The following is a 72,089-nucleotide window of genomic DNA, read 5'->3' as shown; positions in this document are numbered from 1 at the left end:
TCCAGCCAAGCTGTACAATAGAACGTAATTGAGACTGACCGTGTTGCAACATCAGTAAGTCTTGCTCTATTATATCGATTGCTGAAGACACAATACTGTCCAGTGAATATATTCTGGAAGACAGAGTCATTAACCCATTGTCCACAACAGAAAGTGATTTTTCCAAATTAACACGGTCAATTTCCCGTATTTTTTCTGCTGTCTCAATTTGAGTTTCTTTCCAAGCTTCGTTATAAGCTGCATATATAGAGGCCGCTATGAAACGTTTTTGACGCTGTGTGCGTGGTCCCATAATGAAATCGCGCAAGTCAGCACCTTCTTTAAGTAAAGTTAGGTGTTGCTTAATTTCTGCCAGTGTGGATGTATGTAGCCATTGAAGGCAGAGTTTTCCCACACTGTAAGTAGTTACTATCCCTGGATGTTGTCTTTGGGAGTATCTAGGGTCTGGCCTGGTCAATTTGAACCCCTGTATTTTGTTCAGGAATCTGTCTTGACAGTTATTCGTGTCTGTGTGCCAGATCAACCATTGTTTTCAATCAGGATGGGTTCTGTTTTGGTTTAAAATATGGTTTACGTCTATCTCAACATCCGTAGTGCTATTACTGTCCGTTGTTGGCTTTGGAATAGACGGTTTGTTTAAGTCTTTGATTTTGGCTAGACCAAGACAGGTGGTCTGTTGAATTGTGTCATTCAAAAATATAATTTGTTCTGGGATCATGCAGGCTCTAAACAATGATTCTATACCCTGCACTTGCCAATCTTTTGTGCCCCAGATCGTTTTCGTTTCAATGTTATTGTTCCAGAAATCAAAACCAAATGTATTAATTTTTTCAAAAAATGAGTCTGAATATATCAATTTTGTGTTTGTAAGCATGGTTTTCACTCCTGTCTTATTTAACAATTTGAAATAGAATGTTTCTGCATTACTTGTGTTAAACCCTGAAAAGTATGAATATTTATCATAAAACGTTTTTGAACTGCCTTTTGGTGGAGTTGCACAATGTTCCCATTGGTTAAAATTCAAAACATTTCTAGGCTGGGTAGATTTATGCAGATAATGGTTACCATAATGGTTATAGCAAAACATTTGATCGTAATTAGATGAACCTTGTAAATAATCATGTTCTGTAAATTTAGCTGACATCACTAGATCAGACATCATATCATTAATACTTTCAAAGTCCCAATCATCAGCAAATGTGCTGGGTTTTACAAAGTCACTCAATGAAATCTTAAATTGGTGTGGATACTTCAGGAGTTCAACCGGACCATATATTTCATATTCAGTTTTGTCCCATGCTACCCCGCCGGGTATAGGATTGGCTGTGAAGTTTACTGAAGAAAGTTCTCTTTTCTCGACGTGTGAAGATGTGTGTGGTTTAAGGACCAAGTTGATATTCTGGCTTGCTGTGTCCATTGTAGCATATTTTCCCTCAATGAAATGTCCCAAGCATAGTACCATGATTAGCCAAAGTATGAGGATAAATGCACCAAATGCCACCCAAATTTCAATCCATGGAGAAATCAGATAGGTTTCTTTTAGTTGATGAAAAAGTTCCTTTGCTTTGTCTTTAAAAGTTTTGGTTGTCGGTTGTACTTCTGGTTCACTTGGATCTTCAGAAAAATCATTGAAGTTGATGAAGTAGCCTGATGCCGTTCTGTCAATTGTTCTAATTGCTTCTGGATTACTTTTTGCTTTTGGAATTTGTTTTGTTTCATCAGCATAGTCATTTGTTACTTCATTGTAGGTTGGTGTTTCTTGATGAAAAGTTTTGATTTGGGTTTTAAGAGGTTCAAGTTCTATTGCTTTGTTGCATAGTCCTTGTTGATTCACTGTAGATTTTTCAAATGTGATTAGTCTTTCAGTTTGAACCTCTGTGTTTGTAGCAAACTTTGGTGTTCTGCTACTTCTCGGGAGTCCACTTGGCCTACTACTTGTTATCGGCCACATGATTGTGGTTTAACCAGGTCGATGGATACAACTCGGTTCTCCTTTTTACCAGCAAGGGGCGGTAGTACTACTGATCTTGTCCCGTTGACTGACAAGACGGGAACTGCTTTTCTGTAAGAAGGCCCAAATTCCTTCTTTACCGCGATCTTCTCTCTGACCAGATCCCCGATTTTTGGAATCCAGACAGGCCTTGCTGGGACAGGTGGTTTCTCTTCAGTGGTTGTTGGCTGTTGTTTCAACTTTATGTTGCTCAGGTCCTTTCTTGTTTCATTTAAGTCCTGTAAAATAGCCAAGCGATCTTTGATATCAAAGCATTTTTCTTTAACCACTGAAGTCTGACTATCTAAGTCCTGGACTAACATTCTAGTCCCAAACAATAGTTCGTACGGACTGAGACCTCTCAGAGAATTTCTTGGCAGATTATTAAGACTACTTTGGACACTTATTAAATGTTTGACCCACCCAGCTCCCGAACCTAATACCTTTGCTGTTATAGATTACTTTATGCCTTGGTTTTTTCTTTACACCATCCCGTTTCCCTCAGGAAGGAAGTGAGAAGAGTCCCGCAATGCAATGCTCATTCTGGCCAGGCACCCCCCCCCCACAAGCTCGAGAGCTAAAGGAAAGATATTGGTCAGAACGTAGCATGCTTCTAGCGTATATGCCATTATAGACTCGCAAATCTTTGTATAACAGTTCAGACGTCAGCCGAGAGTTGGTGGTCTACATTATAAGTGAAAATAGCCTTTATATGTTAATTTGACGGATTATTCATACTGGGTTTTATTTTTTATTGTTGATCCAATCTGGAGCGAAACGCCATGGTAATATACCGTCTCGGTCGCCACTGCGATCTCTGTTGCAGTCTGGGCAGTTTTTTACAAAAATGTGATGATGCAGGCTCATGCCTGGCCACCAGTACACTGATTGTAATTCTTCCAGAGAATCTTTAAGCTTGAGGTGTCTAAGACCCTCACTCATTTGTGCGTCTGCTATTAACAAGCTTCTCCTGTCCGTGTTTGGAATTACTCTATCCTCCACTCCAGGGATTCGAGCAAAAGGAACGGAGTTTGCATCGATTATGTATGTATAATTGAGTGGATAGTTGATCGGTAGCGCTGAGCAGTCGCCTTTTGATGACGTTTTCACCGCCAGCACAGTTTCACCGTCAATGTATTTTACTGAACGCTTTTTTCTAGCTACGGAAGCCGATTTAGTTGCTGCCGCTGTGGCTGTCTCAGCCAATGAATTCCCTGAAACGTGAACGCCATCACGTTCATGACTCAGTGAGTGTATCACGTGAGTTTTTGGTAGTTCTTTCTGTAAAAGAACTACTTGTTCCCAAAGCGCTTTCTGCTTTATTGTGGCACCTGTGTCATCTTTGTAACCGTTTGGAATCCATTTCTGTAAATCGTTATTGTATGATTTGACGCAGTAATACGAATCGCACACTATAAGTGTCGGGAATTCGCGATCGGCATTATCTAGCGCCATTTTTAACGCTAATATTTCAGTTTGTTGTTCTGAATTATTTTCCACTGAGTGTGTTTTCGTAAATAGAAGTCTCAGTTTACCTCCGCGCCATACGTCTTTTACAATCTCGCATGTGGCGTTGTAAGCTTGCTCTCCCCAAACTGAGGGATGAGCATGTCCGTCTGTATAGATTACACAGGCGTACTGTCGTAAAGGCAGAATGTCGATTGGCAGAGGATATTCTCTTTCATATTCTAGATATTTTAATTCCTTCAATTCCGGATCAAAATAGTATTTTACTTTGTCTGTAGCAATAGAATTTACCCATTGTATCCATTCTGGATTCAATGCCGTTGTCGGTAAATTACATGGGGTTGTTAATGCCTCAAAAGCTGATTCTGCTGTTCTGACTGTAATACGTCTACCGTCAGGTTAGTCTTTTTCTCTTGCTACAGCCGTTTGAACCGCATGAACAATGTTTTCCTTAATGCTGAACGTTTTTTCAGCTTCTGTGTACAAGTGTGATTTGCATGCAATTGGTACCTTTTCTCCCTCATTAGAGGTCAGGTATGTGAATCCGCATCTTGCTGGGATGACCCGAATCACAAGATTGCGTGTGTTGTCACGTGTTTGTAGTTTTGTTTTAACTAACATGTCTGTTTGTAAAGATCTCAAAATTTCTGTGTGTTTTTGAGTCCAGTTGATTCTTTTAAAATCTGGTTTTATTAGATCATAGAGGGGTTTGACCCTCTCTGCATAATTTATAATGTAAGTTCTTCCGAAATTTAGGAAACCTAGAATTGATTGTAGGTTTTTTAATGTTCTGGGTGCTTGGATTACAGCACATTTCTCTAGGAAATTGTCAGCCAGGCTTTTGCCTTCACTTGATAATTCATATCCTAAAAACAGGACAGTTAGATGGGCAATTCTTGACTTTTTAAAGTTGAATTTGTAACCCTCTGCTGCGAACCCAAGTATTATGGTGTTCACTCTTTTCAAGTGAGTATCCAAGTCATCATCTGTTAGATAGATGTCATCGACATAAGATAATGCCTCATCATCATATATTTGTAGTAGCTCTGTTACTCTCGCTGAGAATAATCCTGGGCTGTTCTTGAACCCCTGAGGCAAACGACAGAAATTTTTTTGAGCGCCATTTATTGAAAACGCCGTCAAATATCTGCTTTCTGGTGCTATATTTTGACAAAAGAATCCATTAGAGATGTCTAATGTTGTTTTGTATTTTTTGCGCACTATGTTATTCATTAGTGCTGCACTGTGTGAGTTTTGCACTGCAAAAGTTTTGCAACATGAGTTCAAGTGTCTGTAGTCCAAAACAAGACGATATGAATCATCTGGTTTGGAGACAGGAAACAAAGGATTGTTCATTTGTGAGGTGCAAGTTTCAATCACCCCCTGGTATTCAAGTTGATCTAGGATCTCTTTTACCTGTTTTTTAGCTTCTTGCTTAATTGGGTACTGCCTCTGTGCAGTAGGTTGTGATTTTAACTGGATTTTGTGAGGAGGAGAGTCCTCATCCCATCCCACATGGTTTTTATATAATGCAGGAGCTTGGGCTACTGCCCACTTTCTTGCAAGTGTATATTTTTTATGTATTGGAATATGATTTGAGAAGGCAGGCATAATTATTTCTTCGCCATGAGGGCACTCCCTGACAAACTCTGGTGGCCAGTCTTTTTCAGCTAGAAGGATGTCATAGCCCTGGGAGAGATTATCCCAAAATAGACCCCTTATTTTCCTAGTCTTATCCCCCTCTATACGTAATGTTATTTCATATATTTTATGAGGTTTGCTAACTCTGGTATCTGCAGTTTCCACCTGAATGTATTCATTCGTGTCCACTGTCTCCAGATGATTCATCAGGATCTTGCGAGCTATGCTCACTTCTGCTGCGCTGTCTAGCATTGTCTGAGCCCATTCTCCGTTTTTCAGCTGTGTCCTCAGTATTCTCGGCATGGTTGATTACTTTAATACTGGCTACCTTCTTCTTTGGAAATTGTAATTTTTTATTTTGATGAGCAGGTTCCTTGTCTTTGGACTTGACGTGCTCTTCCCTGTGTTCTGATCGTCCTCTTCTTTCCGATTTCTGCGAGGAAGTCTGAAAAGATTGAGAGGGACGTTTATCAATATCTTGATATCTATCAGGTTTCTTTATATTATCCCTATTTCTAAGGTTGTATTTTTTCACAGCGGGCTCCCTTTGGGGAGACTTGCGTCCTTGGTCCGGAGACCTTTCTCTCCGCCGAGGAGACCTTCCTCTGGTTTGGAATCTTTTTTCCTTTGGAGTGGATTGTTTATTTCCATCCCAGCTCTTTTTTTGAGTGTTTAGATTATTTTTAATAAATACCTTTTCAGGATTTTCAATTAGTTGGGGTTTCACTGGTTTCCCACCCAAACTATCTCTTCCTAGTTCTTCATAGGATTTTTCTATGATTCTGGCAATTTCAAATGGTTGGTCTGCTATATTTGTCTCTTTCAACCTCTGGCGGATCGCCACATTTGCTGCTTCTCCCTTTATATTGGCTAGTAATATTGCCGAGACCTGTTTGAAGTCTTTTAGTAATTTCATACCAAGAGTTAAAGCAGGTTCTGGACCGTATTCTTCTTGAATTTGTTTTAGCACATCTGGTATTACTGACATGGATGGAACACCATGTGTTTTTGTGTAAATGGAAGCAAAGACTGTACCCCAAGTGTCACAGTCCTCCACATGTGGTGCGATTCCCATTGGGAGACAGATAGTCAGAATTCTGTGTTTCTCAACCGGGGTGGTATCTGGGAATACCGCCTCTATTTGAGTGATTTTTTGTGCTAACCAGAATGGAATTTGTTCCCGTTTTGCGGGTACTTTACCTAGACAGGACTGTATGTTCTGTGGTGTAATTTTATTTGTGTTTCCCTGATGAGGGGTCAGCTGTGGAATTTTAATAGCTGGTTGGACTGTTGAAGTCCGCATTACATATTGGACTAGTTGTCTATGTATTTTAATTAGTTGTTTTAGCTGTGCTAAAAGATCTGGTGCAGGCATTTCTTCAATGTCTGGATGTGGTGTGTATCCGGCTAGGACCGGCCACGTTGCTCCTGGTCTACCTAGTGGACCGAGCCTGGTGATGTGATTATTATGTTTTAGGGCGCCATTAAACAAGAGCAAGTGCTCTTGATATTTGAGTGGTATTTCCACCTCCTCGAAAGGAGTATACTCATTCGGAGGTTCCTCTATTTTGTTATAGTGGAAGTCCTTTGTTACAGCGTTTGCTGCTGGAAAGTTTATCCATGAATAGAATACCTCTGTCTGCCGATATTCGTGTGCCTCGATTACGAATATTACTGTACCACCTCTCGGTGTCAGTCCATTTTCTATAAGTTTTAAGGTTATAGTTTTTCTTATGTTGACCGGGATTAGTATTGCCCCCGGGTCTTGCTGTAGGAGACTATTGTCATCTGCTAGGAGTTGAGCTGCTACTCTAGCCGTCTCCCTTCCGTCTTCACTGTCTGACATTTTACTGACAGGAAGGTTATTTTGTTTATTTGCAGGTCAGGTTTCTACGGAAACAAAGATTAGATGCACAATATTTTGGAACAGTGTATCCTTCAACGTTGAATAAACCAAGAACCATACATAGGAGTCTCCTCTTACTAAGTTTGGCGGATTTAACCTTTCACCCACTCCAGACGTCTTTGGAGTATTATGGGAAAAAAGGGTCTGTGTGAAAAAGCACGACTGAGTCACTCTAATGCCTTGCGTTAGATTTATCGCCTATCCAAACAGTTGGGCGCCATGTAGTGTAGTTCCTATTATCCCAATAGGCTCTGCGCATTGGAATAATATCTTCAATAGTATAGACGTAGGACTGGGGTTAACTAGGTCTTCTACTGACGATATTAGACTTAAAGTTTATGTGTGCCAGCTAGCTCAGAGTTCACTAGAAACTTTCTCGAATAGGCAAGGAGGAGTTTAACCTCCCTGGATAGACAAGAAGGGATTTAGTTTCTGACAACCATAGAACATGACAACTTTGCTCTCCCCTAATCAAGAGTATATCTCTAGAGTCGTGTGAAAACAAAAGACAACTTATTTTACTCAGTCAGTACGTGCATTCTTAGTTTCACCAGATTGTAGAGAAAAGGAAGAGACGGGCGTGTTCAATAAAAAGGTGTTATTTATTGATCAGTCTCTTTTCTCATACAAGAGAAATGAATCGCTATTATTGCAATACTTATAGTTAAGTACAGTGCATACAGTAAAAGCAGAATTATAAAATAATACTGTAAAAGCATTGATATGGTTTCTTAGCCATATGATACTTTAAAATGGATAAAATAGATACATACATATATACATTGACTAATCGTACTCAACTGGTGCTTCTAACTACGCCTACCCCAGTGTACCTGACCTAAGCCTAATACGTGGGCGGGAGTAGATAAGTAGCAGTTTAAGTTAAGTTTGCTTTGCCAAGGGTCTGACTCAAGAATTCTCTGTAAGGGGTTATTCAGTTCAGTACCTGGGATTTAGAAGGCTGGAGGGCTGGTATCTCTATCTCAGGACTTGATATCCCAGCTGCCTGCGAGGGCGGCTGGAAACGCCGGAGCTGGATTTCTCGGCAAGAGAAAAGGCAGCGTCTCTCTCAGCGCGTCAAAAGGGAGGGGCAGCATCCGTGGGCTTTCTCTATCAGCTGGGCTCCTCGGCAAGTCGCGCTGCTCCAATCTCGTCACCACCACCGTGTGTTGCTTAGGGCAATGTCGGTAATATTTATACCTGAAAGGTGCCGAGATTGACGTAAGGATGGACATAAATACGTCAATAAGGATGTCATAAGAACTGGTCGTTCTCACATTCTTTACTGGAGTTCTTGGCTAAATCAAAACAATAGCTGCGGGGGATTTCCCAGGTTGCTGGAGGTTTGATTTGTTTTGAGAACTCGGTATGCTTTCTATGGGGGCTGGAGGAATAGTGCTTGCTTAATGTGGTAGCATGCGCTATGACCCAATCAGAAAGCGGGTTTCTGTGCCGTTGTATGGCCACTATTGATTAACCGGACAAGGGTCAGAAGCAGGAATATTGATACAGTTCCCATAGGAAATACATCACAATAGAGGATGAGAAAATGAAAACTAGGATAGGACTAACTTCGGGGTTGTGGGAGAGATGTCTGAGGCTTTATGAGTCACTGAAAATAAATGTCCAATGCAGGGACTGCGTGGGTGCCTTGCAACATCTCACCGTTTTTCCGGCTTCTTTCACTTCTATTAGTTTGTCACATGGCATGTAGATTCTCTCATTGTTTGTTATTTTTACTGTTCTTGATTCTTTGCCTTTACTTGTATCTTGATCTCTATCCTTTCTTTTCCATTTACCTTTACATCTGTATGCTCCATATGCAGAAGACTGTTGCTCTCCATCTCAGCAGCACCTTTGTGACATTTGTATTAATCTCTGCAACCATCCTGGATTCTCTCTTTGGCCATTCGGCTCCAGGTGTGACTCTTAGTTGGTCTGGGTCTAGTCACGGTATGTCCTCACAGAGCGAGAGCATTCTATAAATGCCATTGGTATTATGGGCCTGATTATGATGGTGGTTGGACAGCCACCGTCAGGCCGTCGGTGGGGGTCCCAACGCCATCGGACCCTGCTTGACCACCCACCACATTATGATGGCGGCTGGAGGGAAGGTGGGTGGAGAGAGACCGACCGCCATGGATCCGACGGGCTCCTTGAGCTCGTCGGACCGTCGGAGGGACTGCAATCCCTACAATGGTGGCCGTGTCTGCTCAGGCACTGCCGTAAGGATCACAATGTCCATTTCTGCCGACTGTTTCATGAAAGTTAACCCGCCATGAATAGACACATAATTCAGGGATATGCAAAATGTGTTTTCTTTTGTATTGCGGCGTGTGCTGCAGCCCGCAGCACACGCTGCAATACAAAATATACACAGTGTGACCGCCTTGAAGGCGGTCACACCGTAATACCTGTAACGGGACCACTGACAGCCAGTCGGGCGGTCCCATTCCTGGTAAGATGGCGGTTGGACTAAAGTCCGACCACCATCATAATCAGGCCCAGTATAATCAGTGGTTGTTGATTTACCATGAGTCTTACTGTTTCTTTGAGTCTCTCTCCCTCTCTCTAAGGTTTCAGAACAGTGCTTCTGAGACGATTTTAGGCTACTGTGAGAGACATTCCACGCCAGTGTCTCTAGTGTCATTTCTCTTGCCCTATTTTTTCGGTGTTCCTGACTGACAGACATCAACAAAAAACTAGTGGCAAACCAGCTTTCCCTCCAATCTGCCTCCGCTCCGGGATACTCAAAAAGACCACTAGACACACCAGAAATGTTAAGACCAAAGCCCAGTTGACACCAGGGAGTTTAGATACAGATTACTTGGAAGGAGAGAGGGCAGCCCATCCTGATATAGGGCCATTCCTCCACCCCAATGGGGGGCAATATAATCTTTCTACCAGAGCCCGGGATGTAGTTTGGGGGTTTACCCTTAATTTACCCCCCTGGGGGTAGAACACTCCCACTAAGCACCAGGGAATTATTTTTCTTTAAAAAAAACAGAAAGCGGTTGGCATGGCCCTCTGCAGCAAACAACCATGCCCCCACCACAAGAGGGGCAATACAGTCTTTCTGCCCCACCTCCTAAGCATCAGATTGAGGATTTCTCCCAATCTGTCAAGAGAGGTAGAAATCCCACTCAACACCACGGATTTCGAAATGACAGCAAAAAAGTGATGGGGCAGACAGCCCTTACACTGGGCCGAACTTCCACCTCAGAAAGGTAGATAGCCCATGGGACACCAGGGGCCTCATTTATGAGGTTGTGCGTCACTTTTACGCCACCGGTGCGTCACTTTTTGTGACGCACCAGTGGTGTAAAAAATGTGCCTTGTTGCGCCATATTTACAAAGTGACACATCTAGGTAGATGCGTCACTTTGTAAACCCCTGCGCCACATTATACCTGCGCCAGTTATAATGTATGCAAGGGGGGGGTTTTGACGCAAGAAAGGGTCATGGAAGTGACGCAGTGAATCTATAAGATTTCACTGCGCCATTTCTTGCCACTAATGCGTCAAAATCTTACACCTGCTTCATGGCAGGCGTAAGACTGACGCAAGCACTAACAACATGGGACTTGTCCATGTGAAAGTACACATTGCTGGAGTTGCGTCACTTTTGTGACACACTCCAGCAATGCATCACTTTTGTGCCTACAGATGCGTCAGAAATACTGACGTATCTGTAACTCCTTTTTTTTTTGTAGAGTTTTATATAGAGCGAACTAGACCCGAACCGAATCAGGTATCAGAGCGCTTTACATAGCACAGGTTACGTTTTTTTTGTTGTTTTTTTTTTTACATGAGAACACACACTTTTATTTTTAGGCACGGGGAGATTAAGTGATTTGCCCAGAATCACAGGAGGTTTTGGCGTCGTTACCGATCACTCGAACCCAGATCCCCAGGTCCGAGGACATGATGTGTCATATTATAAATATGATGCATCAATCATGACGCAAGGAGTGCGCACTGAGAAGTGACGCATCGCTGCTTTCACGCAACGATGCGTCATTTCTCACAAATGGGACCCCAGGGATTTCATAGAGGGGCAAAAATGGGTAAGGGCATCCCACAGAGGAGTTTGGTTACACCTCAAGCCCAAAATCACCAACACAGTCTTTCTGCCCTCTCAGGGAACAGGTGTTAGAAAAATATTTTATTTTTATCTTAACCTGTTCGCTGCGCGCGTCGGCCTGACTAGTGCTGCCCACGTCCATTAGCCGACGAGGCCCCGCCCACTCTTCAGAACTCCCGCACCGGTTAAGGAATTAATGAAAGGTGCTGTAGTACCAATTTAAACACTCATATTCCTTCTATACTCATAGACAGAAATAGACATTCGAAACTTGTTCCCCATGTAAACCATTAAAACGTATGTGATGTGCATGACAGAAAATCACAGTCGTACAGTTCTAAAGTGTAAGACTCACACAATACATGGTACGTTATATTTATTATTTCTGAGAAGTAAAGACAAAACCAACCCATTAAATCCACGATACTCTGGAATTAAATTCAAAATAAAATTCCATATGTGGATAAATATGTGCTCCATAAAAAACATAAGGAGCATATACTCTGTTTCAATAATGGTTCGCTATCATTAATATTCCAGTCCCTCAAACTGTGTCTAAATGTTCTCCTTTCAGGCAGCAAAAGAAAAAGTTTGTTGTGGAGAGGCACATCATATAACCAGTGTTCCCAGTATAGCATGCTAGTCTCTTCAGCAACAACATTCAGAGAGCAACAGTGCGAAGGACCCAGCTCAATGCGAGGAAAATGGGTCCTAGAGGCGCCCGGCTAGATCGCAAAATGCAAGCATAATCAGAGTTTACACCCCTATACCTACTACACCAGCTCCACCACTGATAATTACTCCCGTACAAGTCTCCACTGCAAGTGAATTACCCCAGATGAGTATATCAGCACTAGATGATAGGCCTCAGGGGGCTATAGAACTGAATTTCCTGAAAGGGCTGGAGGCTGCGTCCTGCAGTTATCCACATCTGTGCAGTAGGTGCATTACCTCACAAAAACCTGGAACACCCTCCCCACCCGCCTACGACAGACCAAGGACCTATTGGCCTACAGGTGACTCCTCAAGACCTGTCTGTTCGAGCAGTAGCAGCAACCACCCCCCAGCACCCTGAGACCCTCACAGGTGAGTTGTGCGCTCTACAAATGTACTGATTGATTGATTGATTGAACTATCGCACTAGGCCTGGAATGACTGATCTGCAGGTTGTGAACAGAACTGTGCAGCAGTCCTGCTTGCTAAACATCCCACTACCTTGTGCACTGAGCTAAGGAAATATTCTATTCTGGCATCAAATTGTTGTCTTTCACATGAATATGCTATCAAATACACTCAGCCTTCCCTTGGGACCCTTCATCACATGTGGAGAAGAGACGGAGCAACAAGCTGCCTGATTCACCCAGTGAATACCCAAAATGCCCGGGAAAACACTAAATCAGTGCCACACCACTTCTAAATGTCACCAGCCTCCACTGCTTAAAAGAATAATTGTGGTAGTGTGCTTAGCTTTGGTTTATTGTCTAAGAGTTTCAATGCGCCATCATATCACAGCAGACGCAGATTGGATCACGGATACAAATACCTTTTATAGTTCCAGTCACTGAATAGTGGATGACCGCCAGACGAACTCATTTGATATATGATGACGATCTTCTCTTCTGGGCTTGACTCAGCCCTGGGAATTTCCGTTTGCGTCCAGCGCAATACACTGGAGCATCTACTTTGGACTACCTTTTTATGATTACTTTGACAGTTCACCTCGCTTTACCTAAGCCCTGATGAAGTTCTCAAAGAGAGAACGAAACGCGTTAGCTAACTGAATGTTCTATTACCGTATAAAAAATGCTGACTTGAAATAAAGACTTTTTCGTTACAAGTGTATCTTGGACTTCATTGCCTGGTGCACACCCACTTGCATCTACCTATAAATTAGGCCACATATTCAGGGACAGGATGACAAGAGGTATATTACATGAACACAGCATGTGCAGAGCAGTGGTTCAGTTACAGTGCTTCCCACAACTTCCTTAAACTGACCTCAACCCATCCCTTACAGAACATTGAGCCCAGGTATGCCTGCATAAGCGAGGATGGCTTGGTGTGGGCTGGCATTGGCTACCACCGCATGACACGAGAGAAACACACGCATTCAACATGTTTCTATTCATATTGACATAACACATACACATAAAACTCCACAATGATTTACTTTTATTTTTATAATCTTATTAAGCGTGCAGGTATCCAAAAATGGTTTCCTGGCACTATGCATCACAAAAAGTCAAATTTCCAACTTAATGGAGCCATGTCCTCAAGCCTTTGTGGAATGCAAGCAGAGAGAGCAGAAGTCTCTGATGGATTTAGGAAGTGAATTCCATAGTCTTGGACCCAACACTGCAAGAGATGTAAGGAGTCACTATCTCCTGAATATAGTGTGACCTATTCCGGCTTTGGCCTTACACATGTAGCAGAGAGCCTTGACCTGAATCCTATTGGTGACTGTGAGCCAATGCAGCTCAAAGAAGTGGTGTGAGACTGAAGCGTGCTTAGGAAGCTGGAACAACAATCTAGCCGCTGAGGTCTGGACCCTCTAGAGATGCCTGATACATGCCTGGTCTATTCCTAAATATAAAATGTTGCCATAATCCAATTTGGATAAGATTAGGGCTTGAATCTCCCAAGATCGAACTTAATTGTTTATCACACTAATATTCACTCTCATTCCTAAACTAAACCATCAAACAAACTCTCTTCCATAAGACAGACAGCTGGAACACTTAAGCTGGAAATATAACCAAGCTAGGATGAGATGGGAGCAGAAAGTATGCGGACCCAGCACCATGCACCGACTCCTGGTTTTCAGAACACATCTGACCAAACTGACACAGCTACACAAACAGGTTTTGTATAGTTTGTACAATGACCAGCATAAAGTAATTTCTCTGCAAAAGGGTCAGTCACAGGTTACACACTACCTGAGATGCGATTGACTGTCTCTACTACACCCATGGCTACTGCTTTCAGAGGCACTGGCATGTTTCGAAATATACCAGTTTTCTTGTGTGCAAGTCCAATTCTGGTCGCAGGTTCTCCCTATATGAGTGCCTGCCCACACTTGCATAATTAGGTCGTGCAAACAGACTGTTATTAACAACTTTTCATACAGCACTCCATACTACACGTCTCCTATATCGAAGCACTGGAAATACAAGGTATTACTCATCCTCTGCTCCTTTGTTATCAATTTAACAACCTTATCTAATGTTGGTGTTCACCAATAACACACTGACTATCGTTGAGCTTCTATAGGTATTTATTAATTACAACAATATCGATCTTATGAGGAGCGCCGGCCGATGCTGCCGTTTCTCTCCGTGCTCGGCGCGCTCTGACCTGCGCGCGCATGCGCCGCCAACATGGCCGCCGCACGTCACGTCTACGTGACGTGCATCAACTAGTGCGCACACTACATATCTCCCCCTTTTCCAAACTTTTGCTGAGTCACTTACAGTTCAGTGTCCAATTCGAAGTCTCGAAATCTGGAGGGCCATACCACCTGCCTTCCACTCCTTGTAACCCTGACGGGGTTCTCCAGAGTCCCTTGGCTCTGCATCTCTGTGCTTTCCGCTCCTTCGCTCATAGCCCCACCTTCGTTCATGCTTCTCTCCAACCTGTCCGTCTCAGTTCCTTGACTTCTATTCACTTCTTCATCTCCTCGTTCCGTCCCGGCGCTTACTCCGCCTTGCTGCTCACTTGCACTTTGTCTCCTCTCCATACTCGAATCATCCATATCTTCCCATTCCGTTCCAGGTTGCTCCCAGCCCAAAACCTTGTTGCACCTGGCCATGCGGTCCTGGGACCACACATTTCCATCGCTCAGCAGGGCCGCTCGATCATACACTTCCATGACTTGCATAGGCTTGCTATACTTGCTGTCTCCTTTCTTCTGTAGAGTGGCTAGCTTTACTCTCACCCACTCTCCTTTTTCCAGGCCTGTCCCTTTCACATTCCTTCGTTTGTTGTAGTGGTTGGTGTAGATTGTCTGTGCTCTTTCCAGATTGGCCCGTACCACTGCAGGGGACCATTCGCTGGTGACGACCTTTTCCTTCCAGATTCTGTTGTCATGCGTGAATGGTTCTCGCCCCCTCAATATTTGGAATGGGCTGTACCCCGTGCCAGTGGGGGTTATTCTGTAGGCCCACACCATGTTCTCTAGCGCTTTCTCCCAGTTTTGTTCGCTGGATATGGCGCCTTGTATGGCTCCCATCACTACCCTGTTAAATCGCTCCACTAGGCCGTTACCAGCTGGATGGTAGATTGCTGTGTGTTTGATGGTGATGCCATTTCTTTGCATAAACTTGTTCCACCTTTCCGACGTGAACTGGGGGCCATTGTCGCTCAAGATGGATTTGGGGATTCCTTCCCTCGTGAAGGTCTCTGACAGAAACTTTAGGATGTTCTCTGTGTCCATGGACTCGTCCACTTTCAACTCCGGCCACTTGGAATATCGGTCCATGAGTACACACACGTATTTCTGTGTGCCCTGGTCATCTAGGACGGGTCCCAAAATGTCTACGGATAGCTCCTCCCACGGATTTAAGGGGGGATCGAACTTCCCTAGCGCTGGCCTCAAAGGTTTTAGAGTCTTGTCTGCTCCTTGACATTGTGGACATTCCCTGACATGCCTTTCGGCCCTCATGTCCACGCCTGGCCACCAGTAGTTTTGTTTAGCTCTTGCCTTGAGTTTTCCTATGCCCAGGTGGCCCTCATGTAGCAGGTCCAAGAGTTTTGTGGTGAGGTTCCTTGGGGGGATTACCTTGTCTCCTCTGTAAATGAATACCCCCTTGTCTCCTACCGACAGTTCTTCCCGCACTTCGTAGTGTGGCCTGAGGCTCGCCCTCACATTTCTTTTGTCTGGCCATCCTTGTATGATGTGCATCTTTACTTCCTTCAAGTCGGTGTCCTCCTCGTATGCCTCTGCCCATTCTTGTTGGCTGATTAACTTCTCTTGGTCTTCTATGAGAGCTACCAACTCCCCACTGCCTGCGGGGTCTTCCTCTCCCGGCTCCATGGCGGCTGCTCTACTCAGGTAATCCGCTACTCGGTTCCGGTTCCCAGGAATGTACTCCACATCATATCTGAACTCGAGTAACTTTAGAGACATTTTGGATATCCTGGGTGTGGCACTGGCATGGCCGCTCGATGTTAGTACCTTTACCAACGGCTTGTGATCTGTTTTGAGTAGAAATCGGGTTCCCCACAGAAATTGCCGGAATCTCGTCATGGCCCATACCACCGCCAGCATTTCCTTCTCAATCACGCTGTATTTGCTCTCTGTATCCGTCAATGCTCTGGATGCAAAACTGATTGTCTCCATTTCCCCTCTTCCTCGGTCTTGCATGAGTACAGCGCCCAGGCCCTTGTCGCTGGCGTCAGTCGTAAGTACAGTGGTGCCTTGTGGGTCATAACCTTTGAGAGGTACAGCTCCTGTGACGTCCTTTTTGATGGTTTCGAACTCTGCTTGGGCTTCCGGTGTCCACTGGAACGCAGTGCTCTCCCTGGTCAGCAGCCTCATGTTGTGGGTCTTGGAGGCAAAGTGTACCACGAACTTGCTGTAGTACTCCGCCATCCCCAAGAACGACCTGACCTCTTCCTTGTTCTTGGGGGGCGGTGCTTCCGCGATGGCTTTTACGTTTTCCACCTTGGGGGTGACTCCCTGTTGTCCAATCTCATGGCCTAGGTATGTTACCGATCGCAGGCCCAACCGGCACTTAGTCCACTCCGCTGTAAGGCCTTTGTTCTCCAGCGTTTGTAACACTTTTCCCAGCTTCTGATCGTGATCCCGCCTGTCGCACCCCATCACCAGGATGTCATCCTGGAAATACTGGACGCCCTTGCAGTCTCTGAATAGTTGGTGCATCATTTTCTGGAAGACTGCAGCCGCCGAGGCCAGCCCAAACGGCATACGACAGAACTGGTAGCACCCAAACGGAGTGATGAAGGATGTAAGGCTTTTGCTGTCCGGATGAAGTGCTATTTGGTGATAGGCCGAGGTCAAGTCGATAGTGGAGTACCACCTTACTCCTCTGGTCTTGGCCAACATTTCCTCGATTCTGGGGAGGGGAAATTTCTCCACCACAATATTTTTATTCAGTTCTCTCAGGTCCACACAGAGCCGGACCTTCCCATTGGGCTTCATTACGACCACCAAGGGCGCCAGCCATTCTGCGCAGGTGATCGGTTCTATTATTCCCTTCTTTTCCAATTCTTGGAGTTCCATCTGGACTGCTTCTCTTACCGCAATTGGCACGTTCCTCACTTTGTGAGCCACCGGGATGGCTCCTTCCTTGAGCACGATCTTGTGTTGGAATTTTTCCATCCTTCCCACCGTGCCTCCAAACACTTTTGGGTAGTTCTCCTTCCATTTGTTCAGGTCCGGCCATTCCTCTTGCTCTGTGAGCAGTATTTGCTCCTTTCCTCCTGGATCCAGCTTTATTTCTAGGTCGCCCTGGTCTAGCCATCCTAGGACTGAGGGTCCTCTCTCTGCTATGTACAGCTTGCACCATGCTGATCGGCCCCTGAATTCGAACAACAGGCGTCGGAACCCCACCATTGGAATGCGGTCGCCATTGTAGGTGACCGGCCGAATGTCTAGTTTCTCCAACTCTGGGCCCAACTTGGGTCTGAACGCTTCTTCCCACACTGCCCTTTGGACAATGGTGAATGGAGATCCGGTGTCTGCCACCACAGTGATGGTGATCCCGCCCATTGACATGTCCAGGACGGGTTTCGTTGACTTCTTCCCTTCTACGCTCAGTACCTGGTCATATATGCATAAGACGGTGACCACCTCTTCCTCTGCAACCTCCTCCAGATCTTCTTCTCCATGATCGACACATTTCACCATGCCCTTGGGTTGTTTCTTCCTGCACACTTTCTGGTAGTGGCCTAAGATGCCACAGTGTAGGCACTTGGCTCGGAACGCTGGACATCTTCTATCACGCGCGTCGTGGGACCAACTTCCGCATCTGTAGCACGATTTCTTGCCGTCATTGCCTGTCTGCTTCCCTTGCCATCTGTTGGTTCCTTTGGCCACTGGGTCCTTGCCTCTCTGGTCTTTGCGGTGGTCTCCCTCTTGTATCCTGTTCACCATGGTTGGGGTGGCTCCGTCTTTCTTGGTTGCGTCAGCACACCTCCGTGCGAGTTCCGCCCTCTTTACAATGACCATTACGTCTTTGAGGGTGGTGTCGCCGCTAAGCATGGGCGTAAAATCCGCTCCGCTCGCGGATTTTTCGAATTTTCGGCAAATTCGCAATCCGCGAACGCTCGCGAATTTGTCGAAAATCCGTGAATCCGCTCGCGGCGGATTTTTTGCTTGGTTGCGGCGCGCGGCGTGGTGCACGGCGTTCACTTTCCGTCATTTTAGCGTTTGCCGAGTTGTTTTTCTTTGCGAGTGACGTGCCATTTTAGATCTTGCTGCGTGTTCCCGCGGGAGTTTGTCGCCCGCGAATACGTACTCGCGGCTTGCCACCTTGCACAGCACACCTCGCGAGAGTTCGCAATTGCGAACACGTAGTTGCGGCGGAAAGGAACAATCTCGCACTTGCGAAATAGAGATTTTGCAATTTCGCACAAGAAAATCACCAGCAAACAGGATAAACCTTCAGAAAATTATGATTTTTATCAGAATCACTCCTCAGGTTGACATTTGCATGGCCTTTTTTTTTGCAAGGAGTCCATTTTGGGGGGGGGGAGTAAGGAAGTGCCCCACAGTCTCCAACTTCCTGTTCCTGTCCAGCAGGCTCCTCCCAGTGCTTTGTCCATCTCCTGGTCACTTTCATTTGGATCTGGAGCTGGAAGGATTACTTTTTGTGGGTGCTGCTGGATATTTGGATTTGAGGCCTTTTTGACTGTCTTTGGATCACTTTTGGATTAGAAATCAACTTTCACAAGTAAGTTTGTTTGGGGCATTACAGTTGCTGCAAGTACAATTTTTGAACTTTTTCAGAAAATTAAATAAATTATATTGTGGGTAGCCACAGTATCCAGTAGGACCAGGGTTGGTTATGGGTGCATGATACAACTGTTTTGTTGAATTTAAACACCATTGAGGCCATGGATGGGCTGGGATTGTGCAGATTTTATTGTTTTTTGTCGTTTTTTTGGGCCTGCTGGTGTGGCCCTTTGCCCAGGGGTGGTGAGTGTTGCATGGGCCTAGTCTTTCTGTGGGGTGTCTTCTTGAATTTAAACATAATTGAGGCCATGGATGGGCTGGGATTGTGCTTATTTTATTGTTTTTTGTCGTTTTTGGGGGGCTGGCATTGGATTGTGGTGATTTCTGGCTGTTTTTCTGTTTTTTGGGGGTGTACTGTTGATGTGGACTGGCCATGTGGGTGGTGGTGGTGGCCATCTTGAGTGCTGGCTGGTACAGGCAACATGTGCTTGGGGTGTAAGGGGGCCATTTTGAGGAGAGGCAGTGTCTGAGGCCTGCACTTATTTTGCCTACTTTTCATCCCTTATGCCCAGGGGTAGTGAGTGTTGCATGGGCCTAGTCTTTCTGTGGGGTGTCTTCTTGAATTTAAACATAATTGAGGCCATGGATGGGCTGGGATTGTGCAGATTTTATTGTTTTTTGTCGTTTTTTTGGGCCTGCTGGTGTGGCCCTTTGCCCAGGGGTGGTGAGTGTTGCATGGGCCTAGTCTTTCTGTGTGGTGTCTTCTTGAATTTAAACATAATTGAGGCCATGGATGGGCTGGGATTGTGCTTATTTTATTGTTTTTTGTCGTTTTTGGGGTGTGGTAAATAAATAAATAATACCTCTATTTTTGAATGAATATATGAATAACAGATAGCTCAATAAATAAGAGTCAAGATTCGAGGTAGTAGGAGTTTGCAGGTTTAATACAGCATAAAGGACAGGAACAGGACAACCTGCACGGACAAGATCTGGGATGGCTAGCTAGCACAACTTTAATAACAGTGCACAAGTATATATACTAAAACAATTGCATTACAGTGAATTACAGTAGGCGGAGCAGTGGGTGTGGTCAATAGCAGTCGCGAAAGATAAGGGTGAAAGTGGGTGTAACAAGAGGCGTATACATAGACATGTGATGTAAACTTAACAGAGTATTGTCATAAATGGGGCGGAAACATGGAGGGGGCTACCTAAGGAGCCGGGACCTCTAACCTAATGGTGCGCGCAAACTGACAATGACGTGTTACTAGGAGAAGCTGGGGGCTATGAACTCTGTGCTAGGAGTAGAGACTGAAGTCTGGAGAGTCAGGGCGACATGTACCTAAACCCTATCTAGTATCTGATGTTTAGAGAACATGTTGATATAAACTAAAAGTTATCGGGGTAAAGGCTAACAGACTCTAAGACTGGAGCATGCATTATTCTACATGTAGTGCGTTGAAGAATATTAAATGACCATTAAATGCAGTATTTCTCTTACATGGAGACGTAAAGGCTAGACAATGACGGAAACTATTGATGCGATTCAGTAGCTTAGGAATGCAGAGAAGGAGGGCTGGACTGATAACTAGAATCATAACATACTCTTGGCAGACTCATAGGCAGAGCCAGGCTGAACCGGGCACTGTGAGGCAGGAAGTAAGTAAAGGGTCAGGAACACAGGTGGGGGCTGTATCGCTCCTCAGCGAGGGCTCAGGAGACAGAAGCTGAATCTGGTGTCCAGGCCCTTTTGAGGCCTAGAAACGGGGACTTTACAATGAAATAACGTGCACACTGAGAAACGTGGCAACGCAACTTTACATAGGCCTAATACTCGTAGCTTTCACGAGAACTGGAAACTGGCATACTAGAGATGGACACAACTGTAATTGCGTCTTTAATCAAACATGGGGAATACATATGCATATTAATCATGCACACATAACATAAGATGGAGGACACGTAGGGACACAGAACATGGCAAAATTTACTTTTCCACATTCCCTCCTTGTCACTACGTTTCCATCAGGAAACATCAATATTCATGATACCATCTATCATTTCATACAGTATCATTTGCTCGCCTCGAATTTTCTTGGAACTGGATTTAGAACGGGACTCGGGACTAGGAATACAAGAGGTAGCACAAATGCCGCAAATCGCAGGGCCACATTGTAAACAGAGGCAGCAACTGAATATGATCGCTACTGCAATACCTAGAAAGGATAATACTTTCCATCCCCAGGCGGAAATTATATTCCAGAACCAACCGGACCATGTCCAGGTGCCTGGATCTTGGTGTAACATATGGGCAATATTATGGAGTCTGGTAATAGCTGAATAAACAGACGGTGCGTTATTAGGAATGAAAATGCAGCAACTAGATCCGATGACTCTACATGCCCCGCCCCTATCGGCCAGTATGACGTCAAGGACGAGACGATTCTGGAGCACGACAATTCTCATAAAGGATTGTTCTTCGGTTAAGTTACCTAGAGCAGAAGTAGTCTCAATCACTACTGCTTCAAGTGTTCTGGTTAATCTACGTATCAGTTTACTATTTACAACAGTATCTAAGTAGGGGAAGACACCTTTATTGATATCTATGTATTGTTCTAGAGCAGTTTCAGTATAATCGACAATCGGGAGGTTTCTCTTGTGTCTAGTATGTACTAGGTGGGAATTCCTATGATAGTCAGGTGGGGCTAGGAAAACTGGTGGCAGTAGGAAGGCAATGTAACAGGTTCCCTCCCAATCGAGGGGCAGACGAACATATGCGGTCTGACCACAAACAAAATAAGAATGACGTGAAGCTTTGAAAATAGATTTCCCACTGTCACTATACTTGACAATAGTAGTACAATCACTGCGGCCTACATGTATGGAACCATTATTTCTGACACACAATTCGCCTTTGACTGGTAATACTGACATAGCAGGTAAGTCTGGAGTAGAATCAGACTGAACATTCAGGACCATGAAATTCGAAGAATAATTACCCAAATTATAAACTTCATTTTCTAGGTCTAACCCTGTTCTGTGGGGAAGACCTTGCTTGTCTGGAAAACATGTACTGTTAAGTAGGGACATATCATTTGAGGATGACGTTAACGTGGACCATGCTCCACACGAACCATTATGTGAAAATGGATAAGGAAAGAGTGGCAGAACTCCCTTCGGTGTCTGGAAAGGGGGGAGTCGACCACACACCCAACAATTAGTGGCATTGCTGGTCTGGTGTGAATAATGTAACATGCGGATAAAGGAATTATTACGCATAGCAAGACGATAAGATAGTTCATGAGGAGGCAGATCACTAAACGTGTGCTCTACTGTAACAGTAGAAGACTTATTTACATGAGAAACTGGAAAACACAAATAAAATGCATAACCTGTGCAGGAAATCATAATGCTAAAATATAGCAGAAAACATAAAATAATAGTGCAACTTTTAGAGTTCTCACTACCTCTCTCTCTGTAGGGGTCTATTATATACATGTCAGAAACCGGTCTAACCGTTTCACCTAGGGGAGGACTTAGACAATCAAACTGGCTGACTTATTTTACTAGACCTTAATTTAAGCTTATACTCCTGCTGCGGAGTTTTCTCTAACAGGGAGGAATCTGTATCATTGTCTTTTGCGGGACAGTCCTTAAGAATAGTACTTTGGCAGTCTTTACAATCCTCGGAAATGTTCTTGGTAACAGGTTTTAGTCCATAAAATCTTTTCACATGTGACAGGTGGACCCAGCCCTTCCTGCCTTTCAACTTGACGGCAGTACGGGTGGCCAGGAGGACCTGTTTGGGTTCCTTCCAGCGGGGCTCCAGCGGACTTGAACGATCAAAGTTCCTCACAAGAACCATGCATCCGGGAACGATTTCATGCGGTGCCACCTCGGTATTGTCTGGAAATGCGGCGGCAACCTGTGAACGACAAGAGTGTAGGGCAGACATCAAGGAAGCTAGGTAATCTGTCAGCATATTACTTGAAACATCGGTAATACTTCGGGGTCTAGGTGTACCCCACATATTAGGGGGGCGGCCGAATACGACCTCGTACGGGGACAGACCTGATCTGGAATGTGCGACCATGCGCATATAAAACAAAGCGACGGGTAGAGCTACTAGCCAGTCCACACCTTTCTCTTTACATACTTTTGCAATTCGAATTTTCAGGGTCTGATTATGTCTCTCTACGAGACCGGCTGCTTCTGGATGGCGTACACAATGAAACTTCCACTGGTACCCTAACAGAAGGGAGATGTGCTTCATGAGCTCAGATGAGAATGGCTGGCCGTTGTCAGAATATACGACTCTAGGGAGTCCGTAGCGGGGGAAAAATTCACGAACCAACTGCTTGGCAGTGGTCGCGGCTGTGTAATCTGGGACTGGATATGCCTCTGTCCACCTGGACAAAGCGCATACAACTACAAGGACATACTTGAAACCTCGACATCGCTCCATCTGAATATAATCCATCTGGAGGACTTCAAAAGGGTGGTCAGGGGGCTGGAATCCACCTTGTTCCACCGGGACACTTTTACCTGGATTAAACTGGCAACATATCATACAGGTACGACCTTCTGCTTGGCTGCAGCTCGTAAATGCTTGTTGGACCAAATGTTCTGGATACTATCTAACATAGCTTTTTCTCCTAAGTGTGCTGGACTATGTGCGGTATTGATAATGACTTGAACCATAGAGTCGGGGAGAAACCATGTGGCTTTACCCTTCGTTACCCATCCCTGATCTGTCTGGACCCCTCCTTGTTCGGACCATTTCTTGATTTCATCGGGAGTAGCATGTAACTGGATATCTATGACATCTTGAGTAGGGTCCTTAACTGTCATACAGGTAGTTGGATCTGGAGTGTGTGTCGGTGTCTTATTAACTGGAATGTCTGGTGTCTGAGCTGTAAGCTTGGCTGTGCGATCTGCTAGATCATTACCTTGAGAAATAGTGTCAGTAACTTTCGTATGTGCTTTGCATTTCATGACGGCAATAGATGTCGGTAAGTGTATGGCATCTAACAGAGCTTGAATAAGGAGACCATGCTGAATCTTGGTTCCATGAGAAGTCATGAAACCTCTCTCCTGCCAGAGCACTCCAAAGTCGTGTACGACTCCAAATGCGTAACGTGAATCTGTGTAAATGTTAACTTTCAGGTTCCTGGCACGTATGCAGGCTTGTGTCAGAGCAACTAGCTCCGCTGCTTGAGCAGACAGGGTGTCAATACGATGTGTCTCTATAACTTCAGTGTCTGTAGTCACTGCATACGCGGCTACTAGTTCTCCTGTACTTGTTCTCATACATGAACCATCCACATAAAGTGTCAGGTCGGGATCTGGTAATGGAATATCTGTCAGATCTTGTCTTGGCTTAGTCATAGTGTTAACTACTTCCACACAGTCGTGTGTGGCAGGATTCGAATTAACTGACGGTAACAGTGTAGCAGGATTTAAAACGTTGCAGCGTCTGATTTCTATGTGTGGCTGGAACAGTGTCAGTTCATAACCTGTTAAACGTGCAATTGTCAAGTGCTGAGTCTGTGTTCGGTTTAAAAGAACTTCCACAGAGTGTGGAACTTGTACTGTCAGGGAGTGTCCTAATACTATGGAATCACTTTGTCTAATAGCTAGTGCTGTGGCTGCAACTGACTTGAGGCACGCAGGCAGAGCCTGGGCTACAGGATCTAGTGTGCTCGAAAAATAAGCACAGGGCTTGTACTGTCCTGCTTGATCTTGTGTGAGAACAGATAATGCTGTACCTTCACGTTCAGTGACGAAAAGTGTAAAAGGCTTACTGTAGTTCGGTGTAGCTAGAACTGGAGCTTGGCATAAGGCTTTCTTTAATTCATTGAAACTAAGTGTATGTTCAGATGTCCAAGGGAGGACAGTCGATACGGCTGCCTCCTGTGTCGTTAACTGTATCAGTGGCTTAGCTAGAAATGCATACTGAGGAATCCATTGTCTGCAGTAAGAAGTGAGGCCAATAAAAGCACGTACCTCCTTCTGTGTCTTGGGCTGAGGAAGACTCGCTATTAACTGGATACGGTCAGGTGTCAACTGCCTACCCCTCTTGGACAGTAAGTGGCCTAAATAGATCACTTGCTGGACACAGAATTGAAGCTTTGAAGGGGACACCTTGTGCCCCATCTCGGCAAGGAAATACAAGACTGTAAGGGATGCTCGCTCGCAAGCACGTTCAGAACGGGCTGTGATCAGTAGATCATCGACATACTGGAGCAGGGCAGTGTCAGTTGGCATGTGAATGTTGTCTAGTTGTCTCTTAAGTGCTTGACTGTAAATACTTGGACTTTCTGTGAAACCTTGAGGAGCGCGTGTGAACATATAGCTCCTTCCATTTAAACAAAAACCGAAAAGAAACTGGCTATCTGGATGAATGGGGACACTGAAAAACGCGTTCTTGAGGTCTATGACTGTAAAAAATGTGGCTTCAGAATCAATGGCTGTCAGTAGGGAAGAGATATCTGGGACAACTGGGTACTGGGGAATAATACATTTATTGAGTTCTCGAAGGTCAATCACTAATCGATATACTGGGGGTGCATTTGGATCAGTACGTTTCATGACTGGAATGATCGGAGAATTACATACATTGGAGTCAGTTTCTACAACTACTCCTTGAGCCATGAGCTCATCAATAATTTTGGATAAGGCTGTTACAGCCTCAGGTGGCAATCTGTACTGTCTGATTCGTGGCAGGACTACACCTGGCTTGAGAGTCACACGATGGGGTGTGATTTGCATATAACCAACATCAGTTGGACCTTGTGCCCATAGATGCTGCGGAACATTAGACAATCTCGGATCAAAATCTCGTAATACATAGTGACCCTTGAAGTCACGTAAGAACAATCGTATTCCCTCTGGGGAGCAGCAAATAACTGCACCTAATTCTTTCAGTGTTTTAATACCTAACAAATTTTCTGGGCATGACTTCGTAAGTAACAGATCAGTAGTGCGGGACAATGGACCTACTTCTAGAGTAACTGGCTTTGATATCTCGTTTACAATAGGCTTTCCTGAAAATCCAAGGGAAACATTTCTAGAGCCTGAGAGCGGAGCCCCTGGAACCTCGGCGTGACTGATGGTGGTCCTACTTGCCCCTGTATCAATCAGAAACTTTCTGTCTTTCCCTAATACTTGACTGTGAACATAGGGACCCTCTTGATCTACAGGTATCTCGATGAGAGGCAAGCCTACCTCCCTCTCTAGGCTGTTTCATGAGTACGGCTGATACTCTGGATACTCGGACTGTGCATACTGGTACATCTGCTGTGTAACATGCTGTGTTGCAGCAATAGGCTGCGGTGCTGGAACTGTCTGTTGTGCATTCTGTGGCTGAGAAGCCTGTGGAACTTGTTCTTGTCTAGGCGGACGTGGTCTTTCTTTAGTCTTACCGGTGGCTATGTTGTGTTTCAGAACTGCACACTCGTTTATATAATGACCTGGCTGTTTACAATAATTGCAGGTCCCTTTAACGGGAACTGCAGGATGACTGGCTTGATTCGGACCCCTCTTCTGACTGTCTTGAGGGACAGATTGTGCAACCAGTACTTTCATTTTCGTGTCTTTCATACGTTTCCTTTCATGATCTTGCTCTTCTCTGATTCTATTCTGGTGATACTGAAGCATCTGTAACATCTGGGACGGAGTATTAGCTTGCCAGGTACTTTCGACTTTCAAAACTCGGTTCTTAACTTGTGGACTTGAATTCTCGACTAATTTAGTAACAAAGAGATGAGGGTATGACTCGCTACTTGTCTTGAGGCCACTGTTAATACTAAAGCATTTCTCAAATCTAGAATAAAAATCACTAGTGTCTTCGTCTTGTTTCTGTTTACAGGCTGAGATTGCATCCCAGTCTTCCTTTTTAGTGGCTAATAATCTTGGCAAAACTTGTATTAACAGTTCTGGTAATTCTTTACATTTCTCTCCTAGACCGGTACCTGGTACTCGTATCTTATCTTCAGCTTCTAGGACTGCCCAATCGATCTTTTTCTCTCCCACCTCCCATTCTTTTTCCTTGAGTTTTTCATATACCCCTGCGGGCAACAGGACTTTTAACATTTTAATTATATCTGGATACGTGTATTCTCCCATACGGAGCATGTCCTTTAATTCTCGGTGGAACCCTGCTGGATCTTTGTCATGACAGGGAATTCATTTCTTCATCTCTAAGAGTTCCATCTTTGTAATCGGAGTGTAAACAAACACTCGTTGCATTTCACCATCTGCTGTCCTGACTGGGTGTACTTCTCGTAACGGATTCTGTCTGTCTATGTAAAAGGGTTTACTTTCTGGGGGTGAGACATGAACAAAATGCGGGTTCAAAAACGTTCTATATTTGTGGCGCTGTTCTAGAATGACACTAATTAAATCGGTACCTAGACCTTTCCATCTATACTGGAGTAACTCGTTCAGGACATCGTGTAACGGACCTGGATCAGAATGTTGACCCTCATACAGAGTAATGAGGTGTTGGATCATATACATACCCACCAGTCGTTGCTCGGCTGGGGGCAGTTTCAGAAACATTTGTGCCACTATTTCGTCTGAAAAAGTGGTAGAATCAGTAGCCCATCGGACTGCTGATCGGGCTAGTTCTTGTTCATGCATAGTACTTAACTCACTATAACCGATTCGTGATTTCAGAATGTGATCGGTAACTTGAAATACTTGTTCTAAAGAACCTTGTTCTGGTGCTGAATGAGGAACAGTTTTCTTGTAATCTAGACGTGAATGTCGGTCGGAAAATCTAGTTCTACCTACATACGCTATTCTAGCGGGATTCTCGTCCTCTACCTCTTCAGTAGAGTCATTTTCTTTCTCGCTTACTTGTGCTGCTTTACGTTGTTCGTGTAACTTTAGTATTTCTTTATGAATTTTCTTGTACATACTCTCTATACTACTGATATTCTTGTGCTTACCCTCGGCTATATTATCACTCCACCTTGTCAGGATTCTCATTTCGGCCGGATCTTTAGACGGGTAATCTTGTTCTCTTATTAGACAATTAATCAGAAACTTTAATATCATGAGCTGGATCTCAGCTTTCCTTTGAGACATGGCTTCGCCAATACTTTCTGGATCATCCCCTGTACGGATGAAATGATATATTCTGTCTAGATCTCCTTTCATATCCGGTAGGGTGTCCAAATACCCGGTCACCCGTCTTACACGGATGGAATATATTACTGTACTATCATCACCTGCAACTGGATCATAGCGGCATTCAGTAAGAGCTCGTCGGATATCTGCAAGGGACTTATATTTGGGCGTACGCTGTAACGCACATTCATGTAACTCGGCCAACGTTCTACGTTGGTGTGGTGGCGGGGTACCAGGAGGACCTCCTCCTGCGGCCCCTAAACTGGAATCGTCGACTGATACTCTTCGTGCTGGCAGAGTGGGAAATTGTAATGTAGGCTGGACCGGGGGTACCGTAGCAGGTACTGCAAAAGGTGCCCCGGTGTCTGGAGGAGCAGGATTTACATTATTTACAGGAGCTGGCGGAACAGGATTTGCATATTCCGGGACTGTGTCGTCCAAATAGGATGAGATAAAAATATCAGCTGCGGTCGGTTTGCGACGTAGCTTGGTCGGAACTAGTGGCGGCGGAAAATTACTGGATGCCTCCGGGGTCGCTTTTGGCAAGCCCTCGGCAAGGAGAGGATACATACCCTTGATGAGGGCATTCCTCTGTCTGTCTGATTGTTCTGTTTTAACTCGTTCACCTATCTCGATTAGTTCCCTTTCCTGGGCTCGTTCTAAGGATTCTCTACTTAGTTCTGACTTTCTGATTTCTTTTTCGGTTCTTTTATGGGATTCTTTGCGCCATAACTCGATGGCATCTTTCTGTGACTGTCTGGCTTTCTTTTTCCATAATGCTTCTTCTACTCTCATGATGCACTCGGCATCCCACGTACCTGATACGGGCCATCTATACTTTTCTTCTAACTCTTTGGTATACTCTACCCATAAATCTAGATATAATATGGCACTTATGCCATGCTTCTGATACATAAAATGACCTGGACTGTCCCTAGGCGGGACAGGAACTGCTGCTTCTAGCAGACCTTTTCTGGTTTTTAACTGACGTAGTTTAGAAAATAAGGGCATGACTGAACTGTAATCTAGACACAATACAATACACAATGAACACGATAATTACTCCACTCTCATACCACGACATTAAAAATACATGAAGAACATTTAAAATAACAGTTCGAACAGAATACTACCTGGAATACTGAAAACAGAATACATGAATTTTCTCGAGAACAGGACTGACTAGAACAGAAACTAGATGCACTGCTGAAACAGTACGAAACTTACCGGTCTCATACAGAGACACGTCAGGACCCGCATCCACCGAAGTGGACACTTCGTTTTGGGTCTGTGTACCACCAACCCACGGACCAGAGTCAATTAGATTGACCCTGTCTAGATACTACCCCAGCAACGGTACTCACCGGGCAGCAAGAACGGAAGGCCTCGGACTGGACTGGACTGCAACGACGCCGGACGGACGAACTTCGGACTTCTGTTACGGGTGGGCCTCCGGATACCTCGGACCTTGGACTCTCGGCTTGGGCTCTGGTCGGGACTCGCCGCGTTCCTCCACCGCCTCGTCTGGATGCTGGACCGCCACCTCCGTCTCCTCCGTGGGCCTGAGGGATACTTGAAGCAGAAATATCTGCACGTGCACGGTATGGTTCCGTCACGGCTGCAGAGGGTCAGGGGGCCGGCGTGGCTTCACCGGCGCGTGGGGAAAGGGCAAGTCCCTATTCGGGCGCCATTATGTGGTAAATAAATAAATAATACCTCTATTTTTGAATGAATATATGAATAACAGATAGCTCAATAAATAAGAGTCAAGATTCGAGGTAGTAGGAATTTGCAGGTTTAATACAGCATAAAGGACAGGAACAGGACAACCTGCACGGACAAGATCTGGGATGGCTAGCTAGCACAACTTTAATAACAGTGCACAAGTATATATACTAAAACAATTGCATTACAGTGAATTACAGTAGGCGGAGCAGTGGGTGTGGTCAATAGCAGTCGCGAAAGATAAGGGTGAAAGTGGGTGTAACAAGAGGCGTATACATAGACATGTGATGTAAACGTAACAGAGTATTGTCATAAATGGGGCGGAAACATGGAGGGGGCTACCTAAGGAGCCGGGACCTCTAACCTAATGGTGCGCGCAAACTGACAATGACGTGTTACTAGGAGAAGCTGGGGGCTATGAACTCTGTGCTAGGAGTAGAGACTGAAGTCTGGAGAGTCAGGGCGACATGTACCTAAACCCTATCTAGTATCTGATGTTTAGAGAACATGTTGATATAAACTAAAAGTTATCGGGGTAAAGGCTAACAGACTCTAAGACTGGAGCATGCATTATTCTACATGTAGTGCGTTGAAGAATATTAAATGACCATTAAATGCAGTATTTCTCTTACATGGAGACGTAAAGGCTAGACAATGACGGAAACTATTGATGCGATTCAGTAGCTTAGGAATGCAGAGAAGGAGGGCTGGACTGATAACTAGAATCATAACATACTCTTGGCAGACTCATAGGCAGAGCCAGGCTGAACCGGGCACTGTGAGGCAGGAAGTAAGTAAAGGGTCAGGAACACAGGTGGGGGCTGTATCGCTTCTCAGCGAGGGCTCAGGAGACAGAAGCTGAATCTGGTGTCCAGGCCCTTTTGAGGCCTAGAAACGGGGACTTTACAATGAAATAACGTGCACACTGAGAAACGTGGCAACGCAACTTTACATAGGCCTAATACTCGTAGCTTTCACGAGAACTGGAAACTGGCATACTAGAGATGGACACAACTGTAATTGCGTCTTTAATCAAACATGGGGAATACATATGCATATTAATCATGCACACATAACATAAGATGGAGGACACGTAGGGACACAGAACATGGCAAAATTTACTTTTCCACAGGGGGGCTGCTGGTGTGGCCTTTTGCTTGCCCAGGGGTGGTGGTGGTGCATGGACTGAGTGTGCCTGTGGTGTGGTCTCACTCTCTTTGATGTAAACATCATGGATGGCATTGGATTGTGGTGATTTCTGGCTGTTTTTCTGTTTTTTGGGGGTGTACTGTTTATGTGGACTGGCCATGTGGGTGGTGGTGGTGGCCATCTTGAGTGCTGGCTGGTACAGGCAACATGTGCTTGGGGTGTAAGGGGGCCATTTTGAGGAGAGGCAGTGTCTGAGGCCTGCACTTATTTTGCCTACTTTTCATCCCTTATGCCCAGGGGTAGTGAGTGTTGCATGGGCCTAGTGTTTCTGAGGGGTGTCTTCTTGAATTTAAACACCATTGAGGCCATGGATGGGCTGGGATTGTGCAGATTTTATTGTTTTTTGTCGTTTTTTTGGGCCTGCTGGTGTGGCCCTTTGCCCAGGGGTGGTGAGTGTTGCATGGGCCTAGTCTTTCTGTGGGGTGTCTTCTTGAATTTAAACATAATTGAGGCCATGGATGGGCTGGGATTGTGCTTATTGTATTGTTTTTGTCGTTTTTGGGGGGCTGCTGGTGTGGCCTTTTGCTTGCCCAGGGGTGGTGGTGGTGCATGGACTGAGTGTGCCTGTGGTGTGGTCTCACTCTCTTTGATGTAAACATCATGGATGGCATTGGATTGTGGTGATTTCTGGCTGTTTTTCTGTTTTTTGGGGGTGTACTGTTGATGTGGACTGGCCATGTGGGTGGTGGTGGTGGCCATCTTGAGTGCTGGCTGGTACAGGCAACATGTGCTTGGGGTGTAAGGGGGCCATTTTGAGGAGAGGCAGTGTCTGAGGCCTGCACTTATTTTGCCTATTTTTCATCCCTTATGCCCAGGGGTAGTGAGTGTTGCATGGGCCTAGTGTTTCTGAGGGGTGTCTTCTTGAATTTAAACTCTATTGAGGCCATGGATGGGCTGGGATTGTGCAGATTTTATTGTTTTTTGTCGTTTTTTTGGGCCTGCTGGTGTGGCCCTTTGCCCAGGGGTGGTGGTGAGTGTTGCATGGGCCTAGTCTTTCTGTGTGGTGTCTTCTTGAATTTAAACATAATTGAGGCCATGGATGGGCTGGGATTGTGCTTATTTTATTGTTTTTTGTCGTTTTTGGGGGGCTGCTGGTGTGGCCTTTTGCTTGCCCAGGGGTGGTGGTGGTGCATGGACTGAGTGTGCCTGTGGTGTGGTCTCACTCTCTTTGATGTAAACATCATGGATGGCATTGGATTGTGGTGATTTCTGGCTGTTTTTCTGTTTTTTGGGGGTGTACTGTTGATGTGGACTGGCCATGTGGGTGGTGGTGGTGGCCATCTTGAGTGCTGGCTGGTACAGGCAACATGTGCTTTGGGTGTAAGGGGGCCATTTTGAGGAGAGGCAGTGTCTGAGGCCTGCACTTATTTTGCCTATTTTTCATCCCTTATGCCCAGGGGTAGTGAGTGTTGCATGGGCCTAGTGTTTCTGAGGGGTGTCTTCTTGAATTTAAACTCTATTGAGGCCATGGATGGGCTGGGATTGTGCAGATTTTATTGTTTTTTGTCGTTTTTTTGGGCCTGCTGGTGTGGCCCTTTGCCCAGGGGTGGTGGTGAGTGTTGCATGGGCCTAGTCTTTCTGTGTGGTGTCTTCTTGAATTTAAACATAATTGAGGCCATGGATGGGCTGGGATTGTGCTTATTTTATTGTTTTTTGTCGTTTTTGGGGGGCTGCTGGTGTGGCCTTTTGCTTGCCCAGGGGTGGTGGTGGTGCATGGACTGAGTGTGCCTGTGGTGTGGTCTCACTCTCTTTGATGTAAACATCATGGATGGCATTGGATTGTGGTGATTTCTGGCTGTTTTTCTGTTTTTTGGGGGTGTACTGTTGATGTGGACTGGCCATGTGGGTGGTGGTGGTGGCCATCTTGAGTGCTGGCTGGTACAGGCAACATGTGCTTGGGGTGTAAGGGGGCCATTTTGAGGAGAGGCAGTGTCTGAGGCCTGCACTTATTTTGCCTACTTTTCATCCATTATGCTCAGGGGTAGTGAGTGTTGCATACTTGCATGTCCGTAGTCTTTCTGTGGGGTGTCTTCAATGTAAACATCAAGGATGGCATGGGATTGTGCTCATTTTTCTGTGTTTTGTCGATTTTTTGGGGTGTATAACTGAACTGATGTTCTCTGTCTTCCATTGCTTTTAGGTGCACAAGAAGACTCAAGAGAACCACCAGTGCCAGGAAGAAGTCCTGCAGCGGTGTGTGCAGCATAACGTCACGCGACGTCACGGCTGGACACAGAACCCTCTGCAACTCGTGCAACTGCTGCCTGCTGACCTGCTCTGAAGAGGATGGCCCCAAAAAAAGTAACCCGTAGCTCCTCTAGCAAGAAAGGTGCCAGTAAGGAGCAGAAGAAGCAAGTTACCAAGGAGACTGGTGTGCCGCCCGCCCCTTTTTTTGGGAGTAAAAAAAAAAGCATGCCTGCAGCAGCAGCAGCGGGATCTGCTGGGGACCAAGCTGGCAGCAGCACCCCCGCTCCATTGGGCTCAGTGCCACCACCACCACCACGCCAACTTAAGTCCAAGCCCTTGAGTGCTGCAGAGGCAGCCAGTATAGTTCCTCAATCACCATCGACCAGTGATGTTGGCTCATCGCAAGAAAGCAGCAGCAATGTCCCTCAATCAACACAGGTTGTTGTAGCTCATCTGACGAGTGTTGAACAACCACAGCCGCAACAACAATCACATGTGCAAGTACAAGCCCAAGTACATGTGGAAGGAGAGGCAGCGCAAGGAGATGCGCAAGCAGAGGTGCATGGAGGGTCACAAGTGCCCACAATAGTTGTTCCTCCCGAAGTAGGGGCACATCAGGAAATCGACAATCAAGGCGAGGTATCATTTGAGGAAGCCACTCCTCCTGATGATCCTTCATTGTCTTCCACACCCCTAGCAAGGAAGAGATCAAGGGTGGTGTCTACATCCTCTTCAAGCACACCTCCTTCTGATGATACGGATCAAACTTGGGAACCAGCACCACAGCCGTCTGAGAGTGAGGCACACCATGATCCAACAAAGGTAGTTAAGCGTAAAAGGAAGCTCGTCCAAAGTCTCAGAGTTATGGAGTGTGATGAGGCTCAACAAGAAGTGGCGGATACTGCTGCTGATGAAGACTCTGCCAACGACGACCCAGTCATCATAAAGGTCACTGCAGCCCCAGCGGGCATGCAGCAAACAGACATTTTGACCCTAGCCCGAAGAGCTGCTGCGCGTGATGATGATGATGATGATGTTGTCGATGAGGAGGCAGTGGAAACACCACAATCATTGGAGTTAAGTAGTACACCAACTCGTCCCGCTTCCATATTTCTTTCTGGCAAGAAGAGACCTCCGTCAACCTCGACCTTAATTAGTGGCGGTGAAAGTGCAAAACGTACAAATGTTGGGCAATCCAGATCCTCCACTTCATCTGGCATTAGCTTCATGACCACCACCACCAGTATCGCCGCCTCCTCCAGGTCCCACAGACACTTCAAGTCCCCAGTTTGGGACTTCTTTACTGTTTGTCCCAAAAATCCAAAGTTTGCCATTTGTACCCTTTGTAAGCTTGCAGTTAGTCGTGGTAAGTCAGGTACCAACTATGGTACCGGCGGCCAGAGTGGTCATCTTGAGAGAAAGCACGCTGTCAAATGGTTTGCGCACCTAGATGCGATCAAGAAAGGCCAAAATCAAGGAAACGTTGATGTTTCATCTGATGATGAGGAGCAGGAAGAAGACGTGTCAAACACGTCCCTTACACCCAGTACCCCTGTCAGCAGCACACCCAATGTGAGGCACACTAAGAGTGTTGGAGCGAGTGAGACACCAACGCACAAAAGTTCACCAGCGAGCAAAATTGGGTCAACGAAGTCATTATCAGCCCGTAAATGCTTGGTCCAGGCCAACATTAGAACAATGCTTACTTCAGACGTGCCATATGAACGCAACCACCCACTGACGCGTCTGTATAACACTAAGCTGGCTAAAATGCTAGCTGTGGACCTTCTACCTTTTTCTTTTGTAGAAGCGGTAGGTTTTCTTGAATTAGTGGCAACGCTCTGCCCTAAATGGAAAGTTCCGAGCCGGTTCTATTTTGCCAGAGTTGCGGTTCCAGCACTACATGAAGATGTGCTGCAGGCGATTGGGGCAGCTTTGCAGAAGAGTGCTGTTCACACAATACATCTGACAACAGACATGTGGACCAGTGGCCCAGGCCATGATTACATGTGCATCACTGCACACTGGGTCTCTTTTTCAGGTGTTAAAGCAAAGCTAAACGCAGGTGTTGACCCGGACCAAGTTTTCAAAGCTGCTCGGAAACATGCAACACTAGCCATGTTTGGCTTGGAGAAAAGTCACACAGCAGAAAACCTTTTGCAAGAGTTTAACAAAAAGGTCTTGACAATGCTATCCCCCCTAAAACGCCAGATTGGTTATGTTTCCACGGATAATGGCTCCAATGTAGTTAAGGCCATGTCGGAGGGTGGCTATTTCAGAGTGCCATGTTTGGCGCACTGTATCAACCTGGTAGTTCAAAAATTCTTGAGTGATAGAGACAGTGCAGCGTTCGCGGTAATGGCCACCTGCCGCAAAATGTGCAACCATTTCAGCCATTCTTTTAGGGCCCGGAAGCATCTGCGGAGACTGCTACTTCAACGTAGAATGCCAGTGAAAGCACTCATCCAGGAGGTGGCAACACGTTGGAACTCAACCTTCTACATGCTTGAGCGTCTGTATGAGCAGTATACGGTACTCGATCACTATTTCTTCACAGAGGGTACATCTCAGAAGGAGGACCTGCGGATGAGTGCGGCGCAATGGGACATAGTTAAAAGCCTGACAGACATGCTTCGTCCTTTTGAGTTCTTCACGCGTGCAGTCAGCCAGGAGGACTGTAATTTGGGAAAAGCTATCCCATTGTTGTGCATGCTGGAGCACCAACTGATGGCGGTGTCTTCTGAGTTTGAAAAAGAAGATGAAGAAAAAAAAAACCATTTCATTTTGTCAGAGAAATTATTAGAGCGCCTACGTGGTGATGAACGTCTTCAAAAGATCAAGTCAGATCAGCATTACATTTGTGCTACTATTCTGGATCCACGCTACAAAAAGGCGCTGGCAGGCGAAGCATTCTTTCCTTTTGATGATGCAGATGTTCAAAAGTACAAACATTGGTTAGCCTTGTCAGCCAAGAGGTTTGAAAAAGAACGGCAGGTTATTGAAGGAGAAGCCAGTACATCAGCATCAGCATCAGCAGGCCATCCCCAGTCACAAGAATCCACTTCTGCACCTGTGGCTGGGGCACAAGTGACCTCTCAGCCGTTAAAGACACCGGCAACTGGATCATCTGCACCACACACAACAAAAACAGTGGCTGTTGTAGAGGATTGGCTAAGTTTGCTTGGGTATGGTTCTCGAAAAAATGTCACAGCCACAGCAAAAAGTAAGCAAAGTGGAGGAACCGTTGATGACCTTGAGTCGATGGTGCAGGACTATATGAATGACTCAACAGTGGTCTTTCTTAATGAGGAGCCATTGCAGTATTGGCATGGCAAAAAACAATTGTGGCCACAGCTCTACAACCTGGCTATAAACTATTTGTCTTGCCCACTCGCAAGTGTGTCTTCTGAACGTGTTTTCAGTGCTGCTGGTGGCATTGTAACTCCCAAACGGAGCCGCCTCTCGCCCAAAAATGTGGAGCGGCTGACAATGATCAAGATGAATCAGCACCTCATACCACCAGATTACAAAGTACGAGAAAGCACGCCGCATGAAGACGAGGAGGACGGCAACGTAGATGAGGGGATTTTTTCTCTGTTCGGTGGCACTGACCTCATCCAGCCTGAATTCGCAGAGTATGATGACGAAATCTTGTTCTTATTCCCTGACACCGAGCCCTGAAAATGAGACAATCAATCAAGAACTTTCTTTTTCGTCCTTATTCACTTTTATTCCTGTGTGCTTTGTGTCTCTCTTTCTTTGTTTTGCACAGTTAATTAAATTCAAACTTTAATCACCTAATCCCAAAAACAAGACCATCATCAGAACTGTCTTCACTTGTTTGCTTATTGCTTTGAAGGTGCCGCAGTCTACATTCCTCAGGTTCACAAGTTCCGAAGAACATGCTCCTCTATCCTCCTCCTCCAGACTGCGATTTCCCTCCAAGCAGAGTGCTGGATTACGCCCAATGAAGAAAGACTCAGCACTTGTGGGGGTGTTGTACTTCTTTGCGGGTGAGTTGACGGATTTGGGCGCATTGCTGTGAAGCTCTAATAATGGACAAAAGTGTTTTGGACCAAATATGAGGTGGAAATTTCTTGCCGTTTTTGCTGACTTGCTTGCCTTTGAGGTGCTCTTTGGCGGGGTTCCGGGGGTTTGTGGGTAATTTTTGGTGTCTGTCGAAGCACTGCTGCGACAGTCTAATCTTGATTGCATTTGCTTTTCAGGAAATCCGTGGTGGAAAACAGGAGTTATGATGATTGATGATGATGACCTAGCTGAACAGCGCCGCATTTGGACCGAAGGCCGAGAGATATTGTAAGTATGAGATTTAGCTTTTTCGCTGTTTGGGGGTGTTGTCGGGTGGTTTTTTGCGGGTGGGTTGGCGCCGGCGGGTCTTGCCTGGGGCATTCCTGGGAAGGTCTAATACCGGATAGAAGTGTTTTGGACAAAATCCATAAGGAACAGCCTTTTTTTTGCTATTTCTTCTGACATCTTGCTCAATGTAGCGTTTTGGGGGGCTTCCTGCTGTTCGTGGGTGGGTTGCGGCCGGGGTCTCTGCCGAAGCACTGCTGCGACCGTCTAATCTTGATTGCATTTGCTTTTCAGGAAATCCGTGGTGGAAAACAGGAGTTATGATGATTGATGATGATGACCTAGCTGAACAGCGCCGCATTTGGACAGAAGGCCGAGAGATATTGTAAGTATGAGATTTAGCTTTTTCGCTGTTTGGGGGTGTTGTCGGGTGGTTTTTTGCGGGTGGGTTGGCGCCGGCGGGTCTTGCCTGGGGCATTCCTGGGAAGGTCTAATACCGGATAGAAGTGTTTTGGACAAAATCCATAAGGAACAGCCTTTTTTTTGCTATTTCTTCTGACATCTTGCTCAATGTAGCGTTTTGGGGGGCTTCCTGCTGTTCGTGGGTGGGTTGCGGCCGGGGTCTCTGTCGAAGCACTGCTGCGACAGTCTAATCTTGATTGCATTTGCTTTTCAGGAAATCCGTGGTGGAAAACAGGAGTTATGATGATTGATGATGATGACCTAGCTGAACAGCGCCGCATTTGGACAGAAGGCCGAGAGATATTGTAAGTATGAGATTTAGCTTTTTCGCTGTTTGGGGGTGTTGTCGGGTGGTTTTTTGCGGGTGGGTTGGCGCCGGCGGGTCTTGCCTGGGGCATTCCTGGGAAGGTCTAATACCGGATAGAAGTGTTTTGGACAAAATCCATAAGGAACAGCCTTTTTTTTGCTATTTCTTCTGACATCTTGCTCAATGTAGCGTTTTGGGGGGCTTCCTGCTGTTCGTGGGTGGGTTGCGGCCGGGGTCTCTGTCGAAGCACTGCTGCGACAGTCTAATCTTGATTGCATTTGCTTTTCAGGAAATCCGTGGTGGAAAACAGGAGTTATGATGATTGATGATGATGACCTAGCTGAACAGCGCCGCATTTGGACAGAAGGCCGAGAGATATTGTAAGTATGAGATTTAGCTTTTTCGCTGTTTGGGGGTGTTGTCGGGTGGTTTTTTGCGGGTGGGTTGGCGGGTCTTGCCTGGGGCATTCCTGGGAAGGTCTAATACCGGATAGAAGTGTTTTGGACAAAATCCATAAGGAACAGCCTTTTTTTCAAGGTCAAATTTTGTTCTAAAACACAGTAGTACACCTACCTTGAGGGGAAAGATCCGCTATAATATTTTGGCCATACTTATTGATCCTTAAAAAGGTGACTCAGACAGAGCACGCAATTTCAAAAATATTGTACTGTCTATTAGGGAAATCAAAGTGTGACTTTTTGCACCACACAGCGTACATACCTTTTATTTATTTATCAGTGGTATTGTAATAGCACTTCCTGTTTTCCGTTCAATAATTACAGGCCGGGTTTCAGTCAACATCCGCCAGGCAGGCAGTGGACAGGGTGTCTTCTGTCAGTGGTCACCACATTGATGGACGAAGCGTCAGCTGGAATGGAGGAGTGCCGCCAATAAGAGGAATTGTTTGCTGCATGCTTATTACTTACCAAATTCAACAGGACAACTCCAACAACATACGCAATACAGATACAGTATCCATTGTTGTCTTTTATTCTATGAGTGTGACTGCATGTGCTTACCTTTAGTTTGTAACCAAAGATTGTCTGTATCTTCAATTATTGTTTGTCCATGCTCTGCTTTTTTTTTCTTCTCTCAACAAAACCTACCCAAAAAGAAACCCCCATTCCCATCCATTTTACAAACCCTAACCCTCTTCCCCCGGGCTGTGTTGTTTTGCTTGATGTCTGACTAAAATGACATCAATAATTCCACACACTTGCTGGGGAGGATAAGGTCATAGCAGCAACAGGCTGGTGAAGGAATACGAGGATATCTTCTAGACTTACTCAGCTTCAGTACTATATCTTCTAGTAGTAGTAGCCAATGTCAAATAAATTCAACGCAAGTACTAGTTATACTTGCAAGCAAATACTTTACCATTTGTTAGGCTACATTATGGCACTGTTCTAGTGTACTGTCACCTGCTATTTTCTCGATCGTACCGTAACCGTTGTAATGCTACAGTAAGGAGGACAAACAAGGTTTCGTTTTCTTTTTTTCCATAGGCATGCAACTGCCACTGTGTCACACCACTAGTACCACCGCAATGAGGAAATGTCACCCGCCCAGGATTGACAACGTTAATCCCCATTTCACCTGGAGCCAGCCCTGGGCCTAGCCCTAATTTCTAACACAAATTACAGGTAAGATAAGCGTTTGGTGGGAGGTAGTATAATGGAGTATTATTTCGGAGTAGACAAGAGATTGACGGTTGTACTACTAAAGTCCTACGACTGTTCAGGAAAACAAAGTTACTGTTACACCCCCGCCCCCCACCCACCAGACTGAAAAGCAGTAAAAAACAGGTATGGTCAGATAAAGTTGAAAAATATATTTATTTAGCCCTAACAAAATAATCTCCCTCACCCACCCTAACCCCAACGATTGTCTCTGAAACGTCCCAAAACGATCCCAACTCCCAAATCCCACCCCCCAAAAGTCTATAAAAAAAGGGCAAGGGACACTCCACTACTGGAGGGTGCTGGTGCTGGTGCATGATGCGGCATGGGCATAATACTCCTTGCGGAGGGTGGCAAGCTCGGAGCGGAGGCCCTTAACCAAGTTCTTATACCTCAGGACCTCCTGCTCCAGGTTGGACATGCGGACTCGTAGGCGGCGTTGGCGGTCCTTGCAGCTCCTGTGGGGGGCAGCTGGTATTTCGGTTGCTTGGCGGTGGCGGTCGTCTTTCTTAGCCCGGCTCGGTCCCGCTGGCTTAGTCACGGAGGAGGATGCAGTGGTCACAGTCGAGGATGTCGTTGTTGCACCCCCGCTCGACTGCGTTTCCTCCTCCTCCTCCAGGGCCACCAGCCGCCGATATTCGGCGACTGTGGCCTCCAGCCTTCGTTGCCGGGCCAATCTAGCCTGCTCCCTCCTTGTTGTTGATTTGGAAGGAGCAACTATATGAAGAAAGAAAGACATAGTCTGTAACCAATGCTCCTTATTAATAACACAAAGTGATTGAGCCGAAAGTTGGGTCACAGAGTACAAGTAGCAAATTGAAAGCACAGTACATAACTATTGAGGACAGTATCTATGTAACCTCCCACTTCTGCATCCTTGCTCTAACAGTAGTGGTAGTTTAATGAACTAATTCTACGACCACTATGGACTTCCATTACAGTCGACTATGACAGTACACCAGTCTTATTCTTCTTCTTCTCTCTTGTTTAGGGAAATGGGTACGTTATCTTATGCAAGCCGGCAGAATGACATGGACAGCACAGTGAACTTGCACCCGAGAAAAAAAGTTGCACACCATGATGAGTGAGACAGACTTGCGTTACTGTACCGGTCCAGTACATGCAGGTGGTGAAGCTATTACTTTTCTATTACGGGTGGCACTGAGAATACTCTGTTACAAGGGCTACTGCTTAATTAATTTACCTTTCACCCTACAGTGCAAATGAGTACTAGAAAAGGAAAATGAAGAAGCTAACTAATTTGATTATCTATCACTTCACATGGGACGTATTTAATGACAGATGAGATGACTTTAGGTGCTTTGCTTAATATTGAGTGAACAGTGATACACCCACACATGAATGACGTACTACAAGTAAACTAAAGTTATTAAGAGAGGTACGGAGTGTCCACCGTAATAACCAGATATATGCTGTGAATGCAAACGCAATACAAAGTACTGCTACTATTCATGGTAGTATTGGACACATTTACAATTTCTTTTCCTTGCCTTCCCTGCACTGGAACGGACGTGCGGGTGCGGTGGTACATGCTCTTCAAGGTAACACTTACTTCACCTGGCGACCATCTACTCTCTCTAGATACACATGTGCTATCTAAGAGTCAGAGAATACCATGCTCCAGGCATCCATTCAGTCAAAGTATACGCACACATACAGTTTCTGTTTCACCCACCCAGGCTGCTGTCCTTCCACCCATCCTTGCTTCATCATTGACCCAGCCATGCACCATACCATATTCTTTCCTTCCCAGCCACCTCGGGGGCCAAGCAAACACATATCGTTCTTCTTTGCCAGCCATCATACAAGTTCGCGTCCCACTTACTTACACCCTTCTTTCGCTTTTCGTTCATCCCATCCATCACGTTCGTCTAAGAACTTATTGGGATTCTTCTCACCAAAAACTTCACAGCTAAGTCGAAGTACATTTCGAGGAGGCTACTACCTGGTTGATTTGTAATTGTAATACACCCGTGCAGAAAGCACACTATGCAGTCTTCAATCTCAATAAGTAAGGAATATATAGCTTACCTGTTTCCGCCACCACCGTTTGATCCCCCACAGGAACGTCCGCCGGCTCTTGTACCGCCTCCTCCCCAGAGGCCTCCGAGTCCTGGTCCAACACAGCCACCTCCGCGCTGGCCCCGTCACCAGATGTTACACCTACAAAGTACATTTAAGAATGTTAGAATACACCACTCACTACTATATAATATTTGGTCTAGGAGAAATGTTAAAAAAACAGAATACAATGTAATAATTTGTGACTGTCTACTCCATAGTAAAAATGTCCCATTTTCCAGGGAAGGCTGTTGTCTTGCTGCACTTTTATGCACAACTGATGAATGCTTGCTTTTGATTTTTAACACGCACCACTTTTTCTCCTAACAGACAGAAGCTTGACTCCTGAGTCCTAAGAACACGACCAGGATCAAGTTCAAACCAGGTGAGAGCTCGGCTCGACCACAAGAAATGTGTCCAATTAATCGTCAGCACTAACCACTTTTCCGTTTTCAGTTAAATAGTTTTATGACAAAGTAGATTTTAATAAATGTGTTTACTTTTAATAAAGCTTTTAAACTTAAATAGACTCTGTGGTTTTTGTTCCTCTAGACTAGAGTGGATGAGCTAAAGGTTTTGGAATTTTTGCAAGCATGAGTGCCTCTGACACTTCTTGACTGTGCTGTGACTCCGTACTACTCTCTTGTCCTGCGTACGATAATCTAGAGATCATTGGGGATCTATAATCGGTGACTTCGGGAGCTGAATGACTCTGCCACACTATCTAGTCAGTAAGGAGACAGTGCATAGAGGTATTGCTGAATATAATGGGAGTCCAATGGAATTGCCAAATGTCCAATCTTAGTTAGCTACACAGACAGACTAATAAGAATAGTCTAGTAATACCACAGGGAGTCATATTCGAGGCAGGATAAGAATTTATATCCAGTCTACAAGAAGATCAAAGACGATTTAGAAAAAATCGAATGAGGAACGCTAGGAAAAAATAGGTACTGTTTATTAAAATGTAAACTTACTGGGGCCAGCAAAGGAGCCCTCGCCTGCCCGATCCTGGCCTGCATCCTCAGCACCCTCCTCCTGTGTCCTCTTGCCCTTGGGGGGAGCTGATGTACAACATGAAAGAAAGAAAAACCAGAAAACATGGATGAGATTTTTCAACCAAATCAAACATTTCAAAAGAACAATAACAACATATTTTGGAAAAATAGGAAATAGATAGACAACTATTCCACGGGATCTATCTCATGTGGTATACTACGTTATTCGTATTGCCTGATTTGCGGAACGTTGACTTAGAAAGTTCCTATGTAACTCAATAAACAGACTACTAAAGAGGTTTGCCTAGGCCTGGCACTGCAGGCAGCAGTGCGCAACACGTGACAGACAAAGTCCATCCTGCTTGCAGATCAGTGAATACTCAAACTATCAATCCACCCGCCACCACCGCCACTATTTCTTCTTATAGCCATGTGTCTAAAGGAAGGACTGGACTTCAGTCTGTTGGGGCTGATAGAAGTCCCTTGCGGAAGTTGCGGCTCATTTTCCTCCATTGTTGCGTGCCTTTTCTGACGCAGCGGCTGAACAAAAGACTCGCCATGGTGTTGGTGCGGCGTATATATTAAAAAAAAACACATATGGGCATATGGGCGATGCATCACGTTGTAAAGCCCTGCGCCATCAGGGGGCGTTCCGGCGCAAGGGAGGGCGTACCTGCGCAGGAACGAATCCTAAAAGTGGCTGAGGGAAATCTACAAGATGTCAATCAGTCACTTTTAGGACAATGATGCATGACTCAAACCCTGCGCGCTTGAAGCCGACGTACGGCTTGATGCAGCATTGGGGAGATAGGGTACCCCAGAGCATTGCTGGAGCTGCGCCATCGTTGGCACGCAACTCCAGCAATGCGCTGCCTTTACGGCACAGATGCGTAAGGCTTCTGTGACGTTTTGGGCCAATGGGTGGTGGTGGCATGGCACACAATTACTGCCGCATCCCTGCTACTTTGCAGGCATGCGCCGGTAATTGAAAATATGACCCTTACTGTCTAGCATTACGCAGTTCTTTTCTTTACACTACACTCATACATAATTTCTCAGGCCAATGAAATGCTTCTGAACACAACATACAAAACAAAGAAGCATAGTAGCAAGCAAGGCTACTGAGAAGGAGAGCAGTGCACCTGAAATGCATAGAAGATTTTGAAATATAATTTACCTCAATGTAATCGGCAGCATTATTGCTCTTGGTAAAGAACAAAGATTTGCAAATAACAGAGCAGGATAAAACAGAGTAGTAAATGTACTACTACTACTACTCACCAAGCCCGGGGACCTCTACGCCGAGCGCGTCCAGCAAGTCCCGCTCCCGGTCCATGACATCGGTCCAGCGGTGGGTGGCCTGGTTATATGTGCGCCGGACCCCAGAGATCTTGTACATGGCCCGGCACACCTTCTCCCACCGCTTGCGACGCTCCCGGATGCCATAGCCGGTCGCGATCTTGCCGCCTCCCAGGATCGTCTTGGGGAGGCGGCGCTGGACATGGAAGATCAGTGCCGCCACTTCCTCCGCGCTGAAGATCTCCCTCGGGACCACTTGCTCCCCCCTTAAACGCCCGCACGGGAGCCGGGCACGGGGTGCGGGACCCTTCCCCTTCTCAGGGTGCTTCCCGGCTCCCTTTACCATGGTCTGGGCAGAAATAGAGTTAAATGATAAACAAGAAATAGAATAGTGAAGAAGAAAAGAAAAGAGTTTAAAAAAGTAGTTTAAAAGTAACTAAAAGCTGCAGAAAACACAAAAATATAGAGCTAGAAAAATAGAGGGATAGATAATAAGTAAAATTAGATCAAAAAAACTTCAAACAAGCAAAGGATGGCAGAGATTGAGAGAGGATAGAGAAAGCATGCCCAGAACCATAGCAATGAATGAGAAACAAGATGGCCGCGCCCGTTCTCGACCGCGTGGGTAAGTTCGCGCGAGATTTTCCTTGCGAGTACGCGCGAAATTGTACTAGCGAGCAGCACACTTTGCGAGATTACACATAGCGGGCGGAAACGGAATTACGTCACGCCAACAAGATGGCCGCGCCCGTGTACGACCGATAGGGTAACTTGGCAAACGTATAGCTAGAAGCGCCTCGCGAACACGCGCAAGATCACTCAAACATACACGTCGCAAAAAAAACAGTTTTGTATTCGCACGTATTCGCGGCTTCCGAAATCGATCTCGCACGGATTCGCGCCCCAAAAAACGCGCGAAATTGCAGAAAAAAACGATTTTAGCTAAACTGAAAGCAATGAGCAGGTGCAAAAGTTCAAACTTAACATTAGTAACATTCAAGGTAGTGCTTCCTGATGGGCCCCTCCAAAGTTTGCAACTATTCTATGACCCTGCTATGACCCAAACAGCAGGCTCATAGAATAGCTACAAGTAGACCATAAAGGTCCTGTGAAAAAAAAATTTCACTGCAACAAAAAGCAAATTACAGATAAGGAAGGAAGCAGGTGCCAGCCAGACTGGAACTTTCTAAATAACTGACACATTAATGAAACACAAATTAATTGATGGCAGTTGAAGAAGGGCAGGTGTGCTTGCTTTTTTCAACCACCATAATCTACAGTGATAAATAAACCTAATGGGTGGCAGTGAGGATGTACCAGAGGGTGGCATGGGTGTCCCAGAGGGTGGCAGTGGTGAAACAGAGGGTGCTGTGAACCTGTGATGATAAACCAGACGTTGAAACAACATAGTCGCGGCCGTTGCGAGCCGAAAAGTAAGTTCGCAATTGCGAACTTGTCCCAAAATCGGCGCGAACGCGCGCCAACACAAAAAACGGGAAAATCCGCAAATCCGCTACAGTTCGCGGATCTTCGCGGATTGCGAATCCGTAAATCCGCAAGTTCGCGTACGCGAGATCCGCTAGATCCGCCCATGCTTAGTCGCCGCTTGCCCATAACTTGTCTTGAACATTTGTGCTCGTGGTGTGCATCACGATCTGATCCTTGATGAACTCGTCTTCCCACAGTGCGTATTTGCACGGGGCTGCCAGCTTCCTCAAAGCCGCTACGTATTCTTCTATGGTTTCTCCGGCCCGTTGTTTTCTCTGCTGAAAATTAAATCTGTCCACTGACACACAGATAGTGGGACGATACCGTTCATCTAGGTCTTCCACTGCGTGGGCATACACGTCGTCATCGGTGTCTTCTCTCTTTCTGGGCACCAGGCTCTTGTAAATCCTGAGTCCCTCCGGTCCCAGGTTCAGCAACAGGATACGTTTCTTTCTCTGGGGGGTGAATTTTTCTTCATTTTCGTCCTCCAGGACCCCTATGAAGTTATCTATATATTCTTTCCAGTCCTCCCACTTCATCAGAGGGTCCCCAGGTTTCGGTAGAAATTGCACTGGTGCAATTGCATAGCCTGCTGGCGTGCTCATCCTCACTTCCCTGGTCGCTGTCGCTTTGACGTCTTTGCTGGTGGGACTCCCTGGGGTGCTGTCCTTCGCTTCTGTGTTGGTGTCCTCCTGGGGACTCTTAGTGCTGGTCCCCACCTCCTCCTCTTTGGTAGCCAGCGCTGTTCCTCCCTGACGCAGTGTCGTGGGAAGTTTGCGCGCTATGTCTATCTGCTGCGGGGCGTCGGTGCTGCCTCTCTGACCTCTTCGCCGCCTCTTTGGGTGGCTGTGGCTCTGCCACGCTCCTCAAAACTTGTCGTACCTTTGGTGGGCTCAACCGTGCCTCCTTGAGCCGTCTGCCCGCTGGGCTGTATGGGGCAGCTCTGTGCCACGATCTGGGTGGGCTGGAGGCCTGCCTTCCCTGTTGCTGCCCACGTGGAGGGTCCGTTTTTTTTCGTTTTGGCCGGCTGGTAAATCCCAACCTCGTCGCCACTGTAATGTTGGTGTTCACCAATAACACACTGACTATCGTTGAGCTTCTATATGTATTTATTAATTACAACAATATCGATCTTATGAGGAGCGCCGGCCGATGCTGCCGTTTCTCTCCGTGCTCGGCGCGCTCTGACCTGCGCGCGCATGCGCCGCCAACATGGCCGCCGCACGTCACGTCTACGTGACGTGCATCAACTAGTGCGCACACTACACCTTAGAAAGATGAAAGGCCAAATCATCCTTGAAAGGATTCAGCCTGCGACAATGAAGATGAAGATAACAAGCGTTCAACTCGCTAAGCCATCCTGGTGTCTGACTGTATGCACTGTAAATATATCCTTCAAACCCGCACTGTTAATTCCAGTGTTCACTACAGAAATCGAACATGCGCTGTGCACAGTTCAGATATGCCATAAAGTCGGCTACCACAAAACTCTCAACTGTGTAAAATATTTAACATTTTATTTTATTCAGTCCATCAATATTCAGTTATATTTCGGTCTATATAAACCAAACATATTTGACAGATCTCCATGTGTCCCCTTGCAAACGACACAATAGAAAAACCAAATAGTTGGAGTAAGGAAATCCGTCTTTTTGCAAAGTCCCCCCTTTTTTTTACTGCATAACTGATATTTTGACACCTACCGAAGATGCAGCCTTCTGTTAACGACCAGGGTGACAGTGGGCATAGTCAGAAGTGCGGCTGGAAAAAGCAAAACATCCCCATTATTAGTATTTGTTTGGCATTTCACTGATCAGTTACAGCTTATTACGTTATTTGACTCAACCAATGGATACACATGTTTATTTAAGGTTTAATATGAGTTCTTGACATTACAATACATTCACAATGTGGGATATGTTCCCGATCACAGAATGTTCCAAATACGCTTAAAAGTGGAATCACAAGCCATTCGTCATCAGCACTTCTCCCTTTTCCCACAAGAACAGTTCAAACATGAATGCCAAAATATTGTAGTTTGCAAATGTATTCCACATAATCATGGTTCTGCCATACTTGCCCCATAATACATCATCTGTTGCATAATCTGACAATTCTAACTAAAAATAGTTTGTAGCTCAAATGCATCAGAAATTACAAAAAAACGTGACTTCTGTTGCTGCGAGGTGGAGACCCTTTGCAAAGGTTGACTGGTCACCTTTCTCACTGCTGCATTTGTATGTTACTCTGGTACTGAGGCTACATCTTTGCAAAAACAGTTAGTATGTGTAAGAATGTCAAACGAATAAAGCATCAGAAAATGTACTGCATTACGCTGCACCCCTTTTTTGGCTGTATAATTTAGTTAACACTGGAACATAATTTTGTCCTTCATTGCTGCATAATTGTGTGGCCCCAAAGCAGACAGTGCATGTTAAAGGTGCTTGTGCATGAAGCAGAAAAGGCCCTAAAGCTTGCAAACTTAGTTTGGTGTGCGTGCAAATCCTTCATTGTCGATCCCTGGTGAGTTGCACTACTTCTGCAGAAACAAGGCCAAAGAAGGTAGCAATGGGTGAGGCGGACTAGCCTCAGGGTCCTATGACCTCTGTGACAGAGTCACTATTGCACTAGGGTGTGCTGCTCCGTAGGCCTGCACAAAAGACTGAAGGTGAACTTCGGTACGGATTATGGTGCACAGGCCTTCAAGATTAACCCACATTTGACCCCGCTACGGTCCACCTGCTTGTGCTAAGACACCAGGACTTCTAAGGTCTAGCATGGGAATGTGCTCCCTTAGGAGAGAAGGATGAACCTGGTTCCCCAGTTTCAAATTCGGCAGCTCTGGCCATAGTGCCACATCTTCTCCCCCACTGAACACCATACTCTTCCACTAAAAGAAACTTGCACTGCCTTTAGATACAATCCAATTGTGTCCTGCTATAAACGCCTGGAAGCAACTCAATTCAAATTATGCACTAGACGAGAGTAATATTCTGTCTGAAAAAACAGTAAGAACCTCCTACAAAAAGCAAACACTCACAGGGAATGCACGACTAAGTAAAGTATGTGAAATGTAAGCAGGAACAACATGCTTACCTTAATGTTTTTGGGTGAGTGGGTGGATGGATTAATGTATTAGTGAGACAGGGGAATGGGCAGGTTCACATATGCTTCAAAATGCTCATTACAACAGCTGAAAGCTAGTCTCTGAATTAAAAGGGGGTCATATGGTAACCATATCCAAACTGTAAGCCCAATACACAGCAGCTTAAAACATTATGTCCAATCACTCATGCCAAAGGATTCTATTCTCCCAAAAAAATCATTTATTCTAGCCCATGGGTTTCCACTTCAGCTTTGCCAGGCCGACTTTGCTGATTACTGACATGGGAGCTGGCACCTCTATTCTCCCTAGCCTACTTCATGAGGAATGGGTCTTTGGCCTACAGTGGTAGTCCTCCCGGACACGGGCATAGGGAGCTAGAGCGGCACACTGCCACTCGGGAGGGTGAACTCCCCCATCTATAACCTGACATTGTGGACTGTGGATGGGGTCCCTGGGGCCAATAGGTGGCTCAGGAAGGGGAGCATGCACATTCCCTCACCCCATGAGTGAAAATGTACATCCAGTCCCTGGTCTGCCCCGAGGGATTATAATGTAAAGGGCGGTCCTGGCCTTTTAAAAAATACATATTTTTGCATGGCTGGCCCCAGGAGGTCAGGGGTTGTCCCAGAGGCTCCTACAAGGCTTATGGTTTGTAATGGTATGTCCATCATGCACCTTGCCATATGTAATTTTATTTTGTATGGACACAGGACTGATTCTCTGAGTTCCAAAATGGCCACTAAACATTTTTGTTGACATAAGGAAGCCAATCAGATCTTAACTTTTGGTATGACAGTCCTGTGGTACTCCAGTCTCTCTAGATATCTATACATTTTGAACCCTAATTTCTCTGAAACTACTGAACAGATTTATGCAAAATAGCAACATGCATACTTTCTGGTTAAAGATCTAACATTCTGACAAACTTGGTGTTACATTTTGTTTAGCCATTTTGGCTGTAGCTCTGTATCTAAACTTCCTATGAGAAATTGCATGGGGAAAACATGTCAAAGGACTCCAGCGTTTCTCGGACCCTGCTTGAAAGATCACCCCAACACTTTTCAAGAAGGAGATGAGGCAGATGAACTTTTTTGGAACGTTTCCTGAAGATTCTTTTAACAACTCCAAAGTTATTGGCAAGGCAAAAAATCAATTTCCTATGGAAGAGTTTTCCCAAATGGTCTTTGAATACAAAATGAGCGACCCATCACAGATGTGTGAAAAGCAGGGAGTGTGCTGACCTCAAGTGAAGAGAGCAGGTGAATGGAAACTGCTAGGTGCACTGAAGAGGAGGAGCAGCTGGGTGGAGGAGAAGAGACAGCACTGCCCACAAGTGAAGAGAGTGGCTGGTGGAAGTGAAAGAAAAGAGCTGCTCACTTTTGAGAGGGAAAGAACGCTCCTGCTGATGCTATGGTACAGTGAAACTGCACTCAAACGGAGTGCTGAAAAAAAAGATTTTTTGAAGGAAACAACTCCTCCAGTCAGGCTCTGTGATACAAAAATGCTTGTGTATTGTCAAACACAAGAATAGAGAGGGAAGCCAGCAAATCAGAAGTATGATTGTGAGATTGACAAGAAAGACGTCTAATCTCGAGGAAGGGCCTGTTACAGATTCTACTCAATGACTATTTTACATACCGGAAACAATAGGTCTGCCTAGAGGCAGGTAATGCTATCTTTAGCCAACACCTAAAAAAAAGAGGTAGATTTATACTGGGCGCGGGTTAGCACCAGAAAACCTAATGGGACCTGTAGGAGAAGTTTAGAAATATAGCATGGAACCAGAGCAGCAAAAACAGAAATTACAGTAAAGAGAATGAGTAGAGAGCTACTTAGGAAGCAAATGTTCAGTTCATTATTAGTATCAAATTGGTTACTAATACTGCTTAATAGACAGCGCCCGTAGAGGGTGCAATTTTCCTAAGACCTTGCACCAAAGAATCAGAATTATTATATATAAAAATTCTTGCTGACAACGTGATAGTGTTGGCTAAACGTATTCATACCGAAAAGAACACTGAAACAGCCATTTTAGAGCTGAGGTCGAGGATCATGTGGCACTTCAACCCAACAGTCGGTTGCTCCATTATAAGCAGATTCTGTACACAGCATATTTCCGCAAAAGTATACACTTTGTGTGATCTATAATTGCAACTTCGAGCGCACTTACTATCAAATTCGCATGATTGTTCAGTTAATTCATGACTGATAAACCTAGCTGAGAAGGGAGACGGAGTCCAAGGGGTTCAAACCTCACCTCGCTGCAAATAATCAGCTATTTATAGCCCGCAAGGACATGCTATTATCTTGATGACTTACTTCAACTTCTTCAAGCTGTGGGAGCAGGCAAGCCCGGGCCTTCAATCTCTGTAATCTTGCCGGTCAGCAGCCGAGGCGTGCGTTTTCCCGAATTCCTGCTAATACTGACGGTGTCACGGCCCTGGAAACAAACACCACTATGGTGGGGGCTCTGTGACCTTACGCGCGGGCGCGGTACCTTGCAGCGTAAGATAGGTGGCGCAGCACTCTCCGTCACCGTCATGATGTCATAGGGATTTGGTGCTGCTGCCTGCTGGCCTAAAATTATACAATGAAGAGGCCTGCTCACAAAATTAAAAGTTCAGATTCCGATCATCATCCATTGACATGATTCTATTTCTAAGAATGGAAATAAAAATGGAAAATAAATGCCACACTGACAAAACAATTACATTTTAAAACACACCACTACCACGGCACCAGACATTGCAGGCCGGGTGTTCCAGGGGGGGGCAATGTGGTGGCGGTCTAGTGTTCCGGTGAACGGAACAGGAAGTGCGGGGGACAGGAAGCGGAAGGCGGCCATGTTGTTAGTTGGCGCCGACCGCTGAGGCTAGAGGCAGTTCCCGGCACTCCGTATTAAAAGGAAATTAAATAAGTACACGGCGTCTGTGTGGTGCTTATTAACAACGTTACAATGGCGACGAGGAATGGTCATTAGACCCGCGCATGCGCGCCGCCACACAAAGACTCACCCGACGGAGCTTTTCACCGACGATATACCGGAGCGTGGCAGAGGTGCCGAATTAAAGCCCAGTGGAGAGTGCAGCAAAGCGCCAGCATTCCTGCAGCTCAGACAATTCAAGGTACACGGACACAACCCCTGAGGCGGGCCTGGAAGCATCACGTGACTGGCAGAGCCTGGGAGAAGGCAAAGTTGCGCAGTTTTACACAGGGCTGGCGCAAAAGGACACAGGACAACGTAGGAGAAACCCATCCCTGTCTGCAGCAGTGGTGTGCCCGGCAACCTGGCGGAACAGCAGGGGGTAAAGGAGGTGTCTGGCTTGACTGTCCCATCTGAAAGGGATAGCCGACTGGTGCTACAGGATCACTCAGTTGAAGAAGAAGAGGAAGACAGCGACGGCGATCGCAGTGAAGGGGTCACAGAGGAGCAGCAGACGCCGGGGAGCCCACCTGATCGGCAAATCCCTGTGTCCGCCAATAGGAGAGAAGTGCCCAAAATGGCGGCGCAGTCTTCATCCCTCACCCAATTAGTGCCGTTTCTGACGAAGTGCGGAGAACCGGAGATGTAATGGGAAGACTGGAAGAGGTACTTCCTCAACTATCTTGAAGCCCTAGAAGAAGAAGGCGACACTCCGTTCTCGAGCAAGAGAAGAAAGAAAATATTGTTGCATAACTTAGGTCCGGAAGGGATCAGAGTGTATGATACCATAGTCAAGGCAGAGAGAGTTGCCACGGACACCGATGTCTTCAGCCACGCTATTGCGGACCTCGACGCTCATTACAGACCGATAGTGTGTGTCCCGATCGACAGATACAACTTCTTTCAGAGGAAGCAGAAGAGCGGAGAGACGGTGGACGAGTACGTCGTGGCCTTGCGGAAGTTGGCCCTCACGTGCAAGTTTGACACGCTTCACGACGACCTGAAAGGGACCAAATTATCATGCACACGTCCAGTTCCCACATCCAGGAGAAACTGTGGGTGAATGGAGACGCCCCACTCAAAGAAATATGGGCCATGGTCAAGAAGGCGGAGTTGTCCAGACGTTGCGCACAGGCAGCCAAGAAGGAGGCAGGAGAGACGCAAACAGTATGCAAGATAATGGCGACGTCAAGGAGCGAACGGCCCAGACAGATGGACGCGCAGAGACATCAAGACAGTAGAAGACCCAACAGCAACAACACCTACCACCAGATGGACAATGGGACGAATAAAGGGGGTAAGCCGAGCTGCTACAGGTGCGGCAGCAATGCACATCTGGGTAATGACAAAGCGTGCCCTGCGTTCAGGGCGAAATGCTCGTATTGCAGCATCTTCGGGCACTATGAGAAAGTGTGCCGCCGGAAACCCAGGAAAGCGGTAGTTCGCTACGTGGACCAAGAGCGACGAGATGAGGCAAGCGACCGGGAAGATAACGAAGACCTGGAAGAGTTCCTGTATATTGATGTTCAAGTGTTGGAAATGGAAGGAGCGGACACGGACAAACCCAGGTTGAACATGCACATCGGCGGGGTACCTGTGGAGATGATTGCGGACAGCGGAGCACCCATTTCCATCGTACAAAGACAAGTATGGGAGGACAAGTTCGCACCCATGATAGAGGAGAAACTGCACCCAATGGATCTGAGGCCAGTCACATATACGGGACAACGAATTCCCATGCTGGGATACTGCCCCCTCCGGTTCGAGTTCAGGGACCGCCACGCTTATTGCAAATTATACATCACGGAGAAAGGCCCCTCAGTTTTGAGCTGGAAGGACCAAGGGGCACTGGGTATTCAACTCAACCCAGGAGGCATAGAAAAAATCCTACTGATGGACCGGGAGGAGAAGGATGACGTGGAAGTGTGGAAGAAAGCATACCCCAATGTATTCAATGGACAAATAGGAGAACTGGAAAAACACAAGCACCTCATAAAGCTCAAGGAAGGGGCGAAACCTGTTGTGCACAAGGTAAGGAACATCCCGTTCCGCAGTAGGGAGGCAGTGCAAACGGAGCTGGATAGGCTAGAAAAGGAAGGAGTAATCAGAGCCATAGAGAGCGCGGAATGGCTTTCGCCCCTGGTTGTGGCCCAGAAGCCCAACGGTAAGGTACGGCTGTGTGTCGACCTCAGAGAACTTAATAAAAACATCGTCATAGATAAATTCCCCCTGCCGCGCATAAATGAGATGTTGGCGAAAACCAAGGACATTAAATGGTTCTCCACGGTGGATTTGTCGTCGGCTTACCATCAAGTTAGACTACATCCGTCGTGCAGTCATCTCACTTCCTTTTATAACGCCGTTCGGATGCTATGAGTTCGTGAGAATGCCGTTTGGCCTGGCATCGGCAGCGGCGGTCTTCCAGAAGTTGATGCACAGGCTGCTGAAGAACGTCAGAGATGTACAGTTCTTTCAGGACGACATCCTGGTAATGGGAAGAACTAAAAATGACCACGACGAGAAACTCCACAAAGTGCTGCGAACATTGCAAGACAATGGCCTGACGGCGGAATGGTCTAAGTGCAAGCTGGGTGTGCAATCTGTCACGTACCTCGGTCATGAGGTGAGCGAATCTGGGATAAAACCTAAAAGATCCAACGTGAAAGCCATTCGGGAAGCACCCACGCCCGGCAAGAAAGAAGATGTTCGGTCGTTCCTAGGAATGGCCGAGTACTACAGTAAATTCATTCCTCATTTCGCCACGAAGACTCATTTCTTGCGCCAACTGCTCAAGGAAAAGAACAAATTCCAGTGGGGCCAGGAAGAACAGGCGGAATTTGATGCGCTTAAACAGGAGATGAGTGTTGCCATCCCCCTTAAAGGATTTGACCCAATGGCAGAGTCCATCCTCACCACGGACGCCAGTGATCGCGGCCTAGGAGCGGTCCTAATGCAAAGATCGGAAAACGGGGACATATCGACGGTCTGCTTTGCCTCTAGAGCGCTCGCTTCCAATGAGGAGTAGTTTAGCGTTATCGAGAAGGAGATGCTGGCAGTGGTCTGGGCGATGGAGAAATTCAGGCAGTACTTGTGGGGAGCCAAATTCCTGGTGAGAACAGACCACAAACCATTGGTCCGAGTACTGACATCCTGTGGCCATGATCACGCGACACCAAGAATTGCCAAGATGAATCTGAGACTGTTGGATTTTGTGTACGAAGTGGAACACATACCGGGGACGCAGAACAAAGTGGCGGACTTTCTGAGTAGAGCAGCGGCCATGGATGAAGCAGAGAGCAGCGAAAAACAAAAATGGGACGGATACGTGGTAGCCACCATCCAGGACACGGAGGAAGTGATCAGTGCCGTAGAGTGGGAAGAAGCGTACAGAGAAGACGTGGACTTGGAGGCCATCAAAGGCTACGTGGTCCATGGATGGCCGGAAAAGAGACACCTTAAGGAAGAACTGAGGAGGTATGGGGAAGTAAGGGACGAGCTATCACTGGCGGAGAATCCCATTTTCTTGCTCAGAGGTGACAAAGTGGTCCCACCACAGGGCATCCTAGATCATCTGATGGCTTTACTACACGAAGGGCACCAGGGCATTACAAAGACAAAAGCACTGGCCAGACAAGCATACTGGTGTCCGGCCATCGATGCGCAGATAGAACGTTATGTGCGACAATGCGAGTCATGCGCCAAGGCGGACAAATCACAGAGCATGTTAAGACCACCCTTGGGAAAATTCCCGGTACCAGACGGACCATGGGAAATGATATCAGTGGACATTATGGGCCCCATCCTCAACAAAGTAGGAACTCAGAAGTATGTGGTCGTTCTCATCGACAAGTATTCCAAATGGCCCGAGATGGAGATTATGGAGAACGTGGACACGGAAGCGGTGGTGCGCTTTTTACGCACCACTTTCGTCAGAGAGGGAACCCCAAAAATAATCACGTGCGACAACGGGCCCCAATTCACTTCAGCGAAATGGATTGCCTTCACAGACAGGAATGGTATAGAAGTGAAGCATACGCCCATCTACCACCCCGCAGGAAACGGGCAAGTGGAACGTTTCAATCGTGTGATCATGGGCACCATTCAAGCGGCCATTAATGATGGACTAGACTGGGAAAAGGAATTGGAGAAGATGATCTGGGCCTATCGGATCACCCCGGGAAGCACAGGATATAGCCCTTTCAAAGTTTTGAGAGGAAGAGAGGCCTTCACCAAAGACAACATGGCATGGAGAAAGTTAGTGATACAGAGTAAGTGGTCACCTGCTGTGGTCAGAAGAAATCTGGTGAAAGCACAAGAAACATAGAAAGAAGGAACGCTCTGGAAGTAGGACTGGAGAAGGGAGACTGGGTTCGAGTAAAATTGGCCATCCTAAAGAGAAAAGGAGAAAGCAGATTTTCACCACCATTGAAAGTGATGGAACCCTATGCCCGATCGGCCCTGCTCAGTGATGGGAAAGTGTGGTCATGGGACAGAATGGCTAAATGCAGCAAGATCTTGAAGTGGGGAGATGAGACGGATGAAGGAGCAGAGTATGTAGATGATGAAGGTGGAAGAGAACTTAGCAGAAGGAGCGAAGGGAATGTAGAAGAAGGACAGCGGCAAGTAGAAGACAGAGAAGGAGAAGAGGGAGCAAGAGGAAGTACGAGGAGTGGGTGCAAAGAAGAAAGCAGTGAGGAGGTAATGAACGGAGATAGAGAAGACGCAGGAAGATGGCCGAAAGGAACGGAACAGGGAGAAGAAGAAGTCAGTGAGGTGGTGAGAACAAGAGCGGGAAGGAGTGTGAAGGTACCAGAGAAGTTCAAGGACTATGACATGAACTGGAAGTAAGGACTCTGTTATACATTGTTGTTCATTGCATAAAGGGGGGAGATATGTGGTGGCGGTCTAGTGTTCCGGTGAACGGAACAGGAAGTGCGGGGGACAGGAAGCGGAAGGCGGCCATGTTGTTAGTTGGCGCCGACCGCTGAGGCTAGAGGCAGTTCCCGGCGCTCCGTATTAAAAGGAAATTAAATAAGTACACGGCGTCTGTGTGGTGCTTATTAACAACGTTACAGGCAAGTGCCCCCCCTTGCCCCCCCCTGCGGACGCCATGAGGGTGAGACTCAGAAACATTCTGGAAAATCAGCAGTCTGTCTGCAGCTTCCCAGATTAGGTGCACAGAGTACAAATATGGGAATTAGGAGTCAGAGACATATTTGCCCGACAAGCTCTTAAAACATGTCATTCGACTGTAGATTTTATTTTTCACAAGCAGCCTCTGTGGCAGAACATATCTCCTGTTATATAAAATATAACGTGTGGTTAAACTGGTAGGCTTTGATTGAAAATGCTTTCAAACCCGGAATTTGCATCATATAGGACATTTTTGCTTCAAAGAAACTGCTGAGAAGTTAAATTCCAGTCACTTATTATTCAAATAGCAAATAGAGACATATATAAAAATCGCTTCCACCTGAGAATAGTTTACATTAATTACAAAAGACATTCGCAGTTTTGCTGGGACTGCACTCTGCTCGCATCTTTTGCTTGCAAAGTTCCCCAGCTGCCACCTGAAAAGGCTGAGCATCTGGGGATGGAGGCGCCTGGGACTGACGAGTGATGCAAATGTGACTAAATAAGCCCTTCACCCTTCATACCAATAGGAGTTTGAGAAGACACAGTATGGCAGGTCCATGCAGGAGATATGGACCAAATGTTGGCTGAGATCAGATCTCCTTTGCACATCAAGGGAGTAAAGTGTGAGGGCCCTTGGGCAGAGAGGATACAGAGAATGTACATAGGAAAGGGCGTGATTTGCTTTGCTGCTAAACAGGGAGCAGGAAATCTGAGAATTTTAATGAATTTCCACTCCCAGAAATGAAAGCAACAAAGACACAATCTCAGCAGCATTACCTTTCCTGTTTTTCCTCTCAGAGCTTTTTAGCTGGAAGATTGAGGCTAGTGCAGGACCATTGGATTGTGGTAGCTGAGGTTTCTGACTTTGTGGAGCGCTTGCCGGCTACAGTATTCAGATTGCCACATTGAAGATTTCTTTTGCCAAATAGAAATGTCAGGATGTAAATCTTTCCGCTAGACCAATGGTGAGCTCCTGCCTGAGCTTGGGTTAGCCACACAAGGTGCCTCGGTCTCAATCACCCACCTGGAGGACACACCTTCATGTCCCGCATTATTTTGCATTCCCGATAGGATAGTGATTATCAACTGCTTCCTAAGGGGAGGTTTTATGTTATTTATAACTTTTTATAGTTTGTTGTAGGAGTTTGTGTCTTGCTACATGTTGCCTTTCGGTAAATTCAGAACACTAGTAGGTATGGGGAACAAACTGATTGTTGGAAGGACAGGTTGGCATCCAATCTCCCTCATATTTTACAGCGGGACCTTTGTTCCTAGACAATCTCAGCCGAACCAGAGTCTGCAAAGTTTAGCTTTCTGAACTTCATGCGGATGGGTTCAGCTCTTAGGTAGGGATCATGGGTGTTTCAAAGGCTCTGGTCCTTCTACACCTACATTTGATTTCTACTTCTGATTGTCCTTCCTTTTGTAATAACCTCACCCTGGTACCTGAGAAAACTATTTATGGTAAAGGCTCTCAAAAGAAAGTAATTCCATCAGGGATGGCCCATCCTTAAGGGAGGAGCTCCTTTCCACCTTCTCTCGGTTGTAGAAAGGAAGGTAATTTACTTTTAACTTGACATGGGTTTATTGCCAAGCACAAGCTGATTTGACTCTTTAGCTGATTGGATCAAAAGAAGAAAATGGCCTTCTACCTTGTTGCTTCCTATTTAAGCGACTGAGGCTTGGAAGAGGTCTCACCATCACAGGACATGAAAGCTGGCCCAAGGACCAGAGAGGGCTGCCTCACAAACATAGGCACCTAAGTTCTGCCAGTGGTATCTCCTTTCCCTTTGGAACTTTTTTTATGTGACTAGAAAGTGCAAAACGTGCTGGAGACAGAGAAAGCTCTGGCCACCTGGGAATAAAACGCAAGACTAGTTGTGGACAAAGAGAGTTGGGCTTTGGGAAAGGAAACCCATGGGCAGCTGTCGCTGGACATTTTGCTGTGGGTCTGCTGTGAGAAACCATCCTGAAACTTGAGCCTGTCATCCGCTGCTTGAGGAACGTTTTCTGAACATTTTAGAACTTTTGGAAATCCAGAAACAAAGTTATGGCACCTTTTCTAAGAGTTGTAATGTGTAAAAAAAATGAATCTCTGGAGGACAGTCGAGGTTGCTTCTTCATATGATGTTTTTTTTTCCACTTTCAGATTTTTATCGTAAAATTGAAGGCTAAATTAGGACTGTGAAGAGGTTGTCTTTGACCACGTTGACTACTCTTGGTTACAGCAACACTGAAGAGTTTGACCTTCCATTTTTTTATTAATCCAAAGGTAGACGGATGAAACTATCAACGTTCACCTCACTCTGGTCCTCTGCGGCCACCTCTGAAGGGTGCTTACGTCTAACTTACTTTAAACCACAGAACAACATCGGTTTTGACTTTCCCGCTGTTTGTTATGGAACGGTTTTTGTTTTGCAATAACTCCCGAGTCTTTCATCCAATATTTTTCTTTCAATTTTTCATTCACCCTTTCTGACTAGGCAGTTTTGGTTTGTACACATTAGGACCTTTATTTCTTGACTATGTTGTTGAGTTAGTGTTGTCGCGCGTGTACCACAAGGATGGTTCGGGTAGACCTCAAGGAAATTGGTTCACTTGTTAGGATCCCAATTGTGTGAGGTCAGCTGGACCACAGCTCACATCAAGACTGTGAGCTCCCACCCCCTTGAACTAATACCTTTCAATACAGCACTTCCCACCACAATTGTGAAGTGCGGCCAGCATCAACCTTTATTGTATTTAAGGCTATTTGTGTCATCAAATATCTAAGAAGGAAAGTCTGACCAGGGCCACCTGGATTGCAAAGATTCTGGCTGACACTGACAGCAGTTGGTGGATCCCTTTTTTGGATTTTAGAATACACATTTTTGATCAAAGTATTCTGGGCAAGAGCTTTACCTTCTCAGAGAGTTTGAGCACAGCACGCTGTGTATACGAAAATCTATGGAATTCATGACAGCTGGTGGGGGCGAAATGCCAGAGAACTGAGGCAAGTTCAGATGAGGGCCACAAGGGCATAAGTGACTCAGATCCATGTATTCTGGCCTTTCAGAACATCAGCCTACTGGTAAAGGTACCAGTCTCTTTTAAAAAATCACATCAACAGCACCCCTGACACCGCACATCCCTGAAAGTGTCACAAAAAATCTGTTGGCATGCTCTTTGCATGTACATGCTGTATGCGGCATGCTCTCACAGCTCTAACACTTGCTAACTCCTGTAGTAACCTCGTGTCATGGTACTGTTATTAATGTATTATACCTGGATGTTATATGACAAAGTGGGTGTTGCCAAAGTGCCAAAATGTAACCCGCAGGTCAGACACAGATGTCAGCAGCGAGCACTAAACAGGCTACCTTGCCAACTGCCTGGTGCCTAATAGGCCTGCGGTTACGTAACGCAAGAGATGGCATCTGTGAAATGTCCAGACAGCAACTCTTGGGAGCAAAACATACCGAGTTATTGCCCTCTGCGGCAGCTTGAATGCTGGATTTATGGCATCCAGAATGAACATGAGCAGAAATAATATGTTCTCTCTTATATGGCGGCGCCATCAGGGAGGGCATTCAGGGGATGGCAGAGCACCAGCAACACTAGACTTTCAGCACAATTAAGGCCACACCTTTCCAGCAGTCCTCCTGGCGTACCATCAAGTTCTTTGTGGTTGCGTTTTACAAGAGGAGTGCCACTAATGGCATACCTTACACAACAGTCATGGTATCAGCAAAAATAATCTGAAAACAATACTGCAGCCATCTTCCAGGGGAAGATCATGTTTCTCTTTTATCTGCAGAGCAATCAGACCATCACCATCAGGGAGAATCAGGTTGCACTGCCTGTTGGCATGTGCACTAGGGTGCACTTCCTGTTGGCTTTTGCACTAGAGTGAATTGAATTGAATTGAATTGAATTGATGATTTGTAAAGCGCGTTGGCTACCCAGGGGCGTCCCAGCGCTATAGAAAAGAGTGAGTTGGGCTGGAGAGGCTGGAGTAAGAGAAGCTGAGTGAAAAGTTAGATTGGAATTTTGCACTTCCTGTTGGCTTGTGCACTAGGGTGCACTTACTGTTGCCTTGTGCACTAGGGTGCCTTTCATATTGGCTTGTGCACTAAGATGCACTTCCTGTTGGCTTGTGCTCTAGGATGCACTTCCTGTTGGCTTGTGCACTAGGGTGCCCTTTCTGTTGGCTTGTGCTCTGGGGCGCACTTTCTGTTGGCTTGTGCTCTAGGGCGCACTTCCTGTTGGCTTGTACACTAGGGTGCCCTTCCTATTGGCTTGTGCACTAAAATGCACTTCCTGTTGGCTTGTGCTCTAGGGTGCACTTCCTGTTGGCTTGTGCACTAGGGTGCCCTTACTGTTGGCTTGTGCTCTGGGGTGCATTTTATGTTGGCTTGTGCTCTAGGGTAAAGTAAAGTAAAGTAAAGTCCACATTTGTAAAGCGCACAATCACCCGTAAGGGTCTCTAGGCGCTGGGGGGCCGTCGGGAAGATTAAGCGAGCTATTGCCCAGAGTCACATGGTGCTGGGCTAACCTGCCGCCGGAGCCGGGGATCGAACCGTGGTCCCCAGATTCCAGCGTCAGTCGCCCTGGCCGCGGCGCCACACCTCTCCCACCAGGGTGCACTTCCTATTGGCTTGTGCACTAGGGTGCACTTCCTGTTGGCTTGTGCACTAGGGTGCTCTTCCTGTTGGCTTGTGCTCTAGGATGCACTTCCTGTTGGCTTGTGCTCTGGGGCGCACTTTCTGTTGGCTTGTGCTCTAGGGTGCACTTCCTGTTGGCTTGTGCACTAGGGTGCCCTTCCTATTGGCTTGTGCACTAAGATGCACTTCCTGTTGGCTTGTGCTCTAGGGTGCACTTCCTGTTGGCTTGTGCTCTAGGGTGCACTTCCTGTTGGCTTGTGCACTAGGGTGCACTTCCTGTTGGCTTGTGCTCTAGGATGCACTTCCTGTTGGCTTGTGCTCTAGGATGCATGCCTTCAGCACCTAAGAGTTCTCTCCCTAGATCTCTACATCTTCTGGTTAGGCTCCCAATGTTTGGCCTTTAGATCTTGCTCCACCCAGACGGGAGTGGCAGAGGCACCTGCCCAGGTATTGAGGAGCCCTGTTTGTTATCGGAATCACTTTACTGGACTATTAACTCTTTGTGAGCACAATCAAGGAACACACGTAGAGTCTTGCACGTTGTATCTGAGATCTGTTCTTTGATTTTCCTTACTTCTTTAAAACATCTAGCCAACATCAGGGCCCTCTTAAGGAATTTGGGGGGCCCTGGGCCAAACGTATTTTGGGGCCCCTGTTCAGAATAGCTTTGAATTTATGATCCAGTTTCAGCTCTTTCATGCCTTTTTTGGCCAGGTCACTGACAGTGAACAGGCACACTTGTCCAAATTCCTAATGGTTTACATCGAATATTCAGGAATAGGGATGTGTAGTATCACTTTACTAAGGATTTATAAGCAAATTAAATATGCCAATTGGGGATAATCCAATGTAACCATGTTTTAAGGAGTGAGAGCAAGCACTTTTGCACTGGTTAGCAGTGGCAAAGTGAGCAAAGTCCTAAGGCCACAAAAATGAAATCAGCAAAAATGGAGGAGGAAGGCAAACTTGTTTGGGGGCAAGACCACACTCAGGCTGGTAAGTCTAAGCAGCTAGCAATAGGGACAATCTTTGAGTTATACTTCTTTTAGCCAGCAATCGGGATAAGGCTATGAATCTAAACAAGATATTCACTTTTATTTGGTCTAGAATGTAAACTCAGTATATGGTATTTCATACAAATGGTCCTATGGTCACTAGAGCTCTTTTCATGTTTTGTAGTATGTGCATGTCCACATCAAGAGTCTAAGGTCTGCTTCCCTATTGTGGCAACTCAAGAATGCATCTGATCTGGCAAGTAAATCTTACTTAACAAGTTTTGGGTTTTGGCTATCCGAACACCTTTACCACCACCACCAAGGATCCAGGACTGGAGGAACAGCACCTGAGGAGTTAGGACTCACTCAGGCTAGTCAAGGTGCGGGTTCAAGATGGTGGAAGCTTTTTATGTCTCCGAGGATCTGGTCGGGAGGCCAGAAAACTAGCCCTTTGAGTCTGTCTGGTATTCCTGGGTTCAAGTGATGAAGCAGGGGTCAAGCAGAGGGCAAGCCTCTGAAGGTTCAAGGCAGGCTCTAGGCAGCAAACCAGTCCTTCCAGGTGTAGAAAAGCAGTCTTGTGGAGTACAGAGCAGTCCACAGCGGCAGGCAGTCCTCCGCAGGTCAAGAAAGTGTACTGAATGGGGCCTTCTTTGAAGTAGAAGTTTCTAGAGAATTCCCATTGAAGTGCTTGAAGTTTCATGACTCCCCTGCACTCGCTCCAAACTGGCTGCATGAAAAATACAGGGGTAATAAGTCCTTTATGTGAAGGCAGAGCACAGCCCATTCAGGTACAAGTGGGGCTATGCCCAGTTCTGCTCCCCCTCCTGCCAGCTGATGGCCCATCCAGGCTCACCGAATCCCTCTACTGTGCGGCTAATCATGAATGAAGAGCTGCATAACTGTAGTGTTTGTGAGTTACTGAACATTCAGCTAGCTCTCAGTATTTTAGTAACGCTAGCAGAATGTTCTTAGAATGTTATGAACACTTGTGAGTTGCTCTGCTTTGTACTGTGGAGTGGAATTGTACTGTGCCTCTCCACTGCTGTGTAGTCAACTAGAATAAGTATCCCTTGAAGTACGTCATGGTATCCAGCGTCGTCACTACAATGACCTTACATGGACTCAATCCTGCCCAGGCTTGGAAACTGAGGGGCATATTTACAACCCCCTATCACCACAGGAATGTCACTTTTTTCGACGTTCCTGTGGCGATACAGGCTTTACCTTATTTACAAGGCAGTGTTAAGCCACTTAACGTGTCTTAACGCTGCCTTGTAAATAAATAAGACTCCCTTTCATGCTATGCTTAGTGTGAAAGGGGTGGGCAATGGGTGTTGTGGTGGAACACCCAGCGCAACACCCATTGATTTTGATGCTTCAAGTGTTGCATAAATATGGGTAGCACCAAAATTAAGACCAAAAAAAAACCTGGTCTTAACATCGCGCAACAAGGATAAATGATTTATTTCTCCTCGTTTTTGCTGTTTCTATGTGTACTGCATTGTGCAACACACATAAAACAACAAAGCGATGCATGATTGTTTATGTGCAGGAAGGTGTCTCTTCCTGCACATAAACAATCATTTTAAAAATGACAAGTTGCAACTTCTATGTGTGGTGCAAAAGCAGCTCGCCTAGAAGTTACAAATAGCCATTTAAGATTGTTTATGTGCAGGAAGGCACACCTTCCTGTACATAAACAATCATTCACACAATGCAGACACCCTTGCACTATGGTGCAGGCAGCTGCAATTAGCGCCAGCGCAGGGGTAACCGCAAGGCTGCACCGTATTGTTGTAAATACGGTGGAGCCCTACTTTTCTGAAGTGGCGGAGCGCCGTCTTAAGCCAAGAAGGCTAACACCATGCCCCATCACTTTTCTTGTAAATATGCCCCCCCAATATCCATGGCCTCCAGACTAACTTCCAATAAATTGTAATTTCTGGTGGGAAGAGATTATGAAAATGTACCTAGTCTACTATAAATAGCTCCAACCTGTAATTTCTGTTTGCGCAACTGAGTAACCAGACCTGATGTCGGAATTACTCCTCACTGGAACTCTCCAATCCTTCCTTCCTCATTTAGATTTCTCTGATTCCATACTCCCCTCACATCACAAACACAGCCCCTCTAATCACAACTTTAATATCCTCCCATGCTATGCCTCTTGTGAAGGAGGTGTTTCAGTTGGATTCACAGTTTTCAGTTAATTTGGGTTTATGTGTAGCTTCAAACGCCTCATCTTGAGCTAATTAGAAGTCTCTAAGTCTCCTTTCACACTTGCCCAGACTACAGCGCTCAGTCAAAGCCCCGATCATGAAAGAGTATGTCCAGAAGTCTCATTGCGACAAACGTTCCACGGTTAGGCACATTCCAAATACCCTTGGTACTTGGCCAGTCATCACCCTCTCATTTGTTCTCCCGCATGAGCAGTTTCTCACCCCTCTGCTGCATTGTATTAGGAAATAAATATCCTGGTAAACTTGTGTGTGCCCATATTTTTCTGCTCTACTACTGCACCGCCTCACCATTACTGGAAGACATTCATCCAATATTCTGACATATTCCATCTTCGTCGAAATATCACAATGAACGGGACATTGCTCGTAAGTGGAAGGCTGGGGCTCCACCTCTGCTCTCGGCGTGGAACAATGGTTTGGACTTCAATATGGGTTTGGAGGTTCCTATTTTTCAAGCATGTGGGTGCCCGTTGAAGCATTTTAAGATCTGGAAGAGGTGGGTGACATATCGGGGCTTGGACCTAGAGCCCCCTGCTGTGAGGCATGTGGCAATTGAGGGTGAACTTGGGCAGTAGTTGTGAATCCTGACCTATAGGGTCCTGTGGATAATGTTCTTTATGTGCAGGCGACTCAAGTTATTAATTGTGTGTGGTGCAAAGACAGTGCAGGGGGGTTTGTTTCCTTATTATTTCAGTTTTTGCATAATGTATATGCTAAATGTCAACACAATACTTCTTGTGTTACATGTGGCAGCCTGCCTCTGGGTTACAGAGCTCTACATTGTATTTGGCAATTGACATAATAAAAATATATATCACAAAGAAAGTAATCTAAAATCTCACAGTCATCCGACATTCCAGTATCCAATTCCCTGCTGTTGAGCTCCTAGACCTAAAAATACTTCTCGTAGAAGGACACTCCAGCTAGTATACCAATAAAGCTCCCTGGGGCAAATTGTTTCTCCACCATACCCAGTTGATTATGTCATTGATCCTCATTACCAACCCTCTTAATCTTTGACCTTCTAGTCGGGACCACTCTTCAAAAATTCATTCCAAGCCTGGCGGTCACCCTAGTCTACGCTGCTAGAAATATTGCGGCCTCTTGGAATGCCCTCACTTTCCTACTGTCATGCATCTTCCGACATGAGGTAGACTCATTTATCCTTTTGAGACCAGCCCACAGCTGGACTTGGATAATTTGGGGAGTAGCAGTGCAGCTGTAAACAATGCTGCACCAACTCCCCATGTCTCACTTGAGAATCGTGCTCACTGAGCGCCTCCTGTCCTTTGCAGGCAGGAACGGCCATGCTCCGTCTCTTTGTGCCCTCTCTTGCTTTCGTACGGCGACCATTCACAGGGCTCCCACCCTTATCCGATTTTCCTTTACGCCTATTAGGCATCCTCTTTTGACTTTTCCAATGCCCTTCTTCTAACCTGTAGTCACTGGTGAGGCTTCCATGCACTTCCTCATTAATCTTCCCCAAATGTGCCACACAGCCAGAATTTAGTACTGTGGTCCCTATTTTATCGCTTCCTCTTTGCTATGTCCCTCTGGCAACATATTCTCCTCATGCACCTGAGACAAGGACCTCACTACTTTTGTGTAGTGCACGGCAAGCCTCCTCTCCACCATTGCTGAAACAGCCAACTTCAATGTCCTGTTGTCCACTTTGTGAGCTTGTGCTGTTGTGTTTCCTGAGCAGTCATGCCCGAGGACTCTGCATTCTTCTCGTCGTCAGCCAACATGCAACTCCTTGAGAACTGTCTTCATCTCCTTTTTCAGGGGGGCAAGATATCTAAAGGCCATTCTGATGTTTCATGTTGCTCTACCGAGTGGGGTGGCTAATCCTGTGTTTGCTTCCTTCCCAGCACTGTATGGTTAAGCCCTCTCTTCTCCTCTTCATGAGGCTCACTTCCTGAAATACACAATATGGCTATCTTTTTCCCTGCACTGTCTTTGACTGTCCCCTTGATGCCTCCAAAGCATACATTATCCGTGTGTGTTCTATACACTTCTCTATTTTGGGATATATTCTGCTTTGGTGGGACCCGTTCACGACCATTCCTGTCTTTTGCCTTTTTCCTTCTGGCAGCGTGCTCACAGAGTGACTGCCATACTTGTGAATGCCTTCTGAGACCCACTTGTGTGTGGTCACTGCACTTCAGGGTGCACAACTTCTGTTGCCCCTCTTGTGCTCCCTTTTGCAGCCCTTGTGGCCTCCTTGTCTCCCTTCCTGTGCTACAACCCACCTTGAGAGTGGGGCTACATACCAAGATGATAGTGGGGACCCCCATGCATGCTGAGAGCTTTTCCATTGTCTTCCTCCCAGATAGCACTACTCACCCCCAATCGTTCCATCGGTGCAGCATCATTTGCAACTGCCCTGCCTACTCCCCAAAATTCCAAGGGCCTGCAATTACTGATGAGTTCTGAAAAGAGTCTAGCTGAGTCAGGTAGGTCTGTAGCCGGACTCCTTCTGGTGTTCGCACTATCCAGCGCAGGGGTCTCGAACAGGTCAACCACAAGCCACCAGTAGCTAGCAGATGTCCTCTGAGTAGCTCACACTTCACAATGGCAGTGGGGAGCCAAATTCCTGGTGAGAACAGACCACAAACCATTGGTCCGAGTACTGACATCCTGTGGCCATGATCACGCGACACCAAGAATTGCCAAGATGAATCTGAGACTGTTGGATTTTGTGTATGAAGTTTTGAATATTTTTTTTATATAATATATATAATAAAATATATAATATAAATAAAAAAAATATAAATATTATTTATATAAAAAAAATAATTTTTATCATGATAAAAATTCAATTGCCTCATGCTAAGACAGCACTTTAAAATGAGTCTGTGTCTGTTGCTGTGAGGTTGGAAAAACTGACTGCACAAGTCTTTGCTGCCCAAGAGTGCAGTGTATATGTTAAAAACTACTTTATGAATAGAGATGTTAAGGACGTTAACAAATGCTCAGCAGGGAAATTAGACAACAGAAGTCTTCTGGGCTCCAAAAGCAAAGCAGTGAGTGGTAATGTGCATCAGCATTACAACAACATGTCCATATTCTAGTATGCATGCTAGTCTTAGCCTGAAGAATGTTCACAGCACTTGAGCAGAACCTGTGGGCAGAGCCAGTTGGGAGGCTGAGCTCTTCTTCTGTGGAAGCACTCGATGAACCTTCTATCAAGAATACAAAGCTTCACCTCTTTACTTCTGGCATATTGTTATGCAAATAAACCTGCAGCAATTTTCTCCACCAAAATTGTGTTGTGTCTATTTATTACATTTATTGCTCTGGGAGGACTGGGGAGTGTGCCGATATTGGCACTATGCACTAGTGTTTCGGCATTGACACTGTGCTGTTTGCTGCATTTTATGTTATTGCAACAGTGGTTTCTGAGCAATATTTGACAAAATTGTCTATTAAGTCACAGAAGTATATTGAAACAGCCATTTGGATTTCGGATCGACTTCTCTTTGTTTGAATAAAAGCAAAATGTTATTGTGGGAACTAAACAGAAAGGGCACGCCGTTTAGATGAATCATCAGGACAGGAGGGTTGTTTTCCAGCTGTTCTAGAAGAGAGAATCATGTCTAATGAGAAAATAAGCAACAGACTCGAAACAAAATGCAATGACATTTACTGCCCAAGGGCTAGAGTTCTCAGACTGGGGAAGCGAATTAAGCATGTTTCTGCAGCTGAGCCCTTTCCTTGGAAGGCAGTGGGTGGCCTCACATGACACCTGGCGAAGACAGGAGATGCATTATGAATCAAAACATTTTAGCATACTAGTGCAGGGTTATATAACATTTTATTTATTTATTTTGAAAGTTTTATATAGCGCGACAAGATCCTTGCAGATATCAGAGCGCTTTACAAAGAGAAGTACATGAGGGAGCATGGTTAACAGATAAATCAATAGGTCAATTAATACAAATAGGGGCAACTAAGCTCAACATGACATGAGTACAAAATGGTACAAATAGGTGGCTACAAAGCCAAACATGTGAGTAATAAGACAGTTCATACAAGTAATCAAAAGGGTCAAACATGTAGTATAGATCGGTGCAGAGTACTAACAGTGGTCAAGATAATAGTTCAGGTGTATTTAGCCATGAGGATAGCTTTTACTTAATTTTTAAAGAGTGTGGTGGAAGAGATAAGCCTGGTTTCGGGCGGGAGAGAGTTCCAGATCCTAGGCGCCATTCCCGAGAAGGAGCGCTTATATGTTTTTTCCTTCCGGAATCTTCGAGGTTTCAACAGAAGATTGTTTGTGCCTCTGGTGTTTCTAGCTCCTCCTGAGATTGTCAGTTTCTGAGCGAGGTATCCAGGTGAGTTTGGATGTACCGCCTTGTGTGTCATGCAGGCGATTTTCAGGTGTATTCTAGCTTCAAATGGCAGCCAGTTCAGGGATTTCAAGTCAGGGGTAATATGGGAGTGTTTTTTGACCCAGTGATGAGTCTCGCTGCAGCGTTTAGAGAAGCTCTTAGGGGTGCGGTTGTAGTTAGGGGGAGTCCACAGAGGGCGATGCTGCCGTATTCAATTCGAGGGATGACTAGTGCTTGTCATGCCGTTTGGAAGTCTTTGGCTGGGAGGTAGGGTTTAAGTTTCCTCAGAGTGCTAATCTGGAAGTTTGCTCCCTTTGTTGCCTTGCTGATATGTTGCTGCATGTTCAAATTGGTGTCGAGTGTTATGCCTAGGGATTGCGGTTAGGTCTTTAAGCCAAATTTGAGTGGTGGAGACCTTCGCTGGAGGTGAGATCAGAAGGATCTCTGTTTTCAGGGCATTGAGTTTGAGATGATTATCTGCCAGCCAGGATTGGGTGCATCTGATCGTTGAGTTCAGGAGCAAGATGTCCTTGGGGGACTGTAATTTGAGATAAAGTTGGGTATCATCTGCGTACATGTGAAAGTGTACATTGGATGCTTGTAGCAAGGTGGTGAGCGGTTCCATGACTAGGTTGAACAGAGTTGGGGATAGAGAGGATCCTTGGGGGACACCTAGCGTTACGGGTATTGGCGAAGACATCAGGTTGTTGCTTTTGAATTTCTGCGACCTGTTGTGAAGAAAGGAGGTGAACCACTTGAGAAAAGTTCCAGATAAGCCCATTCTTGTGTTTAGGAGCTCAAGTAGATTCTCATGTTTAACGGTATCAAATGCTGAGGAGAGATCAAGGAGGATGAGGAGGCAGGTGTCGTTTTGGTCTAGCATTTGAAGTGCGTCGTCGATTATGTGAGTCATAGCCGTTTCTGTACTGTGCCCATGTTTAATAGAGCTTTCAGAAGTATTTGTTTTCCGGAACGAAGGCAATCTGAAGGGGATTTTTAGATGAAGGGGTGGCTGATTCTCATTTGTTTTCTTTACATTCCTTTAATGTGGGTAAATACAGAAATTTAGAAATTTAAACTCAACATTGTAAACCACAGCTTTAGAATTGGTGGCATTCTTTTTTTTCAAGGTCATTTTTTATTGCCATTTTCATTGCCGAGCACTATCTCTGATACTATTTGCTTGAATAGAAATAAGTCCAGAACATACATGACTTAAAACAGTCCGGCAACTAGACATAATGTTATTACATTCACTGATGACAAGTACAGAATTCCGGTCTAGAAAACAACTACACATGATACTTCCCTGTTGCCAACAACACATGCAGTGCACTGTAAAAACAACTGAATCAAAAGAGGTGCAGGGGTGGGGAAATAGGAGCAATAAGGGAGAAGGGATAGGGGAAGGGTGGAGGACAGATGGGATGAAGGTACCAGTGCATCACAAAATACACTGTGCCATTGGGGTGTGACAATGCATAAACTCACCAACTTTAATGGGCTGTCTGTCCACCATTGTGCCCACAGCCCCTTATCCAGATAATCAATGGTGAATGCACCGGATCATACAAGCTGATTCAAGGCACGGAGATATGTTCACCCGCTATAGATCGAGGACACAAGGGTCTCATCAAACAGTACACCCAGTCTACTCTGGGTTGGGTGGACCGTAAGACACTGAGAATGCTATGTTAAACACTCAGCAGGATTGTAGACAAGCACGTGCTGGGGCCAGGCTATGGTGCCAGGCAGACGAAGGGCTACCAAATGGCCTCAAAGTTATCCATCTGGTTGCTGAGTCAGGATATTATTCGTTCGCAGTCCAGGCCAGCGCCGATAACCATTCCAAGGAAGTGGGGACAGAGGCTAGCCTCCAATGTCTCAGAATGCACACCTTAGCGGCCACAAGAGCTGTCACCAGCCATCGCTGGGTTATTTTATTGGGCACCACATAGTCTGACATGTAATGCAGGAGGTCCAAATACATCGATGGGTGGAGTTATACTCCACAAGAACCCTAGGTTGCCCACACCGCTGCCCAATATGGCCGAAACACCCCAAAGAGCAAGCTGATAGGCGGGAGAAGGCAACCTCCAGTGATCCATCTCCAACAGAGAGCGTGTGGAAGGAGCCGTACCCCATGCAGTCTCTGGGGGTCCAATGGCAATTATGCGAAACCTTGAAATAATGGAATTTCCGCTTGACCTTCCTGCGAAAAGTGTCATTTATGGAGAGGAGAGTGGATTAATGTTCAATGGTAATTTCTCATTCTAAGAGAATGCCATGTTTGTTTCCCAGACTGGGGCACAGAAGTAGGCATCTATAAGGAGGTTCTACAAGCCTCACCCAACTCCCCTGTGTGTGCCCTAAGTCTTCCGGTATTAGCTTATGGAAGAATGGAGTGTGATATCTCCATCACCTAGATACCTTCTAAGGTAGTATGTCAGCTGGACCTAAGACCACTACGGGATCTAGGGAGACCGAACTCTGAATGAAGGGCTTGTAAGGTTTTAAAGGATGTGCCTTTGAGTAGATGGCCGAGAGGCAGGATCCATCGTTACTGTCCCTTGCATACACCCCCTGCAACCACAAAAGCAGAACGATAGGCCGAGCCTGCTCCTACATTGCACCCGAATCATGGAATGACCTCCCTCCACACATCAGGGCTTCCTCCTCATTTCTCGAATTAGGCAAGAGGCTGAAGACTTGGCTCTTCGACCAACCCCCAGCAGATGACCTACACACCTGTTTCAGCTCCTGGATACCTTTGGGTGATAAGTTACGCTCTACAAGTCCTAATAACATAACATAAGAAACAT

The sequence above is a fragment of the Lissotriton helveticus genome, chromosome 2_1, assembly GCF_964261635.1.
Source record: "Lissotriton helveticus chromosome 2_1, aLisHel1.1, whole genome shotgun sequence".
Taxonomy (NCBI): domain Eukaryota; kingdom Metazoa; phylum Chordata; class Amphibia; order Caudata; family Salamandridae; genus Lissotriton; species Lissotriton helveticus.
This window is presented reverse-complemented; position numbering follows the sequence as displayed.